The sequence below is a fragment of the Vigna unguiculata genome, chromosome 1 (assembly GCF_037176805.1).
Source record: "Vigna unguiculata cultivar grain cowpea cultivar isolate G323 ecotype 2 chromosome 1, ASM3717680v1, whole genome shotgun sequence".
Classification (NCBI taxonomy): domain Eukaryota; kingdom Viridiplantae; phylum Streptophyta; class Magnoliopsida; order Fabales; family Fabaceae; genus Vigna; species Vigna unguiculata.
In genome coordinates this window covers 10,495,941-10,568,029 of record NC_140792.1, presented here as the reverse complement: position 1 = coordinate 10,568,029, position 72,089 = coordinate 10,495,941, and the positions used below count along the sequence as shown (strand labels likewise).

The following is a 72,089-nucleotide window of genomic DNA, read 5'->3' as shown; positions in this document are numbered from 1 at the left end:
ACTCGGTCTTGATGTCCCCGGATAGGATTTTTTCTCGAATGAAGTGACAGTCAATTTCAATGTGTTTGGTCCTCTCATGAAAGACAGGATTAGAGCTAATATGAAGAGCAGCCTGATTGTCACATATGAGTGTCATTTGAGTGACATCTCCAAATTGCAATTCTTGAAGCAATTGCTTAAGCCAAACAAGTTCACATGTGGCTAAAGCCATAGCTCTATATTCTGCTTCTGCACTAGATCTTGCCACAACACTTTGTTTCTTGCTCTTCCAAGAGATCAAATTACCACCAATTGAGACACAATATCCGGAAGTAGATCTTCTGTCGGAAGGAGATCCTGCCCAGTCAGCATCTGAATAACATACAACTTTTGTATCAGAGTTGGAATCATATAGTAAACCTTTTCCAGGAGAGCTTTTGATATACTTTAATATGCGAATAACTGCATTCCAATGTTCTTCACATGGGGAATTAAGGAATTGACTCACCACGCTAACAGCAAAGGAAATATCAGGACGAGTAACAGTAAGATAATTCAACTTTCCAACTAACCGTCTGTACTGTTCAGGATCTGAGAAAGGCTCCCCCTGTTTAGGTAGAAGTTTAATATTAGGATCCATGGGTGTTTCTACTGCTTTAGAATTCATTAATCCAGTTTCCTCCAGAATATCCAATGCATATTTCCTCTGAGATATGACAATACCACTATTGGATTGTGCTACTTCAATACCCAAGAAATACCTGAGTTTTCCAAGATCTTTGGTCTGAAAATGACGACAAAGATGTTGTTTTAAGAGGGAGATGCCAAGGTTGTCACTTCCTGTGAGAACAATGTCATCAACATACACTATTAAGTAGATACATCCAGCACTGGAGTGACGATAAAAAACTGAATGATCCACTTCACTGCGAGACATGCCAAATTGTTGAACAACACTACTGAATTTTCCAAACCAGGCCCGAGGAGACTACTTTAGGCCATATAAAGATTTGTGAAGACGACAAACCAATCCAGAAGACTCCCCCTGAGCAACAAAACCCGGAGGTTGCTCCATATAAATTTCTTCATTCAAATCGCCATTGAGGAATGCATTTTTGACATCAAGTTGGTGAAGAGGCCATTGGCGAAGAGCAGCCATGGCAATGAATAAGCGAACAGATGCCATCTTGGCCACTGGAGAAAAAGTATCACCATAATCCAAACCAAAGATCTGTGTAACCTTTGGCAACAAGGCGAGCTTTGAGACGGTCAACAGTGCCATCAGGGCCAACTTTGATAGCATAGACCCACCTGCAACCAACAACAGATTTCCCGGATGGTAATTGAACAAGATCCCATGTTCCACTATGCCTGAGAGCACTCAATTCATCAAGCATGGCCTGACGCCAACCAGGGTGGGCTAATGCATCACCTAAAGATTTTGGAATTGACAAAGAGGAAATAGACGAAAGGCATGTATAGAAAGATGGAGAGATTCTATGATAACTCAAAGCAGCATAATGAGGAGAATGATTACGGGTAGAACGCATACCTTTACGAAGGGCAATGGGAAGATCAGACTCAGTTGTTGGAACCGGAGGAGACAAATAACTCGGCACTTGATGTGAGTCATGAGTTGGTGGTCGGCAACGATGTCTTCTGCTATAAACCTGAAGAGGTGGTCTATCCGCAATAGGTACACTCGGAGGTGGCTGAGGAGAATCCGAGGTGGCACTGGAAGTGGGCACACTAGGAGGATCACACACAATAGGGATATCTATAGTAGTAGATGGTGGCTCACAACGAGAAGAGGGGTGTGTGAAGTAAAAAGAAGACTCGTCAAAGGTGACATCAGCGGAGATAAAATGACGATTGAGGGAAGGAGAGAAACACTTATACCCTTTTTGTGAGCGGGGGAATCCTAAGAAGACACATTTGTGGGCTCTCGGAGACAACTTATCCAAGCCAGGACTAAAATCATGAACAAAACATGTGGACCCAAAGACTTTAAGAGGTAAAGGGTGAAGAGGGTCGTGAGGAAATAAAATAGAATGAGGAACTTGGTTATGCAAGACTGAAGAAGGCATGCGATTAATAAGATAACAAGCAGTAAGAACCGCATCACCCCAAAAATGTGAAGGAACTGCACCATGAATTAAAAGAGTGCGAGTTGTTTCAATAAGGTGCCTATTCTTGCGCTCAGCCACTCCATTTTGTTGGGGTGTATAAGCGCATGATGTTTGATGAAGAATGCCCTGAGAAGCATAAAATGTTTGAAGGATTGAGAGAGATATTCACGACCATTATCACTCCGCAAATTTCGAATAGAAACCCCAAACTGTGTTTTAATTTCATGAAAGAATGATTGAAAAATAGAGAACAACTCAAAACGATTTTTCATTAAATATAACCAAGTACATCTTGAATAATCATCAATAAAAGTAACAAAATACTGAAAACCTAAAGTAGACTTAACACGACTAGGTCCCCAAATGTCCGAATGAACTAATGCAAAAGGGGACAAAGCTCGTTGTGAGACACTACAAGGAAACGAACTACGACTATGCTTTCCTAATTGACAAGACTCACACGACAAACTAGATAACTTGGACAAGCTGGGGACAAGTTGTTGCAGTTTGGCAAGGCTGGGATGACCAAATTGTGCATGAAGAAGGGATGGTGATTCCATAGCCGCGCCAACATGTGAAGGAGGACGAAGATGATACAGACCATGAGACTCACATCCGGTGCCAATCATGTGTCTCGAACTCCGGTCCTGTAAACAAACAGAATCTTTGGTAAAGGAAATAATACAATCAAGAGAACGAGTTAGTCGACTGACAGATAATAAATTGAATGGAGACCCAGGAACATAAAGAACATGATCAATGGATATGGATGGAAAAATATTAACAGTACCAACACCATGAGATGAGACTCTAGACCCATCAGCCATTGTAACTGAGGGTAAATGATCCGGACAAGACAAAGAAGAAAACAAAGATTTGTTACCAGTAATATGGTCTGTGGCGCCTGAGTCAAGAACCCAAGGACCAAGAGAATCAGAGTGAGTCAGGCCAACGAATGATGTACCTGTGCGTGCAACAGAGGCAGATGTAGTGGAACTAGAACTTTGACGTTCCTCATACCATTTGAGAAAGTCGTTGAAAATGGCAGGGTGCCCTGCGGTATCAGATGAAGCAGGATCCACAGTCGCTGATCGGGGAGGAGGATCAGAGTGAACTACTGCAGCAGACCGAGGAGGACGTCCATGTAGAGCATAACATTTGTCAATCTTGTGGCCTAATTTGCCACAATGGTCACACTTGGGTCGTCCCTTTCCTGGCTTGCGAGAACGATTGCGATCATCCCGCTGAGAGACCAAGACTAAGGAATCATCAGCACAAGTAGATGTATCAATGATTTGTTTTCTTGGCACACGTAAAAGGGCAGAACTAGTAGCAGTGAAGTTGGGCACAACAGGAGACCCCAAAATCTGGTCGCGAACATGGGAATATTCATCAGAAAGACCATGTAATGCCAATAACATAAAGAACTTTGACCGTTGCTCAAGTTCTTCAGCTGGAGTGGAGGCCGGAGGCAATAACTCATTAAACTCATGCAGAAGGGCATGAATTTTGCCCAAATATTCAGCCATGGGTCCAGGACTCTGCGGAGCAACAACTTTGAAAAGATCCTGACAAACACCATAAAGACGTTGAGTGTCATTGGTGTATAACAACTTGGCCTGTGCCCAAACGTCTGAACATGTTTCATATGAACGAAACATTTGTTTCAGCGAAGAGTTAATGGTGGACTTAATGACGATGCATAATTGGGCATCAATTTTCGTCCAGCGGGAAACTTCATCTGCAGCAACTGTAGTTACACTCTGGGTGAGATGATCTTCATATCCTTGACTCTTGAGCCAAAGTTTGATATCGGATGCCCATGTCGCGTAATTTGTGTCATCCAACTTGTTAATGGATAAATGCACATTGACGTAGTTGGTATAAACAGAGGGTTCAGACAGCGGAGTGCTTGAAGATGACACACTCGAATTGGCAGCGGAAGAAGCCATAGAGGGAGAAACCCTAAAAATTCAAGGTGCTCCGATTGAAACAACAACCACAGATTCAGAAAGAGCTCAAGAAGGCGATTCAGGCGAAGTTGATCGGCGCAGAAAACGACCGGCGACGCGCCGTCACGCGCGGCGGAGAGGTGGCGGCTGCCGGAGCTTGCGGCGGCGCGTGGAGGCGCGTGAGAGCTCCGATGGCGGCGATCTCTGCGGCGTTGGAGTCGCCTGGCCGAGACGAACAAAACCGTCTGGTCGTCGGTCGAAACTGCAGCTCCGGCGACGGCGGCGACGGCGGCGGCAGCGGTGGCAGAGGCGGCGGCGGCGGCGGCAGAGGCGACGGTGACGACGACAGAAGCGGCGGCAATGAGCGGCGGCGGGACGGTGGCTGTAGTAAACTAACCTAAGCTCTAGATACCATGTAAAATAAGATGAAATAGGGTTTTGGGATTAATCTCCCTTGTGTAAACCCTACACAAAGGACAGTTTATTTATATTGATAATGGGCCAAATCCCAGAAATACATAATGGGCTGAGCCCAACTATTAAACACAATATTATATCATCTAACAGAACCAAATGAATTCCTACGTTTTAGTAAATCAGCATCATCACCATGAATTCCCTTCTCTAAATTGGTTTTCAACAAAACTGATAGTCCTACAACCTGATAATGATCCAAAAGCAACACTTCAAAATTTATGACACTGAACAATACTACCAAGTGGAGAAAAAATATTCTTGGCAAACATACCCCTTCATATTGTTGCAGAGCAGCAGTGTCATGCTCCCTCGAAATTGAAGCAAGTTGTTCTTGTCCAATTGGAAATTATATATATTTCAACAAAAACTTAATACCATTCTGATAAAAAAGTTGAGACAAGAAATTGGAATCAAAATATTTAATGCATAGCTAGCAAGTCAAGCAACACCCCATTCAATTAACATGAAACAGAGAAAATTATAGAAACCCACAATTTCAATAATCAACATGAATAACATCATGTTTCAATGTAACATATATGATCTTTGGAAATTATTATTATATCCAATGTAACATTAAATATTATTTCATTGTGTTCAATTTTTAGGAAAATCATTTTACTGTACAATTTAAGAAATCATCTTTGAAATACTACTCCAAATTTAACTTTTGAATACCAAAAGGTTATAGTTAATGCCATATCATCTGGCATAACTTTTAAAATACTTTTAAAATAGTTATTTAACAAGTTCACTAACTTACCGTTCAAATAGTTTCTAATTAGATAATGGGGTATATACAATATTAAGCACACTTTTATTAATTAATTAAAAATCACTTTAAATGTAAATTGTAAAATAAGGATTATAAAAGTCAAGACTTTTCAATTAATGTGACAGACGTTCACAGTGGTGTGTTTGCAATTAGGCATTACTTGAGTATTCCAAATAATAAAATACTATAGAAAAGAAAAGGCAAAGGACTTCTATGTATCATATGTAGAACTATCATGATATCTTGGATAAACAAGATAAACAAAGGCTTTCATTTACAGGGGATAAGGCATATGCAAATGGAATGAGATCATTTTCATTGATTATTACCTGCAAGGTTATGTGATCAGTAATATCACATTACGAGTGAAAATAATGTTAATGTGAATAAAAACAATAGGAAAAAAATTGCAGAACATCATATTTATGAGAAGAAATCATAAAAAGTGAATAAAAACGATTGGCCTTATATGCAGTAAAAGATGCCAAAACAATTAAACTAAAAATAGAGAACGTTAGATGAAAAAATTTAGGCTGAGAATTCCACCATGAATAGTAAGAGCGCACCTACACCTTAAGCAACATTTCATAGAGGGTTCCACTGCCTTTGCGAAAAACCTCTTTCTTTCAGAATTTCACTTTCCATATCTTTGAAATTCTTTCTGCGTTCAAGATCTTCACATGCATCAACTAGCTCACAAACCTTTCCTTCAAATAATGTCTCATTAATCGTAGAAATCTGCAGTCTGGTATAAAGTGTGGCAGCCTGAGTTTCCCATTATTTAATCTCATTTGTTCCCTTTAGTAGTTCACGACTTAGCTTCTCTTCTTCCCTCAGTTTAAGTTCTTGGTGCAAGTGCCTCATTTCAGCCTCCAACTTCTTATTCACATCACCAAGGCATCCAAGCTCATCATTTTGTCGATCCTTCAACTGCGAGCACGGGAAGCAGCTGTGAAGCAACATGAACTACAAACACACGAACCTGCAACGCACAAATCAGAGCCACTAAACCAGCAACCGTATAGCGCAAAAGAGATTTGGATGAAAGAGGAAAATGAGAAATTAACATGAAAGTGAAAAAAAATAATTGAAGCCATTACAAGCGATTGACCGATAAAGATTCAAAAAGAGAAATAGATGCAACGATTGAGCGATTGAGAGAATGAGAAATTGAAAGCAAACAAAAGCTTGTTTAATGAGGTTAAGAGAAGGCAAACGAAATTTTTTTACCCTAGATAAGAGCTGAAGTAGAGAATGTAAACTCTATCAGGTCACAAGTAGGAGAACAAAATGTATTCTATTAGTGAAAAAAAACACCACAAACGTACATATAGTAACGTAAATTTCAAAATGGAGTAGTCGCAACAACTGCAAACACACGAACACTATGAAACAACTGTGAACAACCAAACTTGCAACGCAGAGGCCACAACCACTAAACGGGCAAAACAATCGATCTTGGACACCACATATTTGGAAAACGAAAACACAACATTTGAACCTGAATCTCTTCGCAAAATCAAACATCAAAGCGTACAAAGCGGAAAATTAAAAACAAAGTGAAAAACAAATTTGAAAACCTAAAGAAAGCAAAGGAAAAACATTATTGATTTGGAGCTACAATTGACAGAGCAAAGAAGAATCCATTAGGATAATAAAGGGAAATCGAGAAAGGGAGAAGGGAAATGAAGAGGAAGATTTGAAGAGACATATTAGGGTATGCGAAGAAAAGAAGAAAGTGGAAGATTTGTTTTTCTATTTACAAAACAATAATAAAAGAGGATCTGTTAAAAAAATGTAAAAAGGGTTTAAAAAAATATGGAGGAAATGAAATTTTCTTGGGGTTCATTAAAAAACCCCTGATACTTAGCATAGGTTTAAAAAACCTTTGTTACGTGCATAAATTGTTGGAGGTTTTATAACCTCTGTTAATGAACCCCACTTAAAATTAGTTTTTCTGGTAGTGTGAAAAATCAATTTGAATTATATGATCTTGATTCCATGAATTGAATAACAAGAATTAGTTCTCCATTGATGAAGAACGAAGAACATGAAGGAGAAAAGAAAGGGAGGAGGAAATTCCAAAATTTAAGAAACGAAAACAAAGAAACAATTCATGACACTGAAAAACTAAACAAATGATTTTTGCCTTTGTTATTACAACACATTTAGGCTATTTATATGGTCTCCATATAGTTATAGACACGGGCTTAATTAAGTTTGTAAGTCCAACTACAAAAGTTCAAACTAATACAAGGGAAATCAAATTTGTATGGTTTTATCTATAAAAATTAAGAAATTTTTTCTCAACTTAAAAAATCATAAAAAATAAAGTAAGACTCCAAATCTAGCAAACCATATGTCAATTTCAAAGTTCTTGGAATTTCGAATCCAATGCAACTTGAATCAACCAAAAATAATATCTATAAAAAGTTGTGGAAAAAATAGTAAGAAAAGATTAGATTACCAAAATATGCAAAATTAAAGCAATTATGTACATTGAATCCAATTTATTTCTACTAAAAAAAGGTTTAAAAATTGAAAGTAAATCATATTAAAAGTTTTAAGTGTGTGCACAAAATATGTCATTAAAGAGGGACAAAGGGTAAGGATGATGAGTACATGCATAATGAAGAAGAAAAGAATCAAGAAAACTTTAAAAGGATTACAAGAAGCATGACTTTAATTATCATTACTAAAAAGGTATATTTTTCTTATTTTATGGATTTAATAATTCACATAATTTGTTTTCTTTGATCATATTTTCTTTTAAAATTGTAATTGTAGTTTAGGACTTGTTGTTGGGCCTCAATTAAACACATTCAATCAAGGTCCAAGGTGATGATGATTCTTCACTTCAAGATATAAAAAATGCATAAATTATAGTAAGGAAAACATTAAGTCAAGCATGATAAACATGTCCTCAACGGCACACCCTTATTTTAGATTCTTTATGAAACTTAGCATGTAAGGAAATTGGATGGGAATGAGCTTTATTATCTTTAACTAAATAAAATTCTTGTTTGTAGAATATAATTTACTTTGATGGTAATTTTTTCATGAGAATATATAAATATATATATATATATATATATATTTATTTATTTATTTATTTATTTATAAAATAAGTGCAAATGGTAACTTTTGTGTTGAGCCTATTAAGCTTAATAATACTAGGGGGTATGAAAATTTGAAGACTATGAAACAAGGAACAATTTAAAGTTATTCAAGCCCATTGGAAGCCCATTCATTTTCCAAAGAATATGTAACACAAAGCTAAAGTTGGACTATGAATAGATATAAAGGATTGTAAAGACGAGGTAAAGAAAACAAGTGCTACAAAGAGGCAAGGAAAGTATGACAAAGGCATTTGTAATGCCTTCTCATTTTCATCCAAGATAAAGGGAGACCAAGCATGACGAGTGTGGGAAGTATGACTCAAGAATGGGGAATATGCATATAATATTAACCATTGATCTAGATCTAGAATTTGAATTTTCATTTTTGAAATTTCCCACCTGTATATTTGAATTTTATCATAGGGTTGATGTGGCGTAGAAGCTACATTTGTATGTCATCATAAATGAATTAGAATGTTATTTATGGTTTGGTTGGTTAAACTTAAATAACCATCAATACTTATTATAAATAACCTTGGGATATTTTTTATGTAATGAGCTTATGTTCATCTCTTTATATTTTTCTATCTATAAATGCATAATTGTATGTACTTTACACATATATTGAACTACTATAATCTTTAATACAACTATCACTGAGATGAGCACACAACCTACTCAACAAAAATATAACACCACACCTTCCATAGTTCGTCCAAGGTTCAAACTACTCTGATACCAAAATATAACATCCCAAAATTTCTCCTCAAAACCATAGATTGTTATTTAATATCATCCAATCTTAATACTATCTATATATATATATATATGTATATATATATATATATACATATATACATATGTATGTATGTATATATACATATACATATATATGTATATGTATATATACATACATACATATGTATATATACATATACATATATATGTATATGTATATATACATATATACATATATATATAATGTACATATATACATATATATATATATAATGTACATATATATATATATACATATATATATATATATATATATATATATATATATATATATATATATATATATATATATATATATATATATACTGTATTTCAAAATATATTCTCAAAAAGAATTAAAATACTTCAAAGGATAAGGATATGGTTAATAAAGTTTCACAAAAAGATAATAAACTTCATTATTTAATCTACCACTACTCTAAGCCTTCATTGATCATTTCTAGCTCTTGTGTTAATACTACCATCTATTCCTTCCACTGCTCATGTATCAATATATGATCATTGCAGAAAGGAAATTAAACAAACACAAAGAAGAAAATCAAGGGTAAGATAATGCATTTAGAATGAAAACAAACTAATATATATCAAATAATAACATAACAATATTATTAACTAATATTTGAGATAAAAGAAGAAGTTCTATAATTAAATTATATAATTTCTCCATATTTTGATTCTCAATCACTCACTCAATATATATTATATACCAAGGCCAACATACAAATTTACATAATTCTTATTCTTCAAAATCCAATATCAACTTGAACCTGCATGTCTTTTGTAACATCCCTCAGGAATATTACTTAATTAAATAAATAATTATAGAAATGAAATTCAAATGTCGCAATATTATTATTCCCAAATGCGGGAAAAATTAAAACATAGTTTAGTGCGCCATAATTTATATAAAGCTGAATAGTAATGTCAATACAAGTTCCAAAATCCGACAAAAACAATGAAAAACATAATAAAATCCCTACCTCTAGTTCCCAAGCTAGCCCTCACTCCGTCGTCTGTGCATCCACAACATCACCTGTATCATCATCTGCTCCCGTGTAATGAATCACACGATCATCGCCAAACACGATCTCTAGTCCAATTCACTCTAATAACTTTTCACGCACCTAACCATGTAATGACACAATTATGCCTCTGAACCAGTTGTCACCTGACGGCAAGTAGGGTGCCCCCAAGCGGTGCATCAGTACCTGGACACAAACCTGGTTTTTGCACCTGTTAGGGAATCCTACTTCCTTGATTTGACAAACAATCACATTACACCAATCACACCAATTTACATACAATTCATCAGACGACACACTACATTATTATTCCCTGTATCATATAAACATTGTGTTAGGACGATTTAATTCATTCGTTTTTCCTTCCAAGGATCCAATTTCTGCCCATGATTAATCTTATGAGACTCCCTCCTAGTACCATTAAACCGCAATTATATAAGCTTTATAATGTCCAACATACAATATTAGTCACAAAAACATATTCAGAAGTCGTCAGGACTCCTGCACCAAATAACACAACAAAAGAACCATGAATAGTGTCGCACCACCTGGTGGATATTCATCGCCGCTAGGCGGTTCATCTCAAAACCAAGAACACAGTCAAGAATAGGATGCATCGCCTGGCGGTAGGGGTTGAGCCGCCAAGCGGTTTCTGGGAAAAAACCCAAAAACCCACGAAAACAACGCGGAAAGGAGTGGAAAAATCATACAATAATACATGGCAACACACAGTTATTCGAGCATGAAAAAAAAACACGAAAGACACCTCCCCTTACCTGGATTTCTTGCTCCAAATTCGAATTTGATGTGTGTCTCTACCCAAAACCACTCTTAACCTCTGCTTGCACCCCCAACAATGGCTTCACTCCAATTCTTCTCTTCCACCAGTTCAAATTCCCTAAAACTCTTTTGCCCAATGGTTCACATGAAAATTCCAGGCCTCACTCTCTCCAATTTCTCTCTATCTCTCTCAATGTTAATGCTCTCTAAATTACCCATTTAACCCATTAAAACGAAATTTAATTATAATTTAGCTTAATGGGTATTCAATAGTCATTAACAAAATGATTTCCAGCCCCCCAAGCTGCCTCTCTTGGCTACTAGGGTTCCTAAACCCTTTCATATCCATACCAAACGAAAATGTGGCAAAAAGAGAGTAATTCAATCATTCAATCAATCATGTTTCATGATAATTCCTTTCCTCAACCCACAACCATTCAATCACAAAGCAAGTGCACAACCAATTCAACCAATCATGTTTCGTGATAATTCCTAAAATTTTAGGATTACATTATCACTAACCACATTCAAACATATCATTAAAATAATGCATAATTTAAAATAACATACAATTGGCATACATAGGACTTAAACCTAAGTCCTTTCACACAATCAAGTACTTTCAACCACTTGAGCTAGTACTTTTCCACGTCATAGCATCCACATTAAATAAAGGCTCCTACTACCCGCCTTTATTAAATAATTATTTAATTAATTATTTAAATTTATCGGGTCTTACAACTTTATCCAATCATCTCATTCAAACTCAACCAAAATGATTTAGTTCATTATACAAACCAACTTAAAGTAACACAAAGAATCTAGACTCTGCTTTCAGAAGACTAGTTATTCAATAGCCTCGTGAGACTCTACACTTCTCATACTTACCACACCTTTCTTCTTTCAAAACTATATCATGAATAAACATATATGATTCCTCAATTCATGTCAGGGTTAACTTCACTAACTCCTTAAGTATGATCCTCTTTCATATCATATTGTTTGTCAAGTGAAGCCTTCTTTGACTATCACCACCTAGTTATCTTCCTCTATATGAGTTGAACACCAGTAGAGTCAGAATAGTCTTACATAACAAATCTCTGTCAATATACTTTGACACACCCTAGATTAGCATTTGTACTCAAAAATAACTAATCCAATAAATATCATCACACTAATTTTTCAAACAATCATAGATCAACAAACACAACTCAATCCAATCATAATACTATATATAGGAAAAATTCAATCAATCAAACACAGAGTAACAATTATATCCTACAATAACCAAAATCACTCTTATTGTCCAATTATATAAACATGTTTATCAATTAAGCATAATCAAACATTTTCTATCCATTTCATAAACACTATAGTTACTTGTACAACCTTCATAGTGCTTTGATCACATTAACATATCTTATAATCTCAACTTTTATAGATATATTGCATAAATTATTGCATACTAGGCATATTGATTTTTTTCCATTCATTATGGAGATAAAATTCGTTACACATAGTTATAGCTGTCAATTTGGCCCAGCCCACAAGGCTTGACCCTGACCCACGTGGGCTGGCGCTAAAAAAGCCCACAAGGCCAAAAAGCCCCCATTAGAAAAGCTCACAAAGCCATATGGGCCAAGGCCATCTCATGGACTTTTTTAAACACGAAAAAAAATTGTTCATTGGCATCGATAGTATAATGAATTGGTTGGACCCTTACCTAAAAGTTGAAGTTACAATACTTATACCAAAAAGAAAACACAGCAGAAATATTAGAAATTTTATCTTTCAAAACTAACCAAAGAATGAAATATTTTGTCCACATGGAATCATGCTACAATTTTATACTCACCAATCCAACAAAATTCGTTTTCATTTTCCACTTCTTTCTTCACTCAATTAACTTCCACATCTCATTTTCTAGGGACAAAACAAAAAAGCATTTATTTAGTACAAGAATAGAAAGTCAAATGAACTTTTTACTTACTCTTATCCATGTACAAAAATTTAAATGGGCAGAAATATGTTGGAAAAAACACCCGTTGCAAAATTTCATACAACCATTTTAACATTTTAATAAACTATGTAATTTGTAAACAAAGGAACTTTTGAAAGGAAGGAACTTAAAAATGTCTCACCATAATGAAAAATTCATGAAAAGTAATGCTTAAATCCCTTCACAAGTTCAACTATGATGCATAAGAATTTGAAAGTATAACCCAAAATATATGTAACTAATTAACACATTTTTGGGTGTGTGATAACCGTATGAAGGCTGACTAGTTAGCAAGAACACTTTTACGCATTTATTCTGCTAAAGCCTTCTTCAACTCCATGAGATAAAAGCACAAGTGTCTTATCTCCTAAAAAACAATATAACAACCTTTATTAAATTTGAAGACAAAACAAGTTCCTCTATTAAATGGATAAAAAAGCAATGTACTTCTATTTTTCTATTATCCCAACTTCATTCACCAAGAACCATTTTAGTTCCTGGCATACAAAATATAATAATAATAATCACATTTTTAAAAGCATAAAAACCTTACTGATTTTTGTAACATCTCAGTCGAATATTAGTAATTTAACTAAAAATAAAATGATGCTAAAATAAATTTCATTTAATAACAACAATTCTTTCCTAAAAAGTGGGAAAATTTCAAACTTTATGAAAAGCGTTAAAATCCAAAATCCATAAATTAACTCAATGTTTACAAAATCCAACATCGGTCTATAAACACAATTTACAAAATAGTGAAATACATAAAAGAGTCCCCATGCTCGCCCCTTTTCGACCCTAAGAGTCACCAACTCCACCTGAAACATCATTTGTTCTCGTGTAACAAGTTACACGATCATCGTGAAACATAAACATATAGAGTGAGCTCAAAATAAAAGAAACAACGACAATATAAAAGATAGCAACCCCAAAAACCCCGATTTACTAACTTAAACTGATGACCCTCTCTATAACTACCATCTTTGGTCACTAGGTCCCCCACTGTCGTTACTGTGAGCATCCAAATTCTACACCCTCTGATGATTCCTTTAGTTGATACTTGTTGCCACGAGTGTCTACTCGCCCCTCCGACTATAGGCCACCACCCGTAGTCCACATGTGGGAATGATCTTGTTACGGACTACAATCCGCAACACCAAGTGGAGTTCCCCAATACGAACCATAGTTCGTATTCATCCCAAGAATACCAAACACGCCGGCTAACACCGAAGAGGACAATCTTTCGGGACCCATCGGTACGAGTCACGATCTTGCACACTCACACTAGACTTCCACAACCACCAGGCTACAACCTCGAGCGGTCACGTGTTACCTCAATACAAGCTACACTCATAACTAGGCTCCCCGTAAGTCATCTCCTCAAAGACCATAATCCAAAGTCTTGTAGCAATCCCTAAACGAATCCACCAACATGCTTTGTGTTACCTGGCGCGACCTCAGCGTCGCCTAGCGCGACCTTAGCGTCGCCTAGCGCGACCTCAGCGTCACCTAACGCGACCTCAATGTCGCTTGGTGAAAATGACGTAGGCCACCTGGCCAAACTTGTCGCGCCACCAAGTACCAGCCCACTAGAATCTGCTCCAGGTCTAAAACTCGTGTAATTGCTTGACAAAAACTTCTTTTTGTGGCCTATATCGCCTGGCGGTTTACACCGTTATGCTAGGTGCCACACCAATAATTGGTAATTTACTAGTTTTTGGCACTCTAGAATAGGTTTCAATGAACCTATTTACATAAGAAACTCAATTCACACAAAACATGCATAAATGGCAAGTCAATACACTTTCATATCATTAAGTTGAACTCAAGTATATGACATGATCATACATAAAACACAACCACATAAATATCCACATTCTTGATCAATATCCACCAAACACATCAATGTCTCTCTGATACGTGTATCTCAACACATGAACACCATATCCTTGCTTTCATACATCCTGGAGAATCACAATAAATTAACGTAAAACCATCAAAACAAAGTGTTATACCCAAGACACAATCATGAACAACCAATCAATATAAAAAACCAGGAAGAACATATAATCATTGCCCCAAAATATCGTACGAACAATAAAATAGTAATAATAATAATAATAATAACAACAATAATAATAATAAATGAAACAATAAAAATAATGAAAATAACAATAAAATAAAATAAAATAAAACAATAATAATAAAGCAATAATACTAATAAGATAAAACAATAATAATAAAATATTAATAATGATAAAATAAAGCAATAATAATAAAATCATAAATAAAATAAAAATGATACTAACAACAATAATAATAAAAGAATAGTAAAATAAAACAAAATAGTAATAATAATAAAATAAAATAAAAATCATAATAATAATAATAATAATAATAATAATAAATAATAGTAATAAAAATAAAAATAAAAATAATAAAAATAATAGTATTAATAAAACAAAAATAATAAAAATAATAGTAAAAAAATATAATATTAATAATAGTAATAGTAATAATAAAATAATAATAATAATATAATAATAAGTAATAATAATAATGATATTAAAAATAATAATAATAAAAAATAATAATAAAAAATAATAATAATAACAAAAATAATAATAATAATAATAATAAAATAATAATAATAATAATAATAATAATAATAAATCATAATAATAATAAAATAAAATAAAAGCATAATAAAAATCATAATAATAATATTGGTAAAATAAAATAAAAATAATAAGAAGAAGAAGAAGAATAACAATTATAGTAATAATAATAATAATAATAGTAATAATAATAATATAATAATAATAATAATAATAAATAATAATAATAGTAAAATAAAATAATAATAATAATAAGAAGAAGAAGAATGATAATAATAATAATAATAATAATAATAATAATAACAAAAATAATAATAATAAGTGTGTCGTATTTAAAAGAAAAATTATAAATATCACGCCAAGCCAAAAAAAAATTATAATAATAATTTAAGTTAGTATTATTCCTTGTCTTCTTTATCTTCCAGAGTCTTACAATTTTAATTGAGGAGTACTCAACCAACCTGTTATTTACCTTTGGTGTTATTGTATTAGGGATAATAATTAAACAATGAACTAAAAGAACAAAAGTTCAATAAAATAAACCTGTCAATCTTTAATATACTCGTCAACAATTCCCTCATGCCTAAAGATATCATGCACAACTTCATTTATGTCATAAACAATTGAAAGACAATCAAACTATTAGTCTAGAGTTCATTATTTAATGTAAAGTAATTTAAAAAACAATAATATTTAATGATTTACTTGATGAAAATTATACTATGAAGCTATTCATCAGAAAACAAGATTTACATGATATTATACACAACTATAGCCACCAAAAGCCTTGTAAAGCAATAGCTTTGACTTCATTTTCACCAAAATGGACGTGTTTTGATAATTCATATAGGATCCAGAAAGGTAATAAGGGTGATCAATTGTCTTAATTCTCATTGGCGTTTTTTGTCTACTATCTTATCATTTGCATTTTTTTTCTAAGCTATACATATGTAGATGAAATTTATAAGTGTTCCTGAGTGAATAAGAATGTCTTTCATATTTTAGCCGAAAGTGATATGATCTTTAAAAGGGTGTCTTTTTGAACCTTAGAGAGACATCTGGCTAACATGCGCATCCTTTCCATCATATCATCCAAACAAATTAGGTAGGTTGTGTATTTATCTATTTTAATTTTTTACACAATACCTAGCATCCTTTACCATAAGACATGGTTGGTTGTAGAGAGAAATGATTAGAAGTGGGAAAGGGGTTGAAAAATTGACATTGTCATACCATGTATCGTGCCAAGATACAAAGTTAATTTTCACCCTATTCCCTCAACTTAGTTCATGTTCACTTGCACAAGTGCTTGCTTAATTTACCAACCTAATATGTTTTGTAAAGTCTTTTTCATAACTCATGATATATGCATTAGTACCACATAAAAGCCATCATATCTAGGTAAGAAAAAGGTAAAGAATTCAATTTGATAAGAAGACCAATGGAGGCCCCTATAAAAAGTTGAACAAGGATCTTAGCCTGATAGTTAAGATAGAGAGTAATGGAAATTCTGAGTGGGACCATTTGCATCTTGAAGGAACTGAAGGAAAAGCGTATAGTCTAACTATATTATGTTCATGCTTAAGGTTTTTCTAGGATCAAAATACATTTTCTATTTTTTTTCAATAGTAATTCCTGTAGTTTTGGTTTCCTTCTATAGTTTTGAATCGAAAAGTGACACATTGAATGGAACATTGGATACTAAGATTGTAATAAATGATCATGAGGATTCTACTTTGAAGGATAAGGAACTAATCCCAATAAATAATGACTGAAAAGATTATGGGAATGAACCTGGCGCAGGAAACCATCAAAAGTTTGTGACCACTTTAGATAATGGAGTTAATGGCACTGGTACAACAAATGGGACTGTTGCGCAAAAAAGGTAGAGTGATTGGTTATGAGAATTTCATATCGTTTGACATTACTTGGTGGTAATATGTTGATTATTACATGTTGTGGTTTTGGAACATTTGATGAGTTGTTATTTTGGTGAAAGTTATGAATATATTATGTAATCATGCTAGGCAGTGGCAGATCTTGCCCAATAATATTAGGGGAGCCAAAAAATGTACTCAGTTTATATTTTTAATTATTATCACTATACAATAAAAATTAATACATAATTTAATATAACTGTAACTACAAAACAAATCACACATATCTAAAGTATTATTTTTTCAGATTTTTAAACTCATCAATAATTAAATAAAAACTAAAAATTTTAGCTATTTCTTTTAATATAAATATGAAAACCTTTCTAAATAATTAATAGGAAATTTCTCATGTAACTCGTTGAACTTTAAGAAAAGGATCTTCTAATTGAATAATATGATTATTAGTATTATGTTTCAGAATATGTAAAAAATTGAATTAGTCTTGTTTTCATCTTCACATGTAGCTTTCCTTTTATCACTTTAAAATAATGAATCTATTATCTTATTCTTTATTAATATTTATCACAACCTAATAAAAGATTGAGAGTTCTTAAAAATGATTAAAATCAAAAAATAATTTATTACAATCTAATAAAAAATGAGAATTCTTAAAAAAATCTATGATAATAAAGTCATAAGTCAAAATCGGTTATGAAAAAACACATCATACATTACTTTTACTTCTATATTCATAAAAAATAAATATAAGACTCATGAGATAAAAGATAATGCTAACTATTAAACAAATATTTCAGGATGAAATAAGACATGAGAATTTCTTTTTTTTCTTCAATAGTAAAAGAGAAAAAATGAAATTAAAAGAAAAAAATAATAAGTTTGTATCCAACTTCTTTTTTAAAAGCGAAAAAAAAAAACATGTGAGAATAAGAGATAAATCTAATATGTAAAAAAACTCAAAAAGATAATAAAAAAAGAAGTATCTTAATAAATATTTTTAATTTTTATTATATTTGATTTTATGTTTTATCATTTATTATTATTAAATGTTATACTTTATAAAAAATTAAAAAAATACCTAACTTAAAAATCATATTTTTTTAATATAAACTACATATAATTTAAATTTTTTTTAAAATATTAAAATTTTCTAAATTACATATAATATAAAAAAATTAAAAAAATTTGGGAGGGGGGGCCATGGCCCTCCCTGCTCCTTAAAACATCCGCCACTGATGCTAGGTAAGTTGTATGTTGACTTTTTATTGCTATGCGTTGTTTTATCTTGATGGCTTACCCTTGCATGTTTGTAGTTAAAGTTTGCATGTGCAATGATCGTATAACTTGTGTTATACGGGAGTAAAGTGACGTTGCAAATAGTGTTGATTTGGATGCATAACAATGAGGAGCTTGGGGATTGCATTGGGAATGATGTTTTTATTTCTAATATTTTTGGAACAATTTTATTTTAGAAATGTATAAGTCAAATGAGTTGGACGTTGGATATTCTTGAAATTGGAAAGTTTATTTTTTGATGAAATAAACAATGTTTATTCTTAGATTGAAAATTTCCTACGTAATTTAGTAGCATCCTGACGGGCAGTGGCGGATCTTGGCAAATAATGTTGGGGGAGCCAAATGATATACACAAAATTTATATGTTTAATTATTGTCATTAATACAATAAAAATTAACACATAATTTAGTATAACTATAACTAAAAAAATTGTATCTACAAAAGAAATCATATAATATCATATATTAAATATTCCTATATTTGAAGATATTTTCTCATATCACGTTCCAAACAATAAATACAAGACTCCTCTATCATTTTATTTTTCATCAATATATCTATTTTTTCAAGTTTAAGATTAAAAAATAATTTATCATAATAAAATCAAATATTCAAAAACGCAATTACTAAAAGAAAACTTTATGATAATTGAGTAACAATTAAAAATCGGTTATAAAAGAACACAACACATTATTTTTTTCTTTTATATTCATAAAAAAAGCAAATATACACATGCTTAGACTCATGAGATTAAAAAGATAATGGTAACTATTAAACTAATATTTCACTATAAAGAGAGACAAAAGAGAGTTATTTCTTTTTTAAGAATAGAAGAAAATAGATGAAATATGAGAGTAAAAATAATGAGTTTGTGCCTAACTTACTTATTTCTTCGTAAACAAAAAAGAAACATGTGAAAGTGGAGGATAGGTGAGTACAATATGTGATAAATTCAAAACACAATGAAAATGAAAATAAAAAATATCTTAAAAAGTATTTGTATTCTTGTTTATTAGTATTAAATGTTGTGCTACAAAACGAATTAAAAGATATCTAATTTAATTTTTACCAATATCTAATGTATAAACTACATTATAATTTAAAACTTTTAAAATATATTAAAACTTTTAAAAAAATTTAAAAAAATTTTAAAAATTTTAAATATATAAATTTATTAATTTAAAAAAATTAATTTTGGGGGGGGGGGGGGGGGGGGGGGGGGGGGGGGGGCGGCATGGTCCCCCTAGTCCCTTTTAACATCTGCCATTGGTGATAGGGTGTTATAAAACACACTACAGAACAAGAAACGATCAAACTTGAAAAGCTCCCCTAGCTTTCTCAAGATATGGGAACTTGTCCAAAGAACACAAGAATGTAGAACTAATCACATGAAATGTACTTTTCATAATTACTCAAAGAGTTTTTTAAATGTTTGTACTTTTCATTAAGCCACAATTATGATTTAAAGGATATGATGACAGACAAATTTAATCGATTAATGTTAACTACCAATCAATTGATTTTGATTTCACATAATTAGTGAAATCAATTGATTATAAGTTAATTCAACCGATTGGTATGTTCATTACATATCCTGTAAGAAAACAATTAACATGCTAGAAACTCATTTTAACAAGTTAACAAACCCTATTACATTTGTATGAACCTAATTACAATTTACTCATTTACAATTCTTCTCTTATTGTTCTCAATCAAGTCTTTAAATTCCTCACATGGATTCATCAAATCAAAACTTCATGACTTCTTATGATAAAAAATTCCAATTTAATGGAAGGACCAACATTGCACAATTTTAAACAAAATTGAGAATAAATTAAGTAAAAAAAAGAAAATATTGGGACACAATTGAATATTTGCCTTAAATATAGGTTCCAACGTACCAATTTAACTTATGTATTACTTCTTTCTATTAATTTACTCCATTCTTCCTTTCTTTTTCCTGCCCATCATTTTAATGTATTGTACTTTGATTTTCTTTTGTACTATTTTTGGTAGTAAAAAACCAACTTTTATTGATAAAAGTGACTATTTTTTATTTTCTTTTAAATTAGAAAAGGTTAAAAGAACCATTTAAAAGATTAAATGAAACACTAAATATAACTAAAAATAATAGATTGAAAAATTAAGTTCATCTTACCTTATTATATGGGTTCACTCATTTCCCTTATGAATACCTTAAAATTTGTTTATAATACATTCAATATTATATATTTATTTTCAAATTATTGTTATATGTTACAACTATTTTCATCCTTTTATGTAAGCTTTAATAGATTTGATACCATCATTCAAAACTCAAATTGTGTTTAACAAATGGAACAAACTCCTATCTATAATAAAGGACATCAACCTAGGAGTATAAAAATGGTTAAGAAAATGAAGTAAATTTTCTAATCATGCGTTAACTCCACAAATCATGATTAATACTCTTAACACCTTGAAATTAGAGAATGCACATGGTTAGTTCCTAGAAATTAAGGAAAAGTAATGATTACAAGTAGAAAATATTGATGATATGGACAAATACATCACATGTGACACCTACGAGGAGTCTTAAAGGGCACAACAAACTATTGGAAGTTAGAAGGGTCACCTAGAAAGGTCAAACTACCATTGTGCTTGTGAAAGTGCATGCGGGTAGTTTAACAACTTAAAAATACACGACAAACTACCTTGATTTCGTCAAAGCTTCTCTCAAGTGTCATCCATAAAGTTTTCATCCTTTGTTAAGTTCCTCTAAACACTAGGAATGTACTCATGTACAATTCCTCTAATCTCATACTCCAAACTCTTGAATATTCCACTTGTTAGTGTTCCTTGGAATCTTTCTTTTATTTCTTATTTATTCTTCTTTGTCATCCTTCTTGCTTGTATTCCTTGAAGCTCCTCTTCTCTTCCTTCAACAAGCTATTCTTCATCTTTATTTACATCAAGACCATCCTTTCCTTTTAATCTTTTTCTTTTTCTTCTTTCCCTCCCTTTACATTTTCTTCTTTCTCTTTCCCCCTTCTTTCTTGATTTTTCTCTTCCCCTCCCCCCAAATTCTCTTGAAGTATTTTTGACTCCATTTTTCATCTCTTGTAGAATTTGATTGCATCTCACAATAGTTGAGAAACCAAGGATCATTCCTATCCAATCATATTTTCAATCAGTGAAAGTTCTTGTTTACTATTAAGATTATTTATTATCTTCCTTTCCTTATGATTTTGTCACCAGTATTGGTGTGGTTAGTTAAGAAAAATGATCCTCTCAACTTGGTTAATCACATATTGAAATTTGGTGATGTTCATATACTTTACTCTAGGTCCCTAAATTTGGAGTAACTTCGTGCTTGAGTTAGAAATTTCTTTGGAATAAGAAATTATAGATAAAGGAAGCTATTTATGTTTTTGATAAAATCTTAGGATATATGATATAGATGCAAAGGTGACTTAATCACAAGATTCTGGTTTTTATGCAGGGATAATGTCTTGTTTTACAACTATTTGAATGCTTGGAATTAAATGTTACTTAAGTTTTAATTAATACATGATTGGTTTTAGAATGCTTGAATTGAATGCTCTCAATGAAAAACTTATTTAGTGGTTGGATTATGCCCGTTTAGGTATATAATTATTAGAATAAAGTTAATTTCTATATTTTTTCATATAATAATTAATGAGTTTGATGTGGATGAATATACACACACATATTGAATTGAATGACCAAGGTGTTAGTTTTGAAATCGTGATTTAAGCTAAGAAGGGGGGTTGAATTGACTTTATAAAACTTTTTCGAAAGCTTAAATCTCTTTTCAATTGAATCAAATAGACTGAAAAGTTAGGATGTAAATGCAGCAGACCAATACACTTTCAATCGATTAAAACATAAAACAACAGACTAATTTGTTCTTAAACTATGAAACAATCGATTAAAAAGACAAATCAGTCGGCTAAAATACTGGAGATTTATGCAGAATGCAAAATTCGCAGATTTAACTCAAACAACAATCTTTTACATACAAGACTTGTTCCAATCAATATTTATAACAAGTATACAACCTTAGATTACACAAGAACGCATTAAATCACACCAAAGAACGAGTTGCTTGGTTTTCTTGAGTTTTTAAAGAGATTCAAAGTGAGTGAGATGAGGGATAGAGAATTGCACAATTGTTTTTATATTGGTTCACTCAATCACAGAGCTACATCCAGTTTATCAGGACAACCTGAGCTTGGTTTTCACTATATTCAAAAGTTTTACAAATCACACACCAAGATTACACTTTTGAACAAAGAAACTCATAAGATTTTTGACTCACACAAAAATCTAGACACACACCCTGTAAGAATCACACTTACAGACTTGAATCACATCAGACAAACCAACCAGAGGTACAAGAACATCCAAATATGATGGTGCCTGTGCCTAGCCAACCATACATGTGTTCTTCAAGCTACTCACCGACCAAAATGCCTCCAAGATCAACCAAGATCTTCAAACCACGAGTTGCAGCTGTGTATTGCAGAGAGAGAGGGTTTTCTAGAGAAGAATGACAAAGTTTCGTGCTTAAAAACTCATATTCGCACCTCTGCTATCGAAAACACAACATATATAGTCTGGTTTAAGTAAAAATAGTCGATTGAATTTTCCGTACAATCAGCTAATTTTACTTGACTTAAGTGAAATCAGTTGATTGAAAAATAATTCAACTGACTGAATGCATTCATACCAGAAATTGTATACTGCAAGCCTTTTAACCTGTTAAAACCCATTTTAACAGATTAAAAGAGACACACTAAGGCACACAAGACATCTAACCTATGTCATATAGTCTAACAACATGATATAATAACAAAATATTACATTTAACATGTTATTTTCAGATTTAATACACTAAAACTTAATTTTCAAGTGGATCTTCATTGATCTTCATCAAACACCTATAATCTTCATGCATATGACTTTATCAATTCTTTGCTTCAAGTTTGCTTGTACCAACACAAGGTTGAATTGGGATGCGTGAAAGATGATAAGTGAACAAATTATAAATTATATTGATCATTTTGAACTATTGAAAAGTATTTGTTGAAATGACTTCGAATAAAACATTTGAAAAATGATTTGTTTTCCACGAGGTTGATTTTATGATATTATTGCTCAATTGAAAATAACATTGCAACTCAACCCTATATTTGGTTACATTTTAGCTCAAACGAATTTAATTTTTCTTTCTTTATTTTCTTATTCTATCTTTAATAGATTGTATGTGGATGTTTATTGTAAATGTAAAGTGAATATTAATTTGTATATTTAATTGATTTATGATTTTGTTAAGTCATGTATGTTATATGAAAATGGTTGTTTTAGACTACCGGTAAGAATTGTATGAATTTGTAATTACATATATGATATGATATTAAAACTATGATTTGATTTGTGTGTTAAGGACTAACACCTTTATTGTAACCAAAATTCCCTTACGTTGTTGATAATCTAGGTCACATAAATATTAACATTAGGTGCTCAGGAACTAAAGGGGAGTTCTTACGCACCATGACATGTGTAGATGCATGAACCTAGATTCTAATAAACTTACTTTTATCCATTATTTTTAGATTCACTTATATATCTAGGTACTAATTTAAATTAAATATAGGTTTATATTGAAATATAATTTATACTAGTCTTTTGGAAGATATTGGTCAATATTATGGTTATTGAATAATTTTTTATGTATATTTGATGTATAAATCCATATGTAGTCTTTATAATTTTTGTGTTTTGGTATATTAATGAAATTATAATTTTTGTATATTTGTGTATTAATGAAATTTAATTGTTTTTCGTGGTTAATCATAATATTGCCTTATATATATATATTGTTTTTCTTAAATTAAAAACTTATTTTCAATAGTTTACTCTTTATGTGTGTTGTGATATACGATTGTTTTTCTATGTACATGAACAATACAAAAGACATCTACACCAACATCTCTTATGCAGGATATTGAAATTTATTTGTAATTTTTTAAATATTTGTATTTATATGCATATATTATATATATATATATATTAAATTCGTATTTTTAAATGTTATATAATTATGTAAAGGAGTTACAAAATTAATCAACATAGAAGTCAAAATAACACTTTTCCCAAACATTAAATAGGAAAACATAATGAAAAATTTTAAAGATAAAAGGTTATGTGAAATCTAATTGAATAGATAAAACACCATATGTTTTATGAAGTAAAATTAAATAATGAGAATTCAAATAATCTTTTACAATAAAAAGTATTATATTATAAAATAACAAAATGATTAGAGCCTATAAAAAAAATGTAAATTGAAATACAGGACAAACGATTTTTATAGCTATTGTTGAATTTTCCCATTAAACACCTAACCTGAACACGGTAATTTTGACTCCATTTTGAAACTAAGAACCCGTTTGAAATGAAGTCTCGATGAGTCTTTCATTTGTCAATCAATGAAGCAAATTTAACCAAAATAAAATACAGATGATTTAGGAAAATAAATATTTAACAAAAAAAAATTAAGTGAATATTTGAGAAAGTCTACGACATGGATGGGTTAAAGTTAATTTGTCGTTTTTAAAAAAAATAATGTTTATTCAAAACTATAGAAAACATTAACTTTTACTCAAGAAATTCTTTAACTGTTAAACTCCTCCTGTCTATTATTATTTCACTGGATCTCCAACAAGTTTCGAGCCTCTATAAATTAATTCCACAAACTCAATTATAAAATTTATGGCAAAATCAAAAAACTTGTAATGAAAAAGTTCAGTGTAAATAAAAAACCTAAATAAAATTTCTCAAATGATTTAAAAAGTTATTCACATTCTGAAGTTTTAGCCAAATGCACCAAAACAAAAAGCGTGCCTATGCTTTTCGGATAAGCAAAAAAGCGTGCGTAATTGCATTGTAGTTATTTTGACTGTCTCTGTTGTGGGCACCTTTGCGTTCTTGTTGTGGTCTGTCTTTTCTTCTTCAATTCACAGCAAAGTTAGAGAGCGAAAGGGAAAGCAACCGAACACGCTTGTAACTTCCCTAATTACCAATTTCCCATTTTCACTACGAATCTCGAGGGTTTTATTGGAATCGAAAGGTCTCTGATCGATTCTGATTCGGAAAATGGCTTCTTCGAGTGCAGCCGGTGCTGGATCCACCGACCCCACAGCTGCAAGAAGAAACACCAAGCGACCCAAGTGTAATGCACTCTGATCTCTCCGATCTCTCGTCGTTTTTCGCCTTTTTAGCTCCATTTTCAGTGGCCCTTTTCTCTTTTTTTGGCTTGTGATGCAAATTTCGTATTTGTTTTTGTTTGAGTTAAATTGAGTATGTGTTAGGAGGAAAAGGGGTTTTGGGTTTTATTTAGGTGCTTGGGTAAGGTGTATCGCTTGTGATAGTTCCCGTGTTAGTATTTAGTGCCTGAGAGTTCCTAGATTGATATACCCTTTGATGGAGTTCTATTTCATGAAGATATGATACTTTGTGGAAGCTAATGTCCTTTTTTTTATTTGATTTGATTTTCGGGTGTCGGTGTTTGTGTTACAAGAGGCTTCTGATGTGCATCGGTGTTTGTTGACTTAATGGAAGAGTTTCACGCAGTTGGATAGTGTGTGATGATTTGAGAACATTGTTTTTGTTTCTTTTTGTTCTTTTGGGTAGCAACAGAAAATTGAACTGATTATATCTTTTTGAAAATATAATGCTTTTCAGATTCAAAGTTTACCCAGCAAGAACTTCCAGCGTGTAAGCCAATTCTCACGCCACGAGCGGTAACACTAACTACTACTTTTTTGTAATTCACAGCTCGTGACTATATGTGTACCCTAAATGCATTTGAGTCCTTTTCTGTTGTCGTGATATTGCTGGTACTTAATTTTAGTTTTTCATGCAGGTTATTTCTGCATTCTTGCTTGTCAGCATAGTATTCGTTCCTATTGGAGTTGCTTCGCTAATTGCTTCGAGGAAGGTGATGTTGAGTGTTTTAAATGTGGTGATCATGCTCATAGTTTTATATAATGCTGAGTTTAACTTTCAATTTGTTGTATCTGTCAGGTTGTTGAAATTGTTTTTAGGTATGAATCCACGTGCATACCAAATAATGTTACTGACAAGGTAGCATACATTCAGAGTTCTGCAAATAAAGCATGCAACATAACACTACATGTAAATCTCCTTCGCACCTGTTTATCCATTTCATTTTACTCACATCTTTCTATTAAATCTGTTCCCATGATTGATAATAAATGGAGGTCTCATTGAGGCAATCTTTTCTTTCTTCAAAAAATTTTCTTTTGAAAAGGTGCACAAGCATATGAAGTCACCTATTCATGTCTACTACCAGCTTGACAACTTTTACCAGAATCATCGCCGGTATGTAACAACCCTTGTCTTCATGCTTCAGACATTCATTTTAACTGTTTCTAATCCACATTTACAAAGGGAGGGAAAAAGATCCTTTTATGAAACAAGGATATCCTGGTTCTTTCTCCACCAGTTTTTCCAAATATTTATTGGATGGGGGACTGCCCAGAAACTGATGCTTGTCCACCATCTTTTTTTATAATGCTTCTTCTCTCGAGCTTATTCTCATCACATACGTTAACTGTTTTGAAATTTATAAACCTAATGTAAAACTACTTTTCCAGTTTTACTATATACTCTGTATCATAGTAGGTAAATCCCTGATAGTAGTGTGGAGTAGCCAAGCCTGAAAAAGGCCATAATGGTATAGGTATAGCATCTTGGACAATCCTTACACCGAATAATGCCCATAGTGCATATAGTTTTTCATACATACACAAAATTTTATCACAATACAACTTCAAATGTTGTGTTTCACGTAATTTTAACTCTTGAATAGTTGTTTAATCCATTCAAGCTTACAAGTAATTAATGCCATACTTCTCTATTCAACTTCTGCACTAGATTGAACAACAACATTTGTTTTCTTGCTTGCTTGAGAAATAAGATTTCCACCCCTAAATACTTGATATCTGGTAGTAAAGTGCCTATATGTCGGGCATCCTACCCAATCAACATCACAATATCCAAAAACTTTGTTATTTTCCTTATCCTCATGTAATAGTCCTTGTTTAAGAGTCTTTTTGACATATCTAAGAATGTGTATGACAACATTTCAACGATCAATGTGACTATTCCACATAATTTGACTAACAACCCAGCTACAAAGGAAAGATTGGGTCTTGTGGTTGTGAGGTAAATATTTCCCAACCAATCTCCTATATCTCTTAGGATGTTTGAACAACTCACCATGATCATCATTAGCGTTTGATTAAGATCCATAGGACTATCAATGCACCTACCCTCACGCCCTCGACCTCCATGTCCGCCTCCTTTAGTGCCACATTCTCCTCTTCCTCGTGTGATAACCATGACAGATGGTTCCTCTAGTGCATGAGCCTCCTAGGGTTGAGGCATTGGGACACGAAGAAGGCGTGTGGTCAAGGTATCCATGGAAGGGACCTCATGACTAGTTAGAAGTTGATCTCTGATATGACCAAAATCTGGATGTAAAGAACAGAGGATCATCACCATATAATATTTGTCCAATCTCTTCTTAATTTTATCCCAAGATTCGACTTAAAAGAACATCCTCTGTTCTTCCATAACTGATTGGGCTTCAATCATGAAGGAGACTATATCATGGTCTGTCATTTGGAGTGATGGAAGTTTGTCAGCAGGTAGAGACGTTCGATGTTGTTGGCATAGATGTTTTGAGTTTTCGCCCAAAATGAGTGGCATGTTTTAAAAGCTCTAAGAGACATCAGAAGTCTTGGTTCCACGGATTGCACAACAAGGCACATAGTTGGAAATCGGTCTGTTTCCATTGTTCAGCTTTTTCAGCAGGCACATTACTTCCATTTTGCTCAAGGTGATCTTGATAACCTTGGCCAAGGAACCATATTTCAACAGATGCAGCCCGCGGTAGATAATTTTGTCCATTTAGCTTCTCAGAAGTAATGCGGGGCTTCTAGAGAGTGAAATAGGATTTCTAGTGGCCATTATTGACGAAAACAAGAAACCAGCGAGAAGGTGTGAAAACAGTAGGAAAAAGGAAAGCCCTAGGGTGACTTTCACAAGGGGTGACATTGAACCACGTTTGAACGAAACTTTGAAGGTCAAAACGGAGACAGGAAGGCCCGACGAGACTGGCAATAGCGGTGCGATGAAGGTCCGGTGAGCAGAAGGCGATGTGTGGGCGTCACGCGCCTAGTAGCAACGGTCAGAAGTTGAGCGCGTGACGATTGCGTGGATGAGAACTAGCCTCCGGCACTGGCAGGGTTGGCCTTCGCTTGGAGAGGCACTCCATATCCAGGGCTTGTCGGCGAAAGCTGTGGTGGCCGACGTTAGTGGCCAGTAGAGGATGATGAATTACAACAAAAACTGTGTCGGAGATGATGGAGACAGGTAGAGCGGGATCGATCCCGCTTTGATACCAACTTAAGATTAAACATAGAAAATATATGATTAAAGGACTGGAAAAACCCTCTCATGTATTTATATTTACATAGATTAAGAGTTGATACAATAGGGAGATGGGAGGTCAAGAGGCTACCCTAGACTCCTAGCTACAAAACTAGAAGCAATAATTAGAGGTAACCTAACACACTACTCCCGACTTTAGGTAGACTTAATAATTATTCCAACAATATTAAAGGGAAATCAATTTCCTAAAATGAAGGAAATAAATCTCTAGAAATAAAAACTCTATATTAGGAGCAAATTTACCAAATAAACTTACTCCCAATCCCTTAATTTTAGGGATTTCTTACAAACAAATCTATTTATTAATCAATTGATCTATATTTATTGTACAATAAACGTGCAATATTTACACCCAAATTTTTAAAAGTTTAGGTATTTGAGGATGTGAATGACAACATTGCAATGATTAAGACGAGAATCCTACATAAACTGACTAACTAGTTTGATTGCTAAAGACAAGTTAGGTGTAGTAGTGGTAAGATAAATAGGTTTCCCAACAACCTTTCCATATCTTTCTAGGTTTGAGAAGGACTCACTTCTGCCATTAATTTTTGGTTTGGATCCACTAGACTATCCATAGGCCTATAATCAATCATACATGTTTCTTGTTGGATGTATAAGGCATATTTTCTTTTAGAAATTATAGTACCTTCCTTTGATTGAGTTACTTCAATACCAAAAAAGTATTTAAGAGATTCAAGATCTTTGGTTTGAATGTGATTGTGTACACGCTTCTTTAGTTGAGAAGTTTTAGTGGCATCATTCCCGATAATGATCATATAATGAACATGCACAATCAAGTATACACATTTCTCAGGAAATGTATGATAATAACAAATTGAATCATTTACATCATACGTTTTGGCATAAAACTTTTACAATGTGGCTGAATTTTTTAAACCTAACATGTGGGAATTATTTAATACCATACACAGATTGGTGTAATTTATAAACTAACCCACACATCAATGTAGATTTCTCCATCAAGGAAGACATTCTTAATTTCCAATTGATAAAGAGCAAGTACCTTCTTAAAGAGCCATGGGTCAACCAGGATCGTCATTATCATGAGTTGTTTTATGGGCAGATAGTGGCCAAGGACATGAAAAAGACGACTCATTATGTAAATTTGGATCAGTCCTGTGCGTTCTGTGCTAATAATGGATTGGTGGAGGTGATGATGGTTTTGGTAGACTTGGAGGAGAGGAACCTAGTAGACATGTAGTACTTTTAGTTTTTGGAGAATAACAACGATACTCTTTTTAGAGATGAAAATATTCCAAGAAGACACATTTGAGAGCTCTTGTAGAGATGTTATCCAACCTAGGGGACACATCATGAACAAAACATACATACCCAAAAACACAGTGAGACACATGAAATAATGGTTGATTGAGAAATAGGATAGAATGGGGAATGTTATTGTGAAGGGAGGAAGAGAGCATTCCATTTACGAGGAAGCAGCAAAAATAGCATCACCCCTATAAACTAACGTTATGACATCAATCAATAAGGTACAAGTAGTCTCCAACCAAATGTTTACTTTTGTCTCTCTACCATACCATTTGGTTGAGGTTTATGAGGATTGATATAAAATGCCATGTAAAAAACTTAGAGGAGTAGAAAAGCTAGAAGAATAGTATTCTTTGGCATTATCAATCTCATAAATTTTTATAACTTAGTCAGATTTATTTTTTATATTTCATTAAGGAAATGCACAATCATATACAATTTTGGATTGATCTTTCATTAAACAAACTCAAGTACAATGAGAAGATTCATCATTAAATGTAGCAAAATATCAAAGCCAAAATGAGGTGACTTGGCTTGGACCTCAAATGTCATAATGAATTACAAAAAAGGTATTATTACATGTCTTGTTTTAAGTCTCTTTGGGAAGGAAGATCAATCATGTTTGCCTAGTTGACATGGCTCACTTTAAGAAATGAAATTTGTCGAGGTTAGGCACCATTTTTTTAATACATGCAAAAGTTTATGAGATGGGGATACAAAACATGATAAGGAAATTCTGGTTCCATATAGTAAAGCCTCTTAGCTTCATGTCCTTCACCAATCACTTAATCCTTATTGCGCTCATATATTCAAAATAATTGGCATCATATGTTACAGTACAATTTAATGACTTATTTAATTACCTTAGAGAAAGACGGACTTGACCAATTCCCTGAGAAACATCATTAGACCCATTCACTATACTAATAAAATGGGAACTTTAGGAGAAGAGATGGAAGTAAATAATGAAGTTTTAATAGAAATAGGATCAGAAAGAAGCACCTGAAATGTCCATGGGCTTTGACTTTTCATGTTGAGAAATGCAAGTTGTTGACAAGCTAGATTGGGTGGAAGTTTGTGCCTAAATACTATACTTTAACTTCAATACCTAAATTCATGGTAAAACTTTGGTTCTACCCTCTCGTATTTGAATACAATGGTTGTCTTATCAATGAAGTCATGTAAAGAAAAGCAATTTTCTTTGGTGTGACTCGTTCTCTTAAAATAAGTGCATTGAGGACGTCTGCGATCACTTCATTCTCTGCTATTTCCATAATCTCCTCTTTTGTAGAAAATACCATGATAGATGATTAAGTAGAATAATGAATATTTCTGCTGGTAAGAATGTGAACACGAAGTTGTTATGCTTTCCATATCATGGAATTTCTTGACAAGTTAGGATTCGGTGCCAAACTGACCAAATCTTGGATGCATGGGACAAAGAATTGTAACCAAATAGGACTTGTCCAACCCCATAATCTCTTCCAAGGATTCAACTTCTATAAACATCATTTCTTCAGCAGCTGGTTGTACTTCAACAATAAGAGAAGTCATTTCATGATGTGTTTGTTTGAAAGATGCTAATTTATGAGCAGTCATATGGGCATAGAATATCATTTGAAAAAAAAAAAAACTCTTAACCTTCAAAAAAGAGGGACACGATTTGAATGCTCCAAGAGTTCCCAATATATTGGGTTTCAGAGATTGTCTCTAGGCGTAAAGCTGAAATTCCATATTTTCCCACTATTTAACTTGGTCTGATGGAATTTTACTACCATCTTCCAAGTGGTCATGAGAAACTTGGCCAAGAAGCCACAATTCATCAAATGCAAACCAAGACGAATAATTTTTGCCATTAAGCTTATTTGAAGTAATTGGGGGTGATCCAGGAAATTGTAGGACAAGTGCAGAGGTCAATGCAAATTAGAAACAAATATTGCAGGGGTAAAGAAAGAACTTTCGAGGTGTTCAAATGGGGGCCCAGACTTTAATAGGTGAGAAAGGAGGAAAAGGAGGTTGGAATAAGGGACAAGAGGGGCTGACAGGAGCAATGAGGCAGAGTAAGATCGTTCCAACAACTGGAAGGTGGCATGTGGGCTACACACACCCTGGTTGTTCATTCACGATGTTATGCATGGCAGTGTGTGAGGAGGATTATGCCTGTTTGCTCAGTTGGTTCTCCATCGCACAGGGACGCACCCTAGGTATGGTACATCGAAAAAGTGGTTTTACACAATGGACAACAACAGATGATGATGGTGACTACTGGTTTACATCTCTCGGCAAGACGAACACAGTGAGATGCTCATCAGAGAGAAACAACAGTGATAGCCAGCAACAGACAATGGTGGACTCACATAACATTGACGAAGAAATCAAGATTAACCAGCAAAGATATGAACTGGAGATATAAGTATAGAAAATACGCTTTGGAGAGTAATTCATCTGTCAGCTCATTCATTCATTTACAGGAGTTCGTTACATCGAAGATACACGAAAATGTAATGTTCAATCCTACACGTATGGGTCAGATGGGTAATACTATGCATAAGTTGACCTATTCTAACAAGTTAACCCATCTAAATAAGTTACACAATTCTTACAAAGTCGCAACTATCATTAAATATATTATTAGATAACATTATTATTTGTAACTCCTAGAACTATATGGAATTGTTAGATAACAAATTATTATTTGTATGCATGTAATGTATAGAGGCATCCACATATCTGATATTTTCCCCCTATACTCATCTTATATTTAGAGTACATTGCCATTTTAATGTCTTTGATTGGTTGTTTTCCTCAACTGTTTCAGTCTCTTAATATATTCTCTTATAAGCATGGCAATTTTGTTTACTTTAGATATGTTAAAAGCCGAAGTGATGAGCAATTGAGGGATCATAATGAAGAGAACTCCACAAGTGCGTGTAAGCCTGAAGATACAGCCAATGGAAAGGCAATTGTACCTTGTGGTCTTATAGCTTGGAGTTTATTCAATGACACTTACAGTTTCTCCCGGGACAACAGGAATTTGACAGTGAACAAGGAAGGCATCTCTTGGAAGAGTGATAGAGAGCACAAATTTGGAAAAGATGTTTTCCCTAAAAACTTCCAGAATGGTTCTATTAGAGGTGGTGCAATCCTCAATGAATCCGTACCAGTGAGTATTTTTATGAACTTTTGTTTTAATTGGATTACAATTCTATCCTCAAGTGTGTTTACTTTTCCTCACAAGGTTCAGCTATGAAATTAGATTTTAGCCTTCATTTACCCTTGCATGGGCTTTGTGTTATGCATTTATCTTTTAGTTTATTTGTTGTTGCTGCTACTACTGCTCTTTATACTTGTATTCGTAATTTATATATGGCAATGATTCTTCACATGGAAAATTATTGATGTTTCACATATTTGCATAGTTTAATATAAAAATTTCAATTGCTTCCCTTGATATTCATATGTTTCATCTCGTAATTAATCAAAGTTTTGTCAATCAATGGGGGATATTTTACTGTCTTTTTTGGAATGTTTTATGGAACAGTTGAGTAAGCAGGAGGATCTTATTGTCTGGATGCGAACCGCTGCTTTGCCAACTTTTAGGAAGTTGTATGGAAGGATAGAGGAGGATCTGAATGAAGGTGATACCATAAATGTAATACTGCAAAATAACTATAACACATACAGTTTTAATGGCAAGAAAAAGCTTGTATTGTCAACTACTAGCTGGCTTGGTGGGAAGAATGACTTCCTGGGCATTGCCTATCTCACTGTCGGAGGATTGTGCTTCTTTTTGGCTTTGGCTTTTACCATTGTATATTTTGTCAAGCCAAGGTAAATACTTGAAATCCACTATATTGCTTTTGGGTTCAGACCATGAAAGTTCATTTTGTGACTAGCACTTGTTTTGATAGGTTAGGGAACTTGTTTTGGTCTAATTAAGGATACATGTAGGGGAAAAACTTGATGTACCAATGTTATAGTAGACATAAATATTAAGGTATATGTTAGTAGGGGTATGAAAGGGGGAGGAGTCCAGAAGGTGGCAAATTATGTTTCTCTTTTTTTTTTTTCTTTTGTAGATATCATTTTGGTATACATGTTGGGGTAAACCAATTGCCTCTTCTCAATATATACTTACTGTTACTGACCAAAAAAAAAATTGAAAGTAAATTTTTATGGAAGGGAAATTCATGGGGTAGCATACTAATATTAAGAGTGCCTGCATCTATTTCGGTCTCTGTTGACTCAACTGTTTGTATGAAGTAGTTTAGGATCTTGTTCTTAGCTCCTTTCTCCAATTGAAATATGTTTAAAAAAATTTACAATTATGATTTGTAAAACACGCAAAAGCCTCAAAGAATACCTGTTTTAATGCTTTTCTCATGAATTTATTTCACATTTTTCTTTTTATTTTCTTGTTCTTTTTCTAGAAGTACTTACGGAGAACTGAAATTCACCCATGCTTAAACGGCTACTTGAAGTAGCAATTTTGAATTATTATCAACGCCTAACTTATCTTTCCATCTTTGTAGGCAACTTGGAGATCCCTCATATTTGTCATGGAATAGAAATCCAGGAGGGCACTGATCAGAGAAACTCATCATGCTTGTTTGTCATTTTCCATGGTTACAGGGCTCTTAGGTAATTCTACAAATGGGGTAGTAGTTTTTGTACATGAATGTTACCCAATTACTAGTAGCCCTTGTCAATTTAGGTGTTCTTATCATCATCTACAAGAAAACCAAAACACTTTTTTGTATGTTGTGCATCAGAATTTAATGTTGTATGCCCCTCTCACAATATATAGCATTCGAGTATATGTTCTAGTTGCACTTCACACCATGTAGAAAAAAATCGTGCTACTCATAGTTTAGGTTAAGGAAGAAATTAAACCTGGAAAAAGTGGATTTTAAGAGTTCAACTGAGCTGTATACTGAACTGTTCATATGTTAGTAAACGAGCTCTGTATTAAAATAAGAGACTAAAATATACGGTTATACTTAGGATTTTACCAATTGCTTTCTCTTGTGGATTTTCTTCTGTTGGGTGACATGGACAAAACATGCATATGGAAAAAAAGAGTGGTGGATATGGTAAAACAAAGTGGCTTGACAATGAATCCAACAAAATTTCTGAAAGTTTCTGCAACGGCAAATTCTTTTTGTCCTATACTTTTGGGAATATTAAAAATTTCGTTTTATTCTTTTTGGATTATATAATTCAGTAGTTGGAAATGACTTTTAATTATGTAATTTGGAAACTATATTCTTCTTATTCTTCGTTTTGAAAATCATTTTAAGCTTTTGAATCATACCATTCAAAAGTTGAAAATAGGTTTTGGATTATGCAATTTAGAAGTCTTTTTGTGAGAAAAATTTTCTAGATTGTGAAGTTAAAAATAATATTTTTGTACAATTTGAGATGTTTATTGGTTGTACGATATTTTTTTTAGAAAATTAAGGACGACCATGTAGGACAGATTGAATCATAAGTTTACAAAGTGAAATTTTTCATTCATAATTTTTTTTTATAATAATTAATTAATAATTTCTTATTTTGTAAATTGGTAATTAAATTTATCATTATAGTAATTAATAATGTTTTTATTAATTTTAAAATAATGTTTTTATTCAAGATTATAAATCATTTTCTTTATTATTATATGAAACAAAATTATGCTTATATATATATTTTAAAATTATATTTATATATTATTATATTATTTATATTAATTTTATATTATGGAAGTTATAATAAAAAATAAAATAAAGATAAAATAAAAATCAATTTGATGGAAACGTTGGTTAATAGAAGAGATTAGGTATTTGTCTCTGACTATAAGGTTGTTTCATACACTAAGTCATCATCAAAGTGTGAGAGGAGAAAGAAAGATAAAATGATAGTTTGAGAAACTCAGGTTGGAGAATAGAGATTGAAGTATACATTCTCACATGATTTTTTACGGATCAAGGTTAGTATCTATTATGATTTATATATGTTAGATTTATGATTCCCCTATTATGATATTTGTCCCAAATTAAGTTTTCCTAAATTATTGTGAACTCTAATTATAATTTTAGGAATTCTTGAGATCGGCATGAAATCTAATTAAATTCTTCCCATAATTAGTATAACCCTAATTATGAAATTTAGGGAGTTTGTGTCTTTTGCTGCGTATGGTAAACTTTTGAAAGTTTTCAATTTATATAGTGATGTTTATTTAATTAAAGTGGTATGGGTTTTGTTAGGTTTTTCAATGTGATAACTGTGATTTGTGAAGATAAATTTTATCTTTATCTAAATAGGTAAGAGGTGATAAATTTATATCAGAAAAATTATGATAAAGAGTAAAAGAATTTTTTTTTTCAAGAGGAAGGCATGCTTCTACAAGAACAAAACTTAAAAATTCCATGAGAAACCAATAATTGAGAAAATGAAAAATAACTCTCTAAAGTTCCTATAGTTACATATAATGAATTGAAAATTCATTAGAATGCAATCCAGGAAAACATCATCAAATTTGACAATACTCCCAAATCAAATTGATGAGTGCGTATTTTTGCCCTGTTTAATGTTTAATACTGGATTTTTAATTGAATTTTGTTCTTAAAAGATTGATTTAATTGGGTTTTCTTATAATTGTGTTTATTAAGCATGAGATACAAAAAGATGTTACAAAAATATTGATTTAATTGAGATTTTTTATAATTCAGTTTATATCATAAAATATAAAAAATAATAACTACCAAATCTTTTTAAATATGACAAGATCTTCTTAAATCTTTTTAGATCCACAACAAACAAATATATCTTGAAGATATTAAATTAGTTAGAAGATAATTTGAGAAGATTGCAAAGGGCTGATTTGGAAAATTAATACAAATATTAGTTGGTGATAATTTATCATTATCGCAACCAAAATCGCGATGGGAGACGAACAAAAAATTAAATTTTGAAAAAAATATAGTTTGGAATCACCATTTTATTATGAAAAACTACGAAAAAACAAAAAAGATAACAAGGTCTGCGAAAAACCAGATTTTTTATCCGGGAGTCGGTTACGTGTAGAGAAGTTATTAGCACCCCCACAACGCCCGTCCTAAGACAGTACCTTTAATTAAACATGCAAAGGGATGTGGTTTTCAAAATATTTAATTTTCCCAAAAATAATAATAAAAGAAACAAAAATATTTTTTTGATTTTTTGGGTCCGACAAGGATTGATCCTCACTCCTACATATCTCCAATTACAATAGAAAATCAAGGTTACAGAGTTCTTTTATGAAAAACTATTCGGAAAAAATATTTGGAAAATGATTTGACTTTTTCGGTAATTTTGAAAACTTTTTTATTTAAATTTTTAGTATTTGGAATTATTTTAAAATTGGTGTCACGCGACGCGAGCGACCAGACAGACACTGAAAATATTTTTTTTAATCTTTATTTTTTCACTTTTTTAATCTTATAAATTTTTAATATTTTTTAAGTTATTTAAAAGTCGATGTGAATGTCACTACGACGTGAGGAACTAGATATATATTAGGGAGTAAACAAAGAAAACTATTTTTTTTTTATTTTTAGATCTTATAATATTTAAAAAATATATAAATTGGGTGTCACGCAATGCAAGCGGCCAAACAAACACTAAAGAAAAAGGAAAAAATATTCTTTAGCAATTTAAAAAAATATAATGAAAATTGAAAAAAAAAATCAAAAGAAAAAAGAAACTAGCAAAATTTTCAATATCTCTTCTTTTATATCAATCTCACCCTCTCATCTTTTACATTACAACTACCTTTTCTTTTATCTTTTTCTTGTCTCCTTTTATAATATTTTTGTTTTTTTTTTCAATAGAGATAAAAATGAGATGTGTCTGTGTGGATGGTAATAAGAAAATGTTTTTTTTTTTCTTTTTCAATGTCTATCTATATTCACATATTGCACTATTAATGCAATCCTAGTTTTAATTGTAATATAAGGAAGAAATTGATCATGGTAACAACATACTATGAGAATCAAATCATAGCACAATATCAATCAAGATTTGTAATATTGATTCTAACCATTAAAGCACAAAATCAATCCCAATTAGTAATATTGATTCTAACCATTGGAAGAAATATTGCTTCTAATTAGTAGAATCATATCACTATACTACTAAAAAAACTCATATTTCCTGCCAATTTTGTTTTGAATTTTTTTTTTTGCAGAAAATACTTACAAATTTTGTTATGAAAAAAAATTTGCAAGAAATTGCTGCCAATATTTTTGCAAAATATTTTGTATAAAACACTTTTCGCAACAAATATTGTAGAAAATACTTACGAATTTTATAATTTTGTAGGAAATAATTACCCACGAAGGAATTTCCTACCAATTAAGATTCTTAGAAAAAATAGCAGGAAAAAGTCTTTTCTTGCAAATTTTTTTAACAAATTTGCAAGAAAATTCCCATGTAATATGAGAATTTTTAGTAGTTACTTTCTCTATTAGAAACAAAAGGTAGAAAATATGTTGAGTTATTGGGTTCATGAAGAAGAGTGTGATAATTAATAACAAATTAGGCTCTTCATTCTTTTTTTTTTCTTTTAAAATTAAAGTTTGAAAATCTTTAAAGAGTTTAGGGTTTAGGGTTTAGGTTTAGGGTTTATGGTTTAGGGTTCAACTTTTTTTTTTTACCATTCACTAAAAAAACATTTTTTTTATTTTTTTATTTTTTTTTTTGAAATGAAATTTATTCATCCAGACGAAATTGAGTGTTGACAATAATATATCTTTAAGTAATTAACTTATTTAATTATATCAGATATTTACATTATCAACCAACTATATTTGTCAAATAGTCTATATCTCTCCAATTTTTTTTTAAATATTCATAATCACTATAAAGCTAAATGATATTTATCTTTATCTTTATTTTAAAAGATATTTGGCAGATTTTAGAAACAGAAAAGTCCTGTCCAAGTCCTATATAGAGAGACCAAGGGAAAGTAGAAAAAACAAACTCGACACTTTGGAGTTTAGGAACCCTTAGGGGGCCTAATTCCGCTCTCTCTTTCTCTACATTCTCTTCTATTTTTATTTTATTTTATTTTGTATTTCATAGAGGGCTAAGCTTCAAGGTTTGATTCCATTGTAATTTCATTATGAATTCTAAGGTTAGAATGAAATAATTTCTTTATTCTTTTTCTTATTGTTGAGGATTTAATTTATTTATGTCTTTTATCTTTGAATTACGTGAAAAGTAATGGGTTTTACATTATATCTAATTTAGTGAGATGTTTTAATGTATATGCATATCAATCATGAGTTCAAGGGTTTTTAATATTAATTGAGAATTTACTTTGATTAAATTTAGAAACTTTTATGTGATTGAATGTGTTTTTGCCAATGATTGAGAATGTACTTTGGTTAAATTTACTATGATTAATCTACAAAGTTCTTGGTTTGGATTGAGAATTTACTTTGGTTAATAGTGAGAACGTCAACAAATTAATTGAAAATTTACATTGATTAATTTGTAAATCTATAACAATCATTAATTGAACAATAATCTTTAGATTACCACCGATGAATCTATTTTGAAAAAGCAGTAGAATCAATCTATTTTCTTTACTATTGTTTTTATCTTATTTTATCTTTTTCCAATTTTATTTCTTTGTTCCTTATTTCATTTGATTAACTCTTTTGTATAGTTTTTATAAAAACTAATTTGTTAGAAATCAATTTCGTATTCGCTGGGAGATGACTTAAGGTTACTTTACCCTTTCTATTTTCTTTACTACTATCTTAGCAATACTGAAGTTGCTATAGTTTAGTAGTATTAATTTGATCGCGTCAACGACAGTGTTATCAATGATGTACAAAGGGTTATATAAAATGGTTCATATCAAATGCATTTAAAAAATTATTTGTGGTCTGATATTATGATATGATAATGAATGATAGTCATATTTTTTTGGATTATACTATCATGTGTAAGTTTTGTTATGTTTTGCAATGTGATAATTGTAATTTGTGAAGATAAATTTTATCTTTTTCTAAATAGGTGAGAGGTGATAAATTTATATAAGAAAAATTATGGTAAAGAGTAAAAGATTTTTTTTAAGAGGAACACATGTGATGAAGATGAAAAAAATTATCTACATAAACTAAACATAGAAAAATTTCATGAGAATTCAAGAATTGAAGAAATGAAAAAATAAATCTTTAAAGTTCATAGAGTTACATATAAGGAATTGAAAATTCATTAGAACGCTATCTAGGAAAACGTCATCAAATTGATGTCGTACAAAGGGTTACTAAAATGGTTCCTTCATATCAAATGCATTTAGAAAATTATTCGTGATCTAGTATTATGATATGATAGTGAATGATAGTCATATTTTTTTGGATTGTACTATCATGTGTGATTGTTTTGAGGAAATGAAGATAGAAAATGAAGAGTTTTCTTTTTAATTAAAAATAATAATTTATTTGTAAAAAAATTAATTTAGTCCTCTAAATTTGTTGTCCAAGTTTCATCGCTGAATATATACCAACATAATAAAAAAATATTATGCATATTCATGACTCTCGATCAATTTCATTATTGATAATTGACATTATCATGTTTTTAATTAATTTACTTTTATGTTTGGATTTTATTTGATATTTCAATGTTTATTGAATAAAATTGAAAAAGATAAAACATGGAATACATTTTGCAAATAAGTGCAAATAAGTTGAAATATTGACTAATCAAATATTATCAGCATAATAAGTGGAATATTGGCTAGTCAAAGATTATAAAAAAGGATATATATCCACAAAGTTAGTTATTCAAATTACAAATGATAAGATTTGAAGAATATATAAAAGATATGAAATTTACAAAGATTAAAAGATATATCCCAAAGATTATCTACTACAATTTATTAAAGTACAAAATCAAGTCCATGAAAGTCTATAAATTAAGGGTCTGGCATAGGCCAAACACAGACTTGGAGAGAAAGAAATTTCATATCTCTACATTTGAAGGTAGAAGGACATTATGAAGGATGAATGCATTCAATTTCAACATCAGTCTAGTATTCAACATGCCTAGGAGTAGCTAACTCCCTCATTCACGGGAGTTGGGTGTAATGTATTCTTAATTCTTTGTGTATTCCATTAATTAATATATTTTTTTCCATCACTCTTGTGTTCTATTCTTGTTTTAACTGCATGATAATTATTGACTGCATATTTGTGGGTAATTATAGATAACTAATTGATTGTGCATCTAGACATAGAATACATCATTGGTCATTCATAACATCAGAATTTTGATCAGTAATGCGAACTCTTAATAAGGAAAGGTATAAGACATTAGGGTTCTTATTAAAGTTTAGACTTGTCGCTAAGACATCAAAACTTGTTACATAAGGTGTAAATACGAGAGTACGAATTAGAAGAATATTATTTTGGTGTTTTTGCTTTGAATTGGATCATGAAACCCAATCCAATGAAGCTTTTATATGATATTTTTTCTCAATGAATCTATTTGTTTCCATTGTGTCAATTTCTATCTATATTTTACATTTTAATTCTACATTTATTTTTCCTTTAAACCATAATTGATTTATCGATAATAAATCAATTAATTTAAACCACATTAGTACCTATGGGATACAATATATGGACTTGTCTATTTTATTGTTTATACGATTTGGTACACTTATAAATCCCGTAACAATTATTATAACATTTTAATTTACATACACTTTCCATAAATACAAATTTTATTACTATTATTATTATTATTATTATTATTATTATTATTATTATTATAATAGTAACAAATAATTTCTATATCGTGAATCTACGATTAACATTAATAAAAGACAAGCTAAAACATTTCATTTAATATAATGTTTAACTAAAATGTCTAATTTGAAATTTTAATCATATAACTCACATCACTGATCACTTATTATATCAATTTTATAATTTAACATAAATAAATCTATATCTAAATATTATTAATATCTTTGATTTCATGTGTCAATATATATATTTGTTTGACTATATATGCATGTCTTCTAATTACAAATTTCAACATCAATTTTATATTTTTATTTTGTACGGGATTATAATTCATAATATACATACATTTTACTTTAATATTGACACGGGCATACACATTTTATTTTAAATATTATATCTATAATTATATAATTACAAAATTTAAATCTAATTCTTAAATAAACAAATTATTTATACAAATATAATAATAATTACATTAACTTTTTCTAATAACATTTTCATTTAAAAAAACTCAAAAACCATGACCTGTGCATAAGCACGAGTCTCAAACTAGTGTTTGACAAAAATGAAGGTAGTGCAAATGATGAAGGAGAATGCAGGGTACTGCGTTGAAGTGATGAAGAATAGAATCTCTGGATTTCGTGAGTCCTTAATGGCAACAATAGTTTAAAGCAATGCTTTTCATTTTTTTAATTAATCATGAAAAGTACGGACTAGGCCGATAGAACAATTTTAAACTTTTTAAATAAACTCAGAAATTAATCCGGAAAATTTAATTTTAATTAAAAAAATTACATAATACATGTTAGACACATGTCACCCCATTTTTCAGTAGCCCAAGTGCTAAATTGAAACGTTGTTGGCCTAGGATAAACTTTAATGTCATTGAAAAATTGGGATCAAAACTAATGTTTTTAAAAGTACAAAGACCAAACAATATCAAAGTTTCAACCAAGGACCATTTTCAATTTTACGTAATACTTTAAGAATTGAAAACATATTTATCCTTAATAATAATAGTAATAATAATTATATTATTAATATTAGGTTAAATTACTCTTTTAGTCTCTCTATTTGTTATGAAATTTTAGTTTGGTCCTCAAGTTTTTTATTGTTTCAATTTGGTCCTCATTTTCTTAAAAATGACTCAATTTGGTCCCCACCGTTAACTTTGATCAGATGGTGTTAAAGTCAATGCCACATGTTAATTTCTGATTTTTTTGATTTTTTGATTTTTTTGAATTTTTTTAAATTTTTTTGAATTTTTTACACGTGTCACTTCATAGTTGTGCTACGTGTTAAAGTGACTCAATTTGATCCCTATATTTGTTTTTAGTTTCAATTTAGTCCCAATTTTTGTAAAAAGTGAAGTAATATTGTCCTTCCTTAAATTGAAACTAAATTTACTTTTTTATAAATTTTATGGTGATATTCTTACTAAAATTAATGTTTTTAATAAATATTTTTATAAATATTTTAAATTAACTTTAAATTCTATATAAAACATTAGATTTTGGTTTTGCTTTAAACTTGAAATTTAGTTCGTAAACTTATGTGTGACAAGTTATTTGATTTTTAATCTTCACTAAGTTTGTATAATATGATACACTTGATGTCTTTATATATGATGACAAAATTGTTAATTTTTGAAATTAAGTTTGGGGTTTAACTTTGTTTAATAATAAAACTAAAAAAAAAACTTATTTAAAAATATTTCTACAAATATTTAATAAAAACGTCAATTTTATTAAGAATATGATCATAAGTTGTATACAAAGATTAAATTGAGTGTCAATCTCAGGAGGGACAATATTGCTTCACTTTTACAAAAATTGGGACTAAATTGAAACTAAAAACAAATATAGGAACCATTGAGTCACTTTGACACGTGGCACAACTATGAAGTGACACGTGTAAAATATAAAAATAAATAAAAATTTATTAAAAAAATATTTAAAAAATTCAAAAAAATCTGAAATTGACACGTAGCGTTGACTTTAACACCATCTAGTCAAAGTTAATGGTGAAGACAAAATTGAGTTAATTTTAAGAAAATGAGGACCAAATTGAGACAACGAAAAACTTGAGGACCAAACTGAAATTTCATAACAAATAGAGAGACCAAAAGAGTAATTTAACCTTAATATTAATAATAATGATAGTAAGAACATTTAATATTAATAATTATTATTATTATTATAACAATATTGATAATAATCACTATTAAAATTTTGAATTTTAACGTCAATTTAATGTTGTTTAGTGGTGGTTCTAACCGCCACTATTTTTTCTTTCGTCAATTAATTAACTGCCACCGAGTTTGGTACCACAAAATCATCATAATGTCGGTTTATTATAACTGCCAGAATAACCGTCACTAAAATTGTTAAAGTCGATTTTAACCACCTCTAGACTAATTTTTAACGGTAGGAGGTCTACGAATTTTAAAAATTTGGTGGCGGTTATAACTACCACTAAAGTAAGTCTAAGTCTAATAAGAAAGTTAGTGACGATTGGAACCACTAGTAAGTCTAAAACTTTTAAAAATTTTGCAACAGTTGTAACCGCCAAAAAGTCTAAAAATTTTAAGGTTAAAATACCTTTTTGGTCCCAATTTTCGTAAAGTTGTCAAATAAGTTCTAATTTTGGTTATGTTCAGGTCCCAATTTTCGTCAATTTTGTTAAATTGAGTACTTTTTTACTAGCACCGTTTAAATCATTAACAACCATGAATAGTGACCGCCACATGTCACTTCATGGTTTTTTGAATTTTTTGATTTTTTGAATTTTTTAATTTTTTTTTAAATTTTTTAAAATGTCCATGTGTCAACCTAAGAGCGTACCACGGGTCAAAATCAATATTCTATATTCAATTTGGTCCCTATATTTGATTTTTTGTTCAATTTAGTCCCAATTTTTAACATAAACCAATTTGGTACCTCTCCAAATTGAAACCAAATTTAATTTTTATATTAAAATTCATATTTTTTATTAAATATTTTTATATAATATATTAAAATTCACATCATTATAACTTTGATATAAAAATTAAATTTGGTTACATCTTCGATAAGGACAAAATTGGTTAATTTTAAACAAAATTGAGACTAAATTGAACAAAAATAACAAATATAAAGATCAAATTGAATATATAACTTTGACTTTGACACGTGACACATTATTGGGTTGACACGTGGACATTTAAAAAAAAAAAGAACCAATTAAACAAAATTGACGAAAATTGGGACCTATTTGAACACAACCAAAATTAGAACTTATTTAACAAAACTTGACAAAAATTGAGACCAAAAAATTATGTTAACCAAATTTTAAAAAAGTTAGTAGATTGTTGTAACCGCGGGTGTGTCTAGTTTATGAATTTAATAATAACGAGGTCATCCTTCATTGCATCATTCCATTTAGCATTGAAGCTTCTTCAAACTAATACGGGGATTCCTTAAATGACTACTTCTTACCCCGTACATAAATATATAAGTGCCATCAGGTAACATATGTTCCAACCTATATGTGTACCTAAGAAATTCACCATTGTTAAAGATTAGATTTACATACATTTTTTTTTACATCAGGTAACACTCGAGTTGGGAATCTGTATCACAAGACAACACATTTCATTTGGTATGATTCTTCTAGTAAACTAGATTCAAAATCCATATATGGGGGAACATGATGAATTATGAACTTTCCTGGAAGCTATGGAAATCAAAAGTTATACGAACTATCAAGCCTCTGAAGCTGAATTATTCAGCTGACATTTATTTTCTTCTTGATCGTCTACACCTTCACTAGCCGATTGATTGTTTTCGTTCTTTGAACTTAAGGTACCCGGGCTCATTTTCTGAATCTCCTCTTTGGGATAGATATAAACTTTTCGTACCATAGCAATAAAATCCCTGAATTAAATAGAATTATGCAGCATGACACGTCATTTTCAAGAAAATAAAAAATAAAAAGTATAGAATAAACCAAAGGAGTGCAATTAGAGATTCTTACTGTCAGGGATCATTACCAACAAGCATCATATCGCCCTCATTATCAGTGTAGACAATAAGCCAAACATCTTGAGGAAAGGTTAATTCACCTTCGAATTCAAATAGCTCATCCGATTTAGCAATTAATTCATCATATGCACTGAACTTTGTGAAGTCCACCGACCTACCAAGTGCAATCCCTTTCTTGTCAACCTAAAATAAAAAGTAAAATAAAATAAGCATTTGATTAAAGTTTTCCTGCAAAATTTATAGATGCTCACAAGATAAAATCAGAAATAAGAAAGGGGGACTTACTTTAGTGCAGCTTCTAGCAGAACCACTACTAGATTTGGGTTGAACATCTTTTAGATGTGGGTGAGAAGTTTGCGTAGGCTTTTCATGGTCGTCAATCAACACATCAACTGGTTTCAATCCTCTTGAATTCTCAGACTTTGGGTCATTTTCATATGTGCGTTGTTGATGTGTAGTATGAAGTGGATCCCAAATAGCTTACAGTCATTGTCCTTCGCTTTTGATACCTTAGAAGGTTTTCTTAATATTGGTTTTGGTAACAATTCTCTAGAACGGGGACTCTCATATTGAGTTGATAGTGGTGGTGGCATCAAAAAGTTTCCATGTGAATGATCAACTTTGTGTCCATGAAGCACAATATAGTCATCGAACTGGAGTGTTACCTGGTGTAAAAAATGTATGTAAATTCAACCTGTATGTTACCTGATGTAAAGAAATCTCACGGTATAAAAAAAAATGACATGAGAAACTCCCCATTGTTAAAGTGTTTGTAAATCTGCAAGTTAACCATGTAGGGTTGCATTTAACTACCTTTATTGGAGTAGTGCATATGTATGGTTACTGTACCCAGCCAATGCCACCGGTGTACGAACATGTTGACAATCTGTGATGTAAAATTGTTCCTGCAGAGAACAAACAAGATAAATTAGGCACAAGCGTCACCTTACCCATGTAGTCCGTTATCTCCTCAGTTGACATCTTTTCGGTTGGTACATGTCGGTTTGGACCCAAAAGGGATTACCGGCAAAAGGGAGTCTGAAGCTCAAGTGAGTCAAAACTCTCGAAAGGTCAAATCAGTGATTAATGAATGCTTATCTTTAATTACTGGGGTCCACGTGTATTTATAGAACATTAATTATGTCTGGTTATGTCATGGGCCGGGCCCTGGCTTGGGCTCTAGTTTGGGCTGTAAGTGGACCTGAGCCTTGGCTCAGGCCCTTATAACCTATTGAACACGTGGGGTTTCAATTTTACTAAGTAGATTGGAGTAGTTGGCCTAGGTCGACTACTTTCTTCGACGGTCTATGCTATCGGTTTAATCTGGTAAGGCTTAGACCAACTCGGCCTAGACTGATTACTTGAACGCCTTAACATATATGTATCGTTTACTTATTTGGTCGAGTTTGGTTAGGTGTGGTACAAAACCAAATCATTGGTCTTGAATGAAACAAAATAACACAAGCAAATCATTTAATGCATGTGCACGACTTATCTGAAGCGAAATAAAGTGTAGTTAGTTGCCTCATGATAAAGACCGAATCAGCAAAGGGTTAGGCTCTAGCCATGTTGCTCCTGACAGAACCACATTAAGCTTCACAGCCGCATAAGTAGGCCATTTCCTCCCTTGTAACAGTAAAAATGTATGTCAGTATAGACAGTAGTAATTAAATTCAAGAATTCATCAGGCATTTCAAGAGGCGGCAAGATTAATCAAAACTGACAAAGTATTATAAGTTATAATTGAAGAAAATGAGGATGCCCCAGTGACCAAAGATTTAATCAATTCATAATAGGTGGGCAATTGGAAAATATCAAACAAAAGAAGTAATTTACAGAGAGTCTTGGTTAACATCTGTCTGGTTCCACGTGTATTTAATTTCTCTAAGATTAATTACATATATTGCCATTCCTTCTGCTCCTTAGTTAACAAAAGTAATGTTAGCACTTCTTGAAACAAAATACACCAGGAGATGAAGTTAAAACTTGCAATATAATTTTATTTCTCCAAACACTATCATTAGCATCAGCAAGTTAAAGTTGATTGCTATTGCTATCATTAACTATAATTTGTACTCATAAAAGTTAAACTATAAGTTGATTCCATTTTTTCTTTGGATTAAAAAATGTCACTATCATTTACTTGGAAAGTTAATGAAAAAACAATGAACAACTACTCCAAATGTGTGTGAATTTTACATGTTAAAATATGTCTTATTTTTAAATGAGATGTGTAACATCCCCGTAGGATATTGATTAAAACAATAAATAAAATAACAATTGATATAAATAATACCTCATTTATTATCAATTTATTTTCCTAAAAATGCATGAAATTTAAAACCTTTAAAGTTAATATTCACTAAAATTCTCATAATTCACTTTTACAAATAAGAAAAAAACCAAAGTAATGAAAACCGTAATCAATACATAAAAATTAAATAAAAGTCTTCATACAAAATCCCCTGTATTCTGCTCTCACTCCCCGTAACTAAGCATCTCCTCGCTTCCCTGCAACATCATCTGCTCCCGGATAACAAGTTACCCGATCATTGCCACACACAAACAGATAGGGTGAGCTATGTACAAGGACAAAAATAAATATGAAATAATCCCACCCGGCAAAATTATAAATATTTATCATTTCACAAAATTACCCATTTTCCCATACTCAACCATTATGAGTTCATGCATGTACTCTAAATCTTGGGACTTCCTGTGCTTCCACGACCCTCCTCGCTCGTGGTCCAACCTACAAGCTTGTCCCGCTTGTAGTCCTGCTTCACGGACTCCCTCGCCCGTCATCCGAACTCCTCGCTTGGACCCGGACACGCATACCCGCCTTTCCTACTATGAACTCCCTCACTCATAGCATTCTCAAGTTGAGCATGAGATGAACTCCCTCGCTCACTCATCCCAACGAGAGTACCTCCGGTGAACTAAATTGTTCACGTTCCGCATGCGGTCCACACATCACGAACTACTTGCTCGCGACTCAAGTCAAGCACATCCCAGATCCTAAGGACTTAGTCCTTCAAGTCCATACACCACAAACACATGCATATAATTCCCTTAGCTTAGGAAACACCAAGCAACCATCTGTAAAATAAGCTTTTTATACCGGTTAAAAAAGGCTTTTTATACCGGTTCTATTATCGGCATAGATGTAGGCGGTATAGAAGATTTGATCTTTCTACATGGGTTCCATGACAGGTATAAAAAGGTATTTTTTATACCATTTTCTAAAACCAGTATAGAAAGCCCTCTTGGAAATGGAAAGTTATGTAAAGAAAAAATGACTTACTATACCGATTTTAGTTCCAACCGGTATAAAAAATTACACATTTTACACCAAGTATGACCTCAACCGGTATAAAAAGTGATTATTATTTTTTTATGAAAAATTCGTTTATGCTTCCTACCACATACCAAACCTGTATATAATTACCCAAAACATCTAGAAAACAAATCTCATTCAATCAAATATTTACATGAAATAGAATATAATGTTTATATGAAATATAATACTACTCCAAAATGAATTACTATATAAGTCATAAAACACCTAACATCATTTGACTACATCACTACATCATTATACAAAATAGGGCAGAAAATCATGTAGTAACCATATGATAAGATATAATTTTTGTACCTATTTATATCTTATAATTTAATCATATTCATAATCCAAAACCACCAATGAAGTGTGGAAGATCCAAATGTAAATGAAAACATTGAACAATACTTAATCAACAACGTACACTCTTGCTGCTCAACCCTTGTTTTTTCGGCTTCATTTGTATCATCATTGCCATTTTCATCTCGATCATTTTCATCATTATTAACATTCTCAAATTTTTGGATATTGGCTGAAAGTGGCCAATTCAATGGAAATTCTATGTTCCTGTTCACAATGGGAAAAGACCAAATTCCTTATCAGTTAATAAAATAAGAACTTAAACGTTTTTAAATAAATGTAAATGAAAGAACTCACACAAGATTATTTGTTCCTTTCTTTTTGCACATCCTAATATATTCATCAGTGTATCTTCTGAACACTTTGTCCAAGTGTTGGGCCCACTGTTGGATATCTTCTAAACGTAGTATGTCCCATATCTTGAATATATCTTGAACCTTTGACTATTTCTCTTGAACAAATAACATAGTTATTTTCAACCTTAAACTTCTTCAAAATCTGAGTTGATGTTTCACAACACAAATCCACATTAATCCATTTAGGCCTCCATCCACTGGAAAGCCTTTCAAGAAGGTTGATAACCCTATTCTTGGTCACTTCAGATTTTAGCCATTTGAATGACCTCAGGAATCACTAAAATAAACCTGCACATACGTACATTGGCATCAATGTAAACTTGGACCAAATAACAGGGATTTATTTCAATAATCTTTTAATGAGTTATCAAATATCAAACATCGATTACTTCAGGAAATGCTTTTGTGCAATAAGATATAATTATGAAAATAAACATTGGATAAGTTGCTAACAACTCATTACCAGTGCAATCCAAGAAGAAAAATGTGAGAACTGTAGAAGTATCAGTGAACAATCAGAAGTTAATAAAAGAACGAGTATAATATACCTTCCATAATTTGCTCCTGAACAGGACACTATTTGTATCAAGCAAATCATCAAACTGATATGCCTTTTTCTTGGAATCTAATATAGCTTTCGCCATTTCCTCGTCTTGGTCGACGTTAAAGAAGCACTTACGGTTCTTGGCATCAAGCACTATAGCCTTTCAAACATTTTCATTGTTTATAATCGCCCATTCATTCCCCCAAAATCCACAAGCAGTGCCTGCAAGATATCAAACCAAATGCAGTTTTTCAGTTAATAAGATACCCTATAAGAAACAAGTAATTTAGACCGCAATAAATAGAAAAGTCAATAGCAGAAGATGTACCTAGCCCTTGTAAGAGCAACATTAGTCCTCTGCGGAGAGGAAATGAACTCAAGAGATGATCTACTGCTTGTTCTTACAGTTGATAACATGATAATATCCTTCTCCCCTCCTTGAAAACCATCAACAGAACTCACAACGACATTAAATCTATCATCACTTTCATAAATCTTTCCAAGTTTCTCTTGAATTGCAGCAACTTGGCCAGCATAGGGAGTCACAATACCGATGTTGAATTCATGTTTTGATGTCAGCCATGCTGCTTCAAAGAAAAGGTAGCCCTTTATTCAAATTCAGACAGCATGGATTGTAAAAGCACTGTCTTTCTATTTTCTTTTTCTGTTTCTGTCTACTTGAATCAGTGAATATACAAGTGAAAATAATAAAGTTAATCTTTTCACACTAAAGTGAATCAAATTATTAATTTTAGTTAATACTACCAGGACAAGTAGAATTTCGTAGTTAAAAACCGGTAATCAAATATAACGATGGAATAAACGATCTAAATCCTTTATTCAGAACTTCTGTCAAATAAAGAAATGCAGACTAAAATATAGCAGATGTTTTTTCTAAAAGGACGTGTTATTGCATTGCCATCTAAGGTCTAGCACCAAAGACAGAAAGAATAATAAAAAGGCAATAAAAAGATCTTAGAAATTACTGTCGAAGATATTAATAGAAGACAAACCCTTGTGCATATTTTTTAGTATTGTCATGACAACTGCGACCTCTGCTAAATTTTTGTAGCTCCTTCCTTCATCATCAAATTGTTCTTTACCTCCAACTACATTTATAAAGGAATAAGGACCAAACATTGGTCCTGGAGGTATGTCTTCCCATAATCATGTCTTTCCACATTTGGTGCATCCTGAATTTTGTTGCAATAGAAATGCGAAATTGGGAAAGAACTTATTTCTGGGTGCATCCTGTGCTGCACGTTTAGGAGAGACTTTTGGTAACCTAACGAACTCAATCTTTCAAATAAGCTCCTCCCAAAACCAGCTTCCTTAGAAACCTTGTACACAAAAATTAAGTACAAATGAAATTAGAAATAAATGATAGAAAAAAGTAATTCTCTGATAGAAACAAATAATATATGAACTGTCATCACTTAAAGCGTTGGCCAGAGAGCTACAATTGCTACATTCCTCATCCTTCCTCATCCTGTTTTCCAACATACATTCATCAGTTGTAGTACTAATTTCAAAATCAACAATCTTCAAGTAACACATAAGATAATTTCTTTAATTACATTATTAGAATTGGAGAATAAATTAATCTGGTTGTTGTGGTTAGTCTAGTCTAAAAAGCATTAAAAGATAATAGCAAAAAATAATAGTTTGTTCTGTTCTGTAACAACAAAATAGCAAACAATATGCATTTACCAAATCATGGATGAATATATGTTAGCACCAGCCTACCATTTAACACTGAATAATATTTTAAGATGTTTAATTAAGAAAATAATACCATTACATAAAATTCAGATCTAAACATTTTTCAACGATTAAGATTATACTTCCTTTCATGATGAATTAAAATGCTATTCTTAATAAATGAATTCTAACATAAACATATTTTTAAGAATAAAAACATATTCAAACCAAAAAATTAAAATTCTTGCCTCCTTGGTACATAAGATCTGCTTGAGTATCTTTAAATTAAGAATAATCTTTATGCTTAGATTAGATTCCAGACCCTGAATTATCCTACTTCTGTAATCATTGTCAGGCACATGATAGTGGTAGAGACAAGAGGATAACATGCATGACTACCCCTCAAATAGAATCAGACATGCTAGAACTTGTGCAATTGGTGCTCCAAAATTCTTCAGATTCATTCCTCACAATGGCCAGGGGCTTCTACTACAGAGCATATTGTGATCCAGAGACCATACACTCTCACATTCAGAAAGTGCTCTTTGAAAAAGTTATGTAAATCAGTAAAACAGAGAAAAATCCACTATTACACATTAGATTGAGGAGAATTTTAAGAAAAATACAACTATGAATTCACTTTTCTCTTCCTGCAATATTCTTGTATTTCCCTCTCTTAGCAATGTAGCAATGCGGTCATAAGTTATGATTAACTTCTTTCCTAACGTCTAAAAGAATTTTAGCTTCCATAAGTGCGCTGTCAAAAATTGGAACTCCATGATGTATCAGAGTTAACAAAAGGAAATAAAAAGCAAAGTAGATAGAAATTGTCGCGCACCTACGTCATCAACTGCGTCTTCACCTCCATGCGTCATAAGCAACGCCGAAATCGCTCCTGCGAGGAAACGAAAGCACCTTGAAGACGCATAAACAATGCATACGATTCCGAAAAGAAATTAGTGTGTAGGTGGAAGAGTCTTGTAGAATAGAAGAATGAGTGAATGAATAATTACCAGTAAAAGTTATAACCACTATACCGTACTCTTAACCAACTTTAACCTAAGAAAGAGGGATTGACTCGTCTGCTGTTCTCTGTTGGAGCATTTCTTAATTCTCTTTAACTAGACTTGAAAATGTAGTTATGTCATTGGTCCTAATTGCAAGATAGAACTTTGAAAACAATTAGTAAGTCAATACATTGTCATTTGTTCTAAACCAGAAAAATACACATAATGAAAACCACTATGTCACGTTATGTCAGTGAGAGACTGTGTATGTTGTGCATTCAATTATGCCTAGCGTGCCAACTCCAGTTGGTCTAACCTTGACTGAAGCACAACCATGGATGAAGCCTTATTCTAATGGTGTAAGAGATTTTAATATGTTGATTTAGAGCAAAGTTTAATCCTTTCAATTTTTCATTTGAGTTTTGACCCCAACGATAAATTTTGGGGGTTTTGTCCCTATAGTTTTATCTATTTAGCTACGATCCCTCTATCAGTAAGTATTAATTTGTAGATTTTCATAATGTGACTTTTAATCCTATAATTTTCTTTCTGTATTATTAAAAATCGGTTCAAGTATTTTAACTTAGTAAGATATTTGTTACTAATATAAAAGTACAAGGATTTGACCCGTGAAGAAAATAAATATATAACTAATAAAATCATAATTAGAAAGTAAAATTTATAACACGATAATCAACCCTAAGATCGAAACAAGTCTTAGACCACCTGTTTCAAAAGGGAAAAGCCTCTTGTGCAACATTAGTTACTTTAATAACTTGGCACTTTTCTGTTTAAAATATATACAGTAACGAATAATCAATTTCAAAGGAAATGCTTACTTGTTTTATCTCATTAGTTTTCAACCAATCAATGAAAACATCAGAACCATCTTTCTCAATTGACCTAAGGAATCCATCAATGCAGTCTTTTTACCTGAATATTGCATTGGGGTCATTTTCCAACCATAAGAGATCTATAAATTCAGAGGAAACCAAACCAAAAAAACTAATAAGCACATATCTCCTAAACAAGCCGATATTTATAATGAACTCAAGGCACATTATAGGGAAAAGTGAATAAGGTAGCGTCTAGCACATTGACCAGACAAGTTCTCCTTGTTCTTTTGTTTCAACCGATAAACTATGTCAGCTTTTAAACATACCATTCCAACACATATGTACCAAAAACTAGGTACAGCTACAACAACAATCTAATATAAAGAGTCATACATGATTTTTAAACCAATTACTATACAATTAAACTTTACCATTACAATTGGACGATAGTACAAAAGAAGTACTCGAAGTACATTTTAAATAATATCTAAAACAAATTACCAGGAATGAGTTTTTTTTCGTTTGATCATATAATAAATTGTGGTGGAAAGCTTCGTAGAGAACACCTTACCGAATCTGAATAACAGTATAATTGCAATTAAGTGCAGATTCTGCTTTGAATAGTTTTTAGATTTTGACCAAGACACTATCAACAAAATTGATTAGCTTCACTTGCAATATTTCAGTGACGAAGACAACATAAATAACTCATTCCTAAGTCATATTCGAAAATTCTCATTTTACTACTATACTAAAACAAAACACTTACAATTACATTAGAGAGAAAAAAAATAGATACGTACCATGATTCTGAAAGGGAAAGGCACAATCGCGAAATTGAAGCAATCATGAACCTTCGAAGCAGTTGCTAACGTGAAGGAAGCTCTAACCATCGAAGCAGTCGTCGTGAATTCGCAACACATACACCATGCATACTAAATCCTCTAAGAAACTACTGTCAAACGCACCACAAATATGGAAAACGCACCTGAAAATAAACATAACCATGTGAGTCAAACGAATGCAAGATTCAGGCCATTTAAATATAAAACATAATGTTCTCTTTGAAAAATGATAGTTTAACTCAAAAACATATAATGTATAATACAAGTGTTTCATTTGATATACATGATGAGTAAGAGTGATTGAAAGTTTTGACCGGGACAATTTAATACATGCTTATATTCAATTATTGTTATTTCTATTGTTATTTCAATCAATCCACTTCACATGATGTACTTTGAATTAATTTACTTTCTATTCTATCAAGGTACTTTAAACTAATGTTATTTAAATTATTTTTTAATATCATGTGTACTTATACCAAAATGTATTTAATTATAAAAGTATTGTTATTTAAATATCACATGTTGTTCAATCATAATAAGAACCAATATTAATAACTAATAATAATAATAATAATTAATAATGATGATGATAGTAATCCTAATAATAAAAATTATTATATAAATAATAATAATAACATCATCAATGACATTAATAATGCTAATTATGAAATTAAAACTATTGAAAAGAATGTATAGTAATAATTATTAGATCTAATTATGTTTTAAGTTTCTAATAAATTTGAAAACTTTCAATCGAGTTCCTGACCGTGAATAAATTTAATTTTTTCTGTTAATAATTGGGTGATGTGCAGGTTAAGAGAGTGACGTAGTTAGTATTTTGTTAAGCCACCTTCTTAATGGTCACCATATGTTTTATAATTTTATAATTTTTGAATTTATAATTTATAATTTTATAGATTTTTAATTTTATAATTACATAATTTTATTATTTTAATTTAAAATTATAAATTAATATTTCATGATTTGAATAAAAATTGACAATATATCATAATTTTATATTTCATAAAATCATAATTTTATAATTATACAATTTTAAATTAAAATATTAAAATATTAAAATTATAAAATATAAAAGTATGCAAATAAAAAATTTATAAAATAACAAAATGACATGTAGCATTAACTAAATAAGGTGACATCACAAAATAATAATCATATGTCAGCTACTTAACACATTTGCTACTTAGCTACCACAACACATGTACTTAATTTGAAAAAATTAATTTATTGAGTACTCAATACATAAAAAAAATTGCACTCAATTGGAAGTTTCCACATTTATCACACACTTCAAACATAATAATGACTAATTATTAATTATTACTAAACATTGGGAATAATTAATAATAACTTGTGAACAATTAATAATAATAATAATAATAATTATATAAATAACATTAATAATAATAATAGTTATTATTATTATTATAACAATATTAATAATAATGATAATAGTTATAATAATAATATTACTAATAATAATAATTATAATGATAAAAACAATTATATCTTTTATCAAAGTATAATATAACAATTTTATCTATTAAAATATTTTTTTTATTCATAGTTAAATTGTTCAGAAACTTTACTTTTAAATATTTTCATTTTCATCTCTTCCATCTTTCAAACAAACATCACTTTTTCTTTCCTTTTATACCCCTTTTGATCCATGCATCAAGTGACGCATCCTTAAATCCTTCCTTAAAAGCAAAATACTGTATCTAAAACACCGTTCTCCATAATTAATCACGTAGTTAATTATATCACAAAAAACAACACAACCCATGCACTTCACTTTGTTCTTGAGTTATATATATGCCCCCACTTTGGTGTTTGCAACAGCTACACCATTCCTTTCGATCACTATATGCCATGTCTCTCTCATGCCTCATCAATCCTCTCTGCTGCAGTTCTTCAACTTCAGGTTCCTCTCTCTTTTCTTCAAATAGAGCCATGCAAACTTTCTCTGTTTTCATGGTTTAATTTAATTTCAAGTATTCGGTGAATTGAAGCTGCTGCATTGAACAAGTATTTCTCAAGTTTTGGAATTGTAGTGGCAAACTTTCTCAAATGTGATTTTGGGTGGGTGAATTGCTGGCTGGAATTGCGATGTTTATTAGTTGCTTGGTTGATTCTTTGTTTGTTTTCATCAGCAAGAAGAGGAAAATGGTTACATGACGTTGTTGAATTATACAAAAGGGATAAATAGAAAAATGATTTTCTTTGTTTTCTATATACATACTCAAATGAAAATTGGGAAATGATATGACAAATCCCAAAGTTGTGTCTTGGTGAGGTAAGTTAGAAAGTAATATATTTATTTGAAGAATTTAAAATTGTTTATACTAACATACTTGTTATGGATAAAGTGAATTGAACGAAATTTAAATTTAAAGAATTTTAAAAGGTATTTTAAATGAATAATATAGAAAATTTGCAAATATTCTCAAAAAGCATAAGAAATTTAAAATTTCACTCATTTTTATTTCATTATATTGACGAAGGTCGAATAGAGACAAATTGGGACAAAGGTCCAATTGAGTCGGTCCAACCGAAGTTTGAGCCCAACTGACTTGGGATGATGGTTGATTTGAGTCGGTTCGGGCCGAAGGTTGAGTCTAGTCGGCATGGGTCGAAGGTCGAGTCTAATCGACACGGGCTGAAGGTCGAGTCGAGTAAGCACAACATCAGGTTGAGCCGAAGGTCGAGTTGAGTAAGCCCAACATCAGGTTGAGCCGAGTCGGCCCGAGACGACGATTCAGTTGAGTCGGCCCGTGACAAAGGTCAAGCTGAGTCAGTCTAGGCCGAAGATCTACTAAAGTCGACCTGGACAAAAGGTCAAGTCAAGTTGACTCAGGATGAAGGTTGAGCTAAGCTAGCCTAGGATGAAGGTTTAGGTGAGTTGGCTCGAATCGAAGTTTGAATCGAGTCAGCTTGTGTCGAAGGTCGAGCCGAGTCAACCCAGCTCAAAGGTCAAGCCGAGTTGACCCGATCTGAAGGTCAAACTCATTCGGTGCAGGTCGAAGGTTGTGTTGAGTTTGTCTATGCCAAAGGTCGAGCTTAGTTGGCTCGGGTCAATGGGCAAGTCGAGTCAGTTGTCGTTGAAGGTTGAGTTGGGTCATCCCACCGAATGACGAGCCAAGTTGGCTTGTGTCAAAGTTCAAACAGAGTTGCCTCCATTGAAGGTTGAGCTGAGTTGACCTAGGCTGAAGGTCAAAATTAATGATCCTAGTTAAAGGTCAAGACGAGTCAATCCAAACTAAAAGTCGAGCCTAGTCAACCGAGGTTGAATTTTCAATAGTCAACCTAGACCAAAATTCGGGATGAGTCATCCTGAAGAGAAAGTTGAACTAACCCAACTTGGACTCAAGAATAAAGTTGAATTTGACTTAAAATAAAAATTAAATTCCTTTATCCCAATAAAAAAATCAAAATCTAAAATATTATAATTACTTCAAACAAACTATGTAAGGAATAAATGAAATTCAATTATAAATAATCCATATACTATATATTTCAATTTTTTTTTAAATTATTGAAATCTTTGGCCCAAATCTAAAAATACTATATATTTCAATTTGTGCTTATAACGAGTTGCCGTGTCCATATAGTCTCTTAGGAAAATGTAAATCCAAATTAAATATTTGACTTGTTTTTCTTCTAGCTCTTTTTTTTTTCAACCTTGGATAGCTCCTGTCTTATGTGGATACGAAACTCTGCGCATCTCCTCTCTCTAATTTTTATTTTCTTTTCAACAGATTCTTTGGTGACTGCATCATATGTGAGGGAGGAAAAGGAGAATAAATCCAGGGTATGGCATGCACACGCTGATATTATATATTTATAGATAGAGAGAAAGAGAGGAGAAATAAGGCTAATCTTAGAGCAACTTTAAAAGAATCACTCCTTACCCTCACCTTTGATTTTTTTTTTCAATCAAATAGTTATATTCTATTGAGTAAGTTATCTTTCCCTGTTAGATTAAAAGAAATGAAAAGTGTAGTGTAAAGGAGTTACTCACGGATTGACTATGGAAGAATTACTTTTGGAATAACTTCTGCAATTATAGGTTTCATTGCAATGCTTAATATTGAAAATAAAAAATCTTGACATTGTAACCACACTTGTAGTAGTAGACGATTTTTGAGACTTTGAGGGAATAAAATGTATGTTTTATTTGCATGCAGTGCCTTGGGGAGTCAAAAGACAGAATCAGGAAATTGTTCAACAAGGTCGAACTTTCGATTTCTTCATATGATACAACTTGGGTGGCAATGATAACCTCTCTAGCTTCTCATCAGACCCCACTTTTCCCTCAGTGCTTAAATTGGTTGTTGGCTAATCAACACTTAGATGGTTCTTGGGGTCTTCCTGATCGCCATCCATTACTGATGAATGATGCTCTCTTATCTACCTTAGCATGCATCCTTGCTCTAAAGCAATGGGGTGTCGGAGAAGATCAAATTAACAGGGGTACTTTACTCTTCTCCTAACCCTTTCTTTCTCTGTGCTGCTATATAAATCATGTTTCCTGATAATCCTCCAGGTCTTCACTTTATTCAGTCAAACATTGCCTCAATCCAGGATGAGAAGCAGCACCTTCCCATAGGATTTGGTATCAATTTTCCTTCTTTGATAGAATATTGTCGCAACCGGGATCGCGACGGGACGACGAACCAAAAAAGAAAACGGGTTTGAAAAAAGAGATTTGGAGTCGCCACCATAGTTATTCTGGAAAACTATGGAAAACCATAAAAATAAAACAAGTCTGCGAAAAAACCAGATTTTGGATCCGGGAATCGGTTACGCGTAAGGAATGTGTTAGCACCCTATCGCGCCCGCCCGAGGGCGGTACCTTTAATTAAAAATGCAAAGTTGATGTGATTTTCAAAATATTAATTTTCCCAAAAATAATGACACAAATAATACTAAAAAGAAACAAAAATATTTTTTTTTTTTATTTTTGGGCCCGACAAGGATTGACCTTGGTCCTACGTATTCTCATTTAAAGTGAGAAATCAGGGTTACGTAGTTCTTTAAAAGATACTTAAAAAAAAACAATTGAGAAAATGATTTAATTTTTTGGAAGTGAACCTGACAAGGACTGGCCTTGTTCCTACGTATCTCACGGTGGAGAATCAAGGATCACGTAGTTCTAAAAAAAACTTTGTTTAAAAATGGTGATGTTTTTATATTTTGAAAATTTATATTTTTTTGGTATTTTTGAATTATTTGAAAATATGTGTCACACGACGCGAGTGGCCGGACAGACACTAAAAGAGAAAGAAAACTATTTTTGGTTTTTTTTAGAAAATAAGTGTCACACGGTGCGAGTGACCGGACAGACACAATGAAGTGAAAGAGAACGTTTTTATTTTTTTGATTTTCTATTTTCGCAATTTTTTTATAATTTTCAAATATTTTTTTAAAAAAAAAAAATAAATAAATAAAAAGGAGATAGATAAATAAAAGGATGAAATTATTTAAAAAGGATGGTGCATGAATAACTCGGGAGGTGCATGAAGTTAATCAGGTGTGTACAATAAAAATGAGAATGCAACAAGTAAATATAGAACAGGCCCAAGAAGACAATGAAGCATGCAGGGGGAGTGGGGTCAGTAATTATGGAGGTGCGCGAAGAAAGTAAACAAACTCAACAAAAATGAGATATAGGGGTGCGGGTAAGTAAAACCGGGGTGTATGAAGAAAAGTGAAACAGATCCAATTAAAATATAAAATATAAAGAAGGGGTGTAGAATTAAGAATGGGGTGCACGAAGTAAAGGAGATCTGGCATATGAGACACCTAAACCTAATTGCTCAAAGAAAGCCTCCTCTCCATCTCTCTCGACACCAAGACGCTGCCACTGGCCACCGACCATCAGCACACCACTTCCGTCTCTGCCTCGCCGCACCACCGCACGGAGCTCGCCGGCGACACCCATCGACGCCGGCGACACACCTATTTTTTTTTCTTCTCCTATGCGCGAGACCCTTTCTCCATTGCCTCGAGCCACCATGATTCCAGGAGCCGATGCCGCTGCCGCAAGTCCCACGGCCGGCGAGGCACGCCGCCGTCGACACCAGCCACCAACGGGAGCATCGCCGGCGAGAACCCAACTCCGCGAATCGTCTCCTTTCTCGTTTCTTCTCCCGCGCGCGAGATGACTGTCATAGCCTCTGTGATTCGCCACCACCGCGCCAGCCACACCGCGCCAGCCACACCGCGACTAGATTCGCAAACGTCACGTGACCATACTCTACAGTTCGAAGCTCCGACTTGCCGGCGGCATTGCTGCCGGCGATATCCTCTCTTCTCTATTTTACTGTTTCGATTGGAAGTGGTTGTTTCGCACTGCAATTGGGGATCTTTTCTTTGATTTTGCGCAGGTGAATGATAAAGATGAGGAAAAAAGATGAATCGATGGTGGAAGAGTGCGTGACGGTGAAAGTGATTTTAGAGCTGGAAATCTGTGTGAGGGTGCTAATGAAAGTATGTGACGTGAATAAAAGTGTAGACTTGGGCTTGAAGACCAAAGTAGAGATGGGTTTCGGCTTGTTTGGGTGTGGGTTGCAGGTTTGTGAAATTGAGGATGAGGTTGGTTCTGTATGCGGGGTATGTGTTACTAGTTCAACGGTGAAAGTATCGGTTGATTGGGAACAATGGTGAAGCAAAGAGGATAATGAGGTGAGGGATGAAACTGGTTTGCGTTGGGCTTTGGTTGATTACGGTGAAGCACATGTGAAGGAGAATGGAGTAGTGAAGGGGGTGGGTGGATGATGGTGAAAGGTTCTATTCAAAGTGCAGGCTGCAGGAGAAGTAATATGAAGTAATATGGAGGTGACTGGTTTCGTCGAAGGTGAATGAATGAAGGGAAATGACATCGTTAAGGACCGGAGGTACTATGAGGGTGTGAGGATGACGAGGGTGATAATGGAGGATTCAAGTAACAGTAATGTAGAAATGCACACAAGAGATTCAATGAGCCAAATAAAAGACACGCAACCATCAATATACGACCACATCCTCAAACACACAACGGCACCAGGTTCATCTTAAACATTCAAGCACTCAAGTATTCAGATGAAGTACCTACCTTGCAGCTTGCGGTCTCTATCAGTTGGTGATTTCACGTCCCACCTTCTTTTCTCCCTCCTTGGCTCGCTTGTATCTCCTCTACTCTCCAAATGTTATTCTCCCGTTTTTTTCTCTCCATTCTCTGTTCTCCACCCTATTTTTTTTTTTGGAAGTGATAAAAATCCTCCCTCTGTTTGAAAATTCTGTCTCCTTTCAACTGCTCTCTCCTGTTCTAGCATTCTTGAGCCGTGTGCTAGAGGGCGGTTGCTTCTTGCATCTCAGCCATCCTACCATTCCACACAGTGCAATTTCCATTTTTGCGTATAAAACTCACTGCAATCCAGACTTTGCACGCCTGATCCTCACCTAAATAAGGAAAAGCTAGTCTACTTAAGTCCAATCACTACAAACTCTACGACCTTTATTTCTCCTTCTTGTTTTGTCTTTTTTTTTTCTTTCCTTTAAAAAAACTGTTTGAGAACGAGAGGAAAAGTAAAAAAGAAAGAAAATAAAGGAAAATAAAAATAAATAACAAAACGAAAAAGAGAAAAATAAAATAAAACAAAGTAAAGATAAAAGTCAAAAAAAAGAAAGAAAGTAAAAACAAAATAAAAAATAAAATAAAATAAAACAAAAATAAAATAAAATATATAAATATATTCACTATCAAATTAATAGTATATTTTTTTAATTTTTTTTTTGGAGTTAATTGACTAATTTTTTGTTGTCGGACGAAATTGGGTGTTGACAAATATGCACAAAATTTGGGCATTAATCTTCCAATTGAAGCTACGATCTTGAATACAATGATCCACAAGAGAGAAATAGAACTGCAAAGGTAGAATTTTGGATGTCTTTCAAGATTTTTTTTTCCTGTCTAAGAACTATTTCTCATTTTTGAGATCCTTTACCCAACTTTTTGAGGCCAAGAATTTAGATTGTCCACAGAGGTAAACAAAGCAATTTAGAAGGGTGGAGAGCATATGTTTCAGAAGGAATGCAAGATTCACAAGATTGGAAAACAACCATGAAATATCAAAGAAAGAATGGATCTTTGTTCATTTCACCTGCTACTACAGCAGCTGTTTTTCAGCGCCTTAAGAATGCTGAATGTCTTGGTTACCTCCAATCTGTACTAGAAAATTTGGAAATGCAGGTATGTTTCCAAATTGTATTTCTCTTAATTTAAGTCTATTTACTATTTTTCGTAGGGTAATTTCTTTATTTATTTTTTTTCAAATCAGTTCCGACAATTCACCCTCTAGATATTTATGCTCGTCTCTGTATGGTTGATAGCCTTGAAAGGTTGGGTATTAATCATCATTTCAAAGAGGAAATTCATAGTGTATTGGATGATACATACAGGTAATACTCCATTTGAGGTGCATGCATCTGTTATTAACATTATGTCAGTTACTAGAGAGATAGGAAAAACAATTATATGCATGTGATGTTATGTGATGAAAATAGAGAGATACCATTCTACTCAAAGTATTTAGCATCCTTTGAAAGTTTGAAAAACACTCAAAAGCATTTGTTGAAGCATATAACTTCTCATTTAAATCCCTTGAATCCCTCTCTGTGTGTGTGTGTATATATATATATATATATATATATATATATATATATATATATATATATATATATATATATATATATATATATATATTGTGACAAAATAAACAGATTTTGGGTGCAAGGAGCGGAAGATATATTTCCCACCACCTGTGCAATGGCATTTCGTATCTTGCGTCTCAATGACTATGATGTATCTTCAGGTTTGATCATTTGTAACATTGACGCTGTTCAAAGTTTTTAGCTTTTGGATCAAGACCAAGTAAACTAATCTGTAGTCTTCGCAGATCCATTTTATCAATATTCTGAAGATAAATTTGCTGAGTCCTTGAAATGGTACTTGAAGGATGCTGGTGCTGTGATAGAGCTTTATAGGGCTTCACAAGCCATTATACATCCTGATGAATCAATTTTGGTGAGACAGAGTTATGCTTCTAAAGTTGGCCATTAGAGCTGAACAAATGTCAGAAGATTTAAGTCAGCTAATGAAAGACAAAGCTATGGAGGCCACCTTAGAAAAACTTATGAAGACGATAGTTGAGCAAAGGGATGAAATGATAATGTTAAGGAGCATGAATCAAAGGATGGAACAATTGGGCACTGATGTGAATGAGTACACGATTCAAATGTTAGATCAACCAACACCAGAATCACATCACACTGATATATTTACTGATAGATATAATGATGCTCATAGTAATATGTCTACTGATGAAATAGATAAGTAGTATTAATTTGATCGCTTGACGACAGCGTTATCAAATTTGTTATAGATAAGTATTATTTAAAAATATCAAATAAAATATCTAAAGATATATTTTTCCCAAATTATCTTTTATCATAAAGATAAAGAGAACTGCAAGGTCCAATTTTTTTGTTCCTCTCTTCTTGGTTTAGCCAAACTTCTTCACTTTTTCAAGCTTTTCTTGTCGTCTTCATGCAATACTTGGCTTGGATTTTTGTGCTTTTGATAATTTCTTATTCTTGGATTTATCTTTAAGGTGTCATGAAGCTTTAATCAATTTATTTCCACACCTCCATGAGCTCAACTTAGCTGCAGCTGCACTAACACACCTCAAAATATCCAAAGAACATTTATGCAACTAAAAAGCTATTTTTAACATGTTTTTGTATCTCATGCTCAATAAACCCAATTATAGAAAATCCCAATTAAATCAATCTTTAAGCACACAAATTCAATTAAATACCCAGAATTAAACATTAAATGAGGGCAAAAATATGCACTCATCATATTGCAAAAATGGCTCTGGGAATTCCAAACTTGCAAAATATGTGAGACCTAACAAATTACATAACAACCCGAGCATCATTAGTTTTGGTGGCTTTAGCTTCCACCCATTTTGAAACATAATCGATAGAAGCAAGATATAAGTGAAACCAAAAGAGACAAGGGGTTGTTGACCCATGAAATCTATACCCCAAACATCGAAGACCTCATGAAATAACATGGGTTGTTGAGGCATCTGTTGTCTCCAAGAAATGGCTCCTCCTGCTCGTTGGCATGCTCACACGTGCTATAAATCCTCCATGCATCCTTGAAGATGGTGGGCCAATAAAATCCACAATCTAGCACCTTGCGAGTTGTCCTTTGTGTGCCTAGATGACCACCAGGTGCAAATGAATGACAAAATTTGAGGACCGAGTCAATCTCATGGTCCAGAATGCATCTCCTGGTAACTTGATCACTACACATCTTCCACAAATAAGGGTCATCCCAAATATAATACCTAGCATCGCTCTTGAGTTTATCACATTGAGCTTTGGATGCTAGGGGAGGAAAAAGAGAAGCAGTAAGATAATTCACAATATTACCAAACCAAGGTGAGGGAAAAGAAGAAAGTGTCAACAAACTCTCATCGGGAAAATTATCCCAGATCGATGAAGCATCATCAGTAGACCTCTTAATCCTGCTTAGGTGGTCTACAACCAAGTTTTGTGCTCCGCTCCTATCACGGATCTCCAAATCAAATTCTTGGAGCCAGAGCATCCATCTAATCAACTTAAGAGTTGCATGGTCAGTAAACACAACAACAAGAGAACCAAGCATATAAGATCTAAACTTTTCAAGTGCAAAAACAACCGCAAGAAGCTCCTTCTCTGTTGTGGTGTAGTTTGCTTGGGCAACATCCAATGTCTGGGAGGCGTAGCAGATTACCCTCGGCTGTTGCTCAATCTTTTGAGCCAGAACAACCTCCAATGCATAATTGAATGCATCGCACATAAGCTCGAACGGGACCGTCCAATCGGGTGCCTGAATGATCAGAGTGGTGGTCAGGGCCTTCTTGAGGCAATCAAAAGTCTCTTTGCATCCTCCATCAAAGATGAAGTCAACATCCTTTTGCAACAACTTGGATAGTGGAAGGGCCTTCTTGCTGAAATCCTGAATAAAACGCTTGTAAAACCTTGCATGGCCAAGAAAAGAACGAACCTCTCACACAGAAGAGGGGTAAGGCAATTGTGAAATAACTGAAATCTTGGTAGGGTCAACTTTAATGCCCTTACTCGAAATGATGTGCCCCAAAACTATGCCTTGTTCTACCATGAAATGGTATTTCTCAAAATTGAGAACAAGGTTAGATTGGATGCACCTATTCTAAACTTTGTTTAGACTGTCTAAACATGCATTAAAGGAGGATCCATACACAATAAAATCGTCCATAAACACCTTTATGCAGTTTTCAAGAAATTCACTAAAAATGCTAAGCATGCATCGCTGGGATGTGCCAAGGGCCAGTGGCGGATCTTGACCAATAATTTTGGGGGAGCCAAAATAATATATTCAGAATTCAAAATTTATATATTTAATTAGTCTCACTAATACAATAAAAATAAAAATGAATAAATAATTTACTATAATTGTACATACAAAAGAAATCACACATATGTAATGGATTGTCCTTCGTTCTTTCAGATTTTTGAACTCATCAATAATTGAATTAAAACTAAAATTGTCAACTATTTATTTTTCAATGTAAATATAAACACGTTCCAAATAATTAATATAAAACATGTTCCTCTAATTGAACAATATCATTTGTATCATAATTTAGGATACGTTAAGATAAAATATTGAATTTGAATTATTTTCCTCGCCACAGATAACTTTCTTTTTACCACTTTTAACAAATAAATTCATTCTTTTATTCTTCATCAATATATCTATTTCTTTTTTAAGTTTAAGATTAAAAAATAATTTATCATAATTTAATTAAAAAATGAAAAATTAAGAGTCACTAAAAGAAAAATCAATGACAATCAAGTTTCAAATAAAAGATAGTTATAAAAAAACACATAGAACAATCATTTTTTTCTCTCATAATCATAAAAAAAATGAATATAAGACTCATATGGTAAAAAATAATGTTAACTATTAAACAAATATTTCATTATCAAGTGATGATATCAAAAATTTACTTTTTTTTTTTCACGAATGAAAAAAAAAACAAATGAGAAATGAGAACAAAAATAACAAATTTGTATTTAACTGTTTTTTTTTCAAAATAAAAACAAAAGATGTGAGAGTGTGAGATCATAATAAGTTGTGAAAAACTTAAAAATACAATGAAAAAATAAAAAATATGTTAATAAATATTTTTATTCTTTATTACATTTGATTTTATATTTTATTATTTATTAATATTAAATTTTATATTTAAAATAAATAAAAAAATACTAAATTAAACTTCTATTTCATTATATATTACATATAATTTGAAAATTTTAAAAAAATTAAAAAAATTTATATATATATATATATATATATATATATATATATATATAATAATAATATAAACAAAATTAAAAAATTAAGAGGGGGCCATGGCCCACCCCTGCTCCAATAAAGGTCCGCCATTGCCAAGGGCATTGCATAGGCCAAAAGGCATCCTTCTATAGGCAAAAGTGTCAAAGGAGCAGGTGAATGTGGTTTTCTCTTGGTCCTCAGGTGCAATATGGATTTGAAAGTAACCAGAAAAACCATCAAGAAAGCAATAGTGGGACTTACCTGCCAAGCACTCAAGCATCTGATCAATAAAAGGCAGGGGAAGTGGTCTTTCCTAATTTCTTGATTTAGCCTTCTATAGTTGATGCAAACTCTCCAACTGTTTTGCACCTTGTGATGAGTCATTATTTTCTTCCATTCCACTGGCCTTTGTGTACCTATTAGACAGTTGATTAGTGCTTAATTGTTCATCTTTAGAGTGTTTTTCATCTGTTGGGCATTATTGGGCCACTGTTCCGAATTTGGACTAATTTCACATTATTTGGCCTAATTTTTGTTTTTAATTATTTTTAGGTATTTGGGTGAAACAATTTTGGAGCTTGGACATCAATATTCAGTTCAAGAGAGTCGCCACATCATTTCCACATCATTTCCATGTAATTTCCACGTCAGCAGAGTGAATGGGCCAACATTTGAGGCCCAGAGTGGCATTTTTGTAATTCTATAGCTCATAATGACAGTTTTGTAAATATGAGTGGCAGGGGTGAAATGACTACGAAATTAGGTCTGCATGGAGGGAGGAGCCGCTACTTCATCTTCAACCTCTCTTTAAAACTCCATTTTCTCTCTCCAAGCTTCCATGGAGGTGCCTTTTGCGATTTTTCACGTTTTTGGCTCATTTTTACCATTTTTATGCACATTTGACAGCACCCATTGAGGGTTTTACGTTTTGAATTCATTTTCTTGCTTGGACAGCTCGTTTTGTGATTTCATTGACTTGGAACAATACCCATTCATGGGGTTTTCGCATTTATATATCATAGCACCGTTCTACATTCCATTGGAGCTTTGAAATCTCTCTTTTTGCTCTTAATTTGCATTTTCAGAATTCAAAAGTTAGGGATTTTGGTTCTGTTTTTGTGATTCCAGAATTGTGGTGTCTAATTGCTCATTTCCATGTCTAGCTAAATTCGTGTATTGACTCCTTGATGAAAAATGCAATGAAGCTTTGGGGTTGTGTTTGATTGTGAAATCTACCATGTCTCTTTAGTCTAATTCGGGAATGCATTGTGATGAATCTGTTTGTGCTTAATTTACAGAGTAATTGCATGTGTTTGGGTTAAGTTATGTTCATGCTTAATTTATGTAACTTGGCTGTCAGGAATTTAAGGATATGTGCATTGCTTAATTGCATAATGAAGCTAGATTGTAATTTTCGCTTAGTGGATTATTATCTAGTGGACTGAGAGAAGGCAGAGGTGTTAATTTGGTGTCCTATGATAAGTGAAATTGTGTTTGAATCAAGGATGTCAATACGGTTTTAATCACTCTTTGCATTCAATTTAATCTGTGATTAGCATTCCAAATTTTTCTGCCAAATCCCCCTGTGTTATTGTTGTGTTCATTTGGAAATTGAAGCTTTGAATGAAAATATTGGTCGTTGGGAGACGACTTGGTTCACTTTCATATACTACATTTAATATGTTTTAATTTGGTGGGGTACGACCTCTATCACCCTGATTGGAATCAACTCCTTTTTTTCATTCTTGACTACAATGAGGCTTGTCTTTTTAGGAACAACATGGATGAGACTGACCCACTGACTGTTTAAAATGGGGTAGATGATCCCAGCTTGTAGAAGCTTGGTCACCTCCTTCTTGGTAACATCTGAGATCACAGTGTTGAGTCGCTCTTGTGGCTGTCTCACTAGCTTTGCTCTATCTTCCAACAATATCTTATGCATTCATGTTGATGGGCTAATACCAAGAATGTCAGCCAATGTCCATCTAGTTGTCTTCTTGTGCTTTTTAAGAACATGCAATAACCTTTGCTCTTGTTCAGTAGTGAGGGAGGTGGAAATGATGACGGGCAGTTTCTCCTCCTCCTCCAAGTAGACATACTTGAGGTTGTCTAGTAGGGGTTTCAACTCTAGAGTGTTGGATGCTAGCTGAATATCAAGAACCAAAGGGGAGGGAGAAATGGATTCCACAACATGTTCCTCAACATAACAATCAGATGCATATGTACTTCCTGCAACATGGTTAGTGCATACTGACCGTGTAACATCAAAATCATATGGTACATCACACAGAGAGTAAAGCTCGAAATCAACATCGAAATCAGAATCAGAATCATAACATGAATCAGAGTCAACATCAATGCATGCAAATTCAGACAATTTAGACACAGATGCATATTTCATGCAATGCAAAGGGTGAAAATCAGAAATATGTCAATCAACAACATCATCAATAATATCAAAGCACCACAATATCATCAAACTCCATGGACAAAGTAACTGCATGAACATTAATCTTCGTTCATGCAATTTTCAAAAATGGTCTACCTAAAATGATTGGCGCAAAACCATGTGAAAATCCCTCTTCCATATCAAGAATGTAAAAATCAGCAAGGAAAATCAATTCACCAACACGAACCAAAACATCATCAACTAAACCTGCAGGGTGGGCAACACTTCTATTTGCCAATTGAATCACCACACCTGTAGGTTGTAGGGGTCCAAGAGAAAGAGATTTAAAAACAGACAGAGGCATTACATTATTGTTACCTATGATGCAAGGTACACAAAATGTACCTGGGTCCTTGCACTTCTCAAGAATCTATGGAACAAATTTTCCTATCAATGCTGACACATTTCTCCCCATGATGATCTTCTCGTTTCCCTTTAGCCTCCTCTTATGTGTGAATAACTCCTTCAAGAACTTTGCATATCTGGGGATATGTTTAATGGCATCCAACAGAGGTATGTTTACCTCAACCTTCCTGAATGTTTCTAAGATCTCCATGTCAACCTCTTCCATCTTTTTGCTTGGAATGGCTCTTAGAGGGAAAGGGAGAGGGATGGAAGGTGCAACAGTAGAGGTGGAAGGCGTAGGAGTTACACTAGATGTGGAAGGACCGACTGCATGAGTATCACGCTTTCTTTGAAGTGTGGTAGGGTCGACTTCCTTTTCAGGTGTAGGCTGAGCAATGGAAACTTCAATGTTCTTCCTAGATCTCAATGTGATGACACTCTTATTTCTCGAATTTTCCACCATTTGTGATGACAACTTATCAAAATTTTGAGCCTATGCTTGATTAAGTTGCATAACAATCTGCCCCATTTGATTTGTCAAAGTCTGGATTGAAGCTCCAATCTCCTGCTGGAATTGCATATTCTAAAGTGTCATCATTCTGACCAACTCCTCTAATGAAGTAGAAGATGAAGGTGCATGTGCAGTAGGAGCTAATGTAGGTACATGTGGAATATGAGCAGCTTGTGTAAGCATAACTCTTTGTTGAGGAGGTGGTCGCACGTTTTGAAACTATTGTTTTGTTGTTGTGGGTTGCCCTGGTTTCTCGATCTCAGATTAAGGTGATTCCTCCATCCTGGATTTATCTATTTGTTGACAAATCATGGTTTTGTTGTTGGTGTTGGGGCCTATTATTGTTGAAAATATTAGTTGAATACGCCTAAGGAGTATCCACAAGTGTAGAAGAAGTAGCCTGTTGCTGCAATGCTGGGCAAGAGTTTGTTAAATGATCAACGGATGTACGAAGGTCACAAACTCTTGCTGCTGAAGTTATCTAATTGGAAGCAAGTTGGTTGACCAATGTGGTAAAGCATCAATCTTAGTCTCCAACTTCTTGGTGTATTCGGTTGCTTCTACATCATGAACTCCTCTAACGACTATGGCATCATTCCTTGTGCCAAATTATTGAGAATTAGAAGCCATGTTCTCAATTAGTTGTCTAGCTGCAACTAGGGTCATGTTACCAAGAGCGCCACTACTTGCGACATCAATCATGTTTCTATCCATATGGTGCAGGCCTTCATAAAAATATTGTAGAAGGAGATGTTCAGAGATTTGATGGTGGGGGCAACTTGAACAAAGATTCTTGAACCTTTCCCAATATTCGTAGAGGCTCTTCCCAGACTATTGCTTGATGCCAGAAATTTCCTTCCTTATGGT

At 32.5% G+C, this 72,089-nt stretch overlaps 1 protein-coding gene, 1 non-coding gene and 2 pseudogenes across 4 annotated transcripts; 3 read left to right on the top strand and 1 right to left on the bottom strand.

Moving 5' to 3' along the window:
* The first annotated feature begins 25,774 nt into the window (after positions 1 to 25,774).
* Positions 25,775 to 35,513, top strand: LOC114193643 (ALA-interacting subunit 3-like). The gene is made up of 8 exons (XM_028083525.2): positions 25,775 to 26,080; positions 26,593 to 26,651; positions 26,774 to 26,848; positions 26,935 to 27,045; positions 27,182 to 27,252; positions 33,547 to 33,844; positions 34,223 to 34,512; positions 35,214 to 35,513. The coding sequence occupies exons 1-8, from the start codon at positions 26,005 to 26,007 to the stop codon at positions 35,266 to 35,268; spliced, it is 1,035 nt and encodes a 344-aa protein (XP_027939326.1). The 5' UTR covers positions 25,775 to 26,004; the 3' UTR covers positions 35,269 to 35,513.
* A 10,355-nt stretch (positions 35,514 to 45,868) lies between these two features.
* On the bottom strand, positions 45,869 to 55,735 carry LOC114185903 (uncharacterized; annotated as a pseudogene). The gene is made up of 13 exons (XR_014993064.1): positions 55,437 to 55,735; positions 54,637 to 54,730; positions 53,804 to 53,960; positions 53,633 to 53,685; positions 52,103 to 52,429; positions 51,418 to 51,673; positions 51,081 to 51,311; positions 50,487 to 50,833; positions 50,254 to 50,396; positions 47,303 to 48,115; positions 46,775 to 47,154; positions 46,482 to 46,672; positions 45,869 to 46,381 (listed from the first exon to the last, which is right to left on the bottom strand). The product of XR_014993064.1 is annotated as an uncharacterized LOC114185903 (transcript).
* Positions 55,736 to 61,925: 6,190 nt separating this feature from the next.
* LOC146888694 (ent-kaurene synthase-like 1) lies at positions 61,926 to 64,956 on the top strand (annotated as a pseudogene). Its single transcript, XR_014984250.1, has 5 exons — positions 61,926 to 62,117; positions 63,517 to 63,735; positions 63,824 to 63,944; positions 64,266 to 64,357; positions 64,442 to 64,956. The product of XR_014984250.1 is annotated as an ent-kaurene synthase-like 1 (transcript).
* Positions 64,957 to 71,982: 7,026 nt separating this feature from the next.
* Positions 71,983 to 72,089, top strand: LOC114165636 (small nucleolar RNA R71). The gene has a single exon (XR_003599745.1). It is a non-coding gene; the product is annotated as a small nucleolar RNA R71 (small nucleolar RNA).

Coding starts and splice junctions, on each gene's coding strand:
- LOC114193643 (XM_028083525.2), top strand. CDS start 26,005: ATGGCTTCTTCGAGTGCAGCCGGTGCTGGATCCACCGACCCCACAGCT. Junction 26,081..26,592: donor AAACACCAAGCGACCCAAGT/GTAATGCACTCT, acceptor AATGCTTTTCAG/ATTCAAAGTTTACCCAGCAA. Junction 26,652..26,773: donor CAATTCTCACGCCACGAGCG/GTAACACTAACT, acceptor TTTTTCATGCAG/GTTATTTCTGCATTCTTGCT.